This window comes from Quercus lobata, chromosome 4 (assembly GCF_001633185.2).
Source record: "Quercus lobata isolate SW786 chromosome 4, ValleyOak3.0 Primary Assembly, whole genome shotgun sequence".
Lineage (NCBI taxonomy): Eukaryota > Viridiplantae > Streptophyta > Magnoliopsida > Fagales > Fagaceae > Quercus > Quercus lobata.
Window position 1 is genome coordinate 62,671,084 of NC_044907.1, and position 72,089 is coordinate 62,743,172.

The 72,089-nt window shown below is 34.9% G+C and overlaps 4 protein-coding genes and 2 long non-coding RNA genes across 6 annotated transcripts; 3 read left to right on the forward strand and 3 right to left on the reverse strand.

Annotated features, from left to right (window-relative positions):
• Positions 1 to 927: 927 nt before the first annotated feature.
• On the reverse strand, positions 928 to 1,727 carry LOC115987466. Its single transcript, XR_004091094.1, has 3 exons — positions 1,586 to 1,727; positions 1,400 to 1,484; positions 928 to 1,269 (listed from the first exon to the last, which is right to left on the reverse strand). It is a non-coding gene; the product is annotated as an uncharacterized LOC115987466 (long non-coding RNA).
• A 200-nt stretch (positions 1,728 to 1,927) lies between these two features.
• On the reverse strand, positions 1,928 to 3,344 carry LOC115985555 (zinc finger BED domain-containing protein RICESLEEPER 2-like). The gene is made up of 2 exons (XM_031108495.1): positions 2,009 to 3,344; positions 1,928 to 1,962 (listed from the first exon to the last, which is right to left on the reverse strand). Exons 1-2 carry the CDS (start codon positions 3,342 to 3,344, stop codon positions 1,928 to 1,930), a joined length of 1,371 nt encoding a protein of 456 aa, XP_030964355.1.
• A 338-nt stretch (positions 3,345 to 3,682) lies between these two features.
• LOC115983845 lies at positions 3,683 to 4,705 on the reverse strand. The gene is made up of 3 exons (XR_004090272.1): positions 4,648 to 4,705; positions 3,793 to 3,860; positions 3,683 to 3,704 (listed from the first exon to the last, which is right to left on the reverse strand). It is a non-coding gene; the product is annotated as an uncharacterized LOC115983845 (long non-coding RNA).
• A 22,166-nt stretch (positions 4,706 to 26,871) lies between these two features.
• On the forward strand, positions 26,872 to 34,683 carry LOC115983887 (choline-phosphate cytidylyltransferase 2-like). Its single transcript, XM_031106742.1, has 8 exons — positions 26,872 to 27,174; positions 27,709 to 27,822; positions 28,064 to 28,159; positions 28,401 to 28,443; positions 28,532 to 28,687; positions 28,849 to 28,929; positions 33,685 to 33,783; positions 34,159 to 34,683. The coding sequence occupies exons 1-8, from the start codon at positions 27,011 to 27,013 to the stop codon at positions 34,345 to 34,347; spliced, it is 942 nt and encodes a 313-aa protein (XP_030962602.1). The 5' UTR covers positions 26,872 to 27,010; the 3' UTR covers positions 34,348 to 34,683.
• A 4,397-nt stretch (positions 34,684 to 39,080) lies between these two features.
• LOC115985556 (choline-phosphate cytidylyltransferase 1-like) lies at positions 39,081 to 45,386 on the forward strand (the record flags this gene model as incomplete). The annotated part of the gene is made up of 7 exons (XM_031108496.1): positions 39,081 to 39,209; positions 39,444 to 39,535; positions 39,777 to 39,819; positions 39,907 to 40,062; positions 40,226 to 40,306; positions 44,436 to 44,534; positions 44,905 to 45,386. Coding segments are annotated over 7 exons (789 nt in total), but the record flags the coding sequence as incomplete, so codon positions are not given.
• A 19,395-nt stretch (positions 45,387 to 64,781) lies between these two features.
• Positions 64,782 to 65,639, forward strand: LOC115985557 (mucin-2-like). The gene has a single exon (XM_031108497.1). It carries the CDS (start codon positions 64,782 to 64,784, stop codon positions 65,637 to 65,639), a length of 858 nt encoding a protein of 285 aa, XP_030964357.1.
• The last annotated feature ends 6,450 nt before the right edge of the window (positions 65,640 to 72,089 follow it).

A 72,089-nucleotide genomic window follows, 5' to 3' on the forward strand; every position in this document is an offset into this window, starting at 1 on the left:
GGGTCGGCTCGGGTTTGGGCCTGACTCGAACTCGACCTGACTGGATCGGGTTATAAAAAATTTGACCCGAAACCGACCCAATAATGGGTCAGACCCGACGGTTCGGGTCAACAGTTGAACGGGTCGGTTTGGTCAGTTAGGCGGGTTTGGGCCGAAATTGGGCTAAAATTGTGAATTTGCATAATTTTTTTTTAATTCAACTTTTGACAGGCCTTTTGGGCCCAAATTAATGGGCTTACTACTTTTAACAAAGATTTATATCATTAAATCATATATATATATCAAATGGGCCTTTTTTCACCTCCTTTATTTCAAATTGGCCCATTACACAACTTTGAAACCTTTGGGTCTCTAGCCCTTCAGTCCAAATTTAATTTTCTAGCTCACATCTAATGACAAAAAAATACAGTAAATATATAACAACACAACCTGGGTAATTGCAATTTGCAAGCACATAAAAAACACATGATATTACTTTCTAACCACCTGTTAAAACTTCACAATACAAAGAAAATTTTTCAAAATGCCTATAACATTATAGGACTGGGCAGCAAAAGCACAAGAGGAGGCCCAAAATTTTATAGGCATTAACATGTAAACCCCTGTTAAAACTTCTCACAATACAAAGAAAATTTTTCAAAATGCCTATAACATTATAGGACCTGGGCAGCAAAAGCACAAGAGGAGGCCCAAAATTTTATAGGCATTAACATGTAAACCCCCTGTTAAAACTTCACAATACATAACTTACATGTAAACCTGGGCAGCCTATTAAACCTACCAAGTTGTGCCAACCACTCATACATGTAAGTTATGTAACACAACTAACACAAGCCAGCAAACAAATTCTGACAAATAATTCAATCACAGCCACACCAAAAGTATGGCAACAAACCAGCAAACCAGCAAACAAATTTTAACAAATAATTCAATCACAACCACATCACAAGTGTGGTAACAAAAGATAATAAGAGCATCTCTTGCAATATTTCCATAGAGTTAAAGAAGGCAGAAAGTGTGTAAAGCAGTAGCTAGCTATACTTAGTTACAAACTTCCAAAAAATAGCTTTTCTAAAACATTTAAAGAGCAACTACTATATAGAGTTTAGTCCATGACTTATAGAAAAGAAAGCCTATTAAACTTAATAAGTTTTCTTTCCTATAAGCAAGAGTTAATTTATCAATTATCAGTTAGAAAAGCAGTGTCCAAAAAAACTTTCAAATTGCATCCAAAAATCTGCCTCCTATACAAAATGTGTGTCCTTCCTCCTACAAGAAAATGGGCAAAAAGATATTTATCAATAAAAAATATAAGGACAAGACCAACAAATACAGAATAGTTATAACAAAAAACAATAGAGAAAGCAGAACCAAACTCAATATAAGGGCAGAAACTTACCCAGTTTTTGATTAGTCATCAATGTTAATTGAGATACCTTTGCTTGAGCTTGAACTTCCACCACCTCTTGCTGCTTGACGTATAACTAGAAAAGAGAAAGAAATGAAGACTATTAGATTAAATTTCATTTGCATAAGACACATTTAATAGCACTTAATAGACAAAGTTTGGAAGTTAACATATTACCTAAATCATGAAATTCATCTTCCAAGACCTCTACCTCATCTTTTGATTTGCGAAAAGAAATTGGAACCAAGGCTTGAAGCCAGTCTTGTGCACAAACCAGATTTTGAACCATAAGTGGGGAGAGTGAACTCCGAAATGGATCAAGTATGTGTCCTCCGGTACTAAACGCTGACTCAGATGCAACAGTAGAAACAGGTAAAGCCAGCACATCCCTAGCCAATTTGGACAGCACTTGATATCTATCTGAATTGGCCTTCCACCACCCTAATATCTCAAATTTCACATCCCCTCTTCTACTTTCACAATTTTCAGCCAAATATTTGTCAATCTCATTGCTACACCCTATGGACTGCTCAGCCTCCAAAAACCGATCAAACCTAGAATTAACCATCACATATGGATCACTACAACCTATTGACTCACCTTCTATGTGTGTCCTCTCCCTCTCACTTGCTACTTGTACATTTGATGAATCAAAACGAGAATAAAAATCATACAACTTGACCAAGGCACCCCTCACCAATTCAACCATCACATCAGCCACTTCATTTCCATAAATTTCAGAAAAACAGAATTTCAAAAACCTCAACTTCTTTCTTGGATCAAGAATCACAGCCACATACAAGAGATGATTCATTTTATCCCCTTTCCCCCAATACTTATCAAACTTAGATTCCATTTTAGTTGCCATGTTTTTCAAGAGGTGGTTTTGTGATTTACTTAAATTGGAAATATTCTCTTGAATGACAAACATCTCATCAAAAAAGGTGTTGGCAGTAACATACAAAGAACCTGAAAACTTTTTTGTGGCATTGTAAAAAAGCTTCAAAAACCCCACAAATATCCTACAATTTTGAAAATCAATACTACTAGGAGATCCCATACCACCACTATTCTCCTTGTTCATAAAGTATGAACAATAACTATCATCCTCAAAGTCCATACGTATGAACACTTTTTCAAATTTTTGTGCGGTTTCTAACATGAGGTAGGTAGAGTTCCACCTAGTTGGTACATCTAGACAAAGAAGAGACTTAGACTCAATACCTAATCTCTCCACAAAACCCACAAAAGTTTGATTCCTATTTGGTGAGGACTTCACATACCTCACAGCTTCACGCACCTTTGCAATGGATGCATCAATTTCTCTCATACCATTCCCCACAATCAAATTTAGAATATGTGCACAACACCTCATGTGTAAGAACTCATGTTCTAAAACAGTCCCCTCCCAATCTTTAATTACATTCTCCAAAAACTTAATAGTGGCACCATTTGAGCTAGCATTGTCCACTGTTAAAGTGAATATGCCATTAATACCCCACTCACGCAAACACAACTCAATCTTTCTACCTATGGTCTCTCCCTTATGGTCTTCAACTTGACAAAAATTCAAAATTCTCTTATGTAACTTCCAATCATCATCAATAAAATGACTTGTAAGGGACATATAACACAGATTTTGAATACTCGTCCATGTGTCTGTAGTAAGACACACCTTACGACCCTTCAAAGCCCCCCTTAGTTTCTCTCTCTTAACACCATAAATGCTAATCACATCCCTAGCTATAGTTTGACGAGATGGGATATCCCTAATTCGCAACTTAGGTTGTAAGGTTGTTGCATATCTTTGAAACCCATACCCTTCAACAAACCTAAAAGGCAACTCATCTATTATAACCATTTCAGCAAGTGCCTTTCTAGAAGCCTCAACAGTAAAGGCTGTCGGTACAAGCTGAAACCCTTCCTCCCCATCCATTTTAGGTTCAAACATTAAGGTTTGTTGCCCACTAAGTATCTTTCTATTAGGGTTTTTAACACAGATAGGTGTATGATTCAACAAATTAGTAGTACCATGCCCCTTACTATCAGCTAGATAAGTTTTTTGACAGTAATTACAAACAGCCTTAAAATGACCATCACCAATATCTACTTTTTCAAAATGGTTCCAGGCAATAGACTTTTTCCTATTAGTACAGACATTGCCTTTACCTTTAGGTGGAAGTGGGGGAACCTCAGCATGGGTAGTAGGTACAGCTTGGGCAGCTTGGGCAACAGGTTCAGTTGTGACAGTAGGTGTTGCTTAGGAAGGGGATGCAACACTTGAGGGTTCCATAACCTATAAACATCAAATTTATAGATTAGCAAACAACCATAAAAGTAACACACAAACAATAACAAGAAGTTAAAAGAGAAAGAAAGGATACCTCAAAGAACTCTCAGCTATCAGGGATTTAACCTTGAAAAGGAAGCAAAAAGCCTAGGATTTCAACTCCTGTATAAAATTAACATTTCAAAATTTTAAGTTAAGAAAGCAAAATGAATCAAACGAGTAATAAAATACAATCACATACTAAAATAAGAATGTGGATTTCATCTTTTTAAAATAGAGGCTCATCTTCTTCTTTTTTATACAGTGAAGATGCAAGTACATTGATCATAGAAAACGAAACAAAACAAAGAATAAAACAGGCAGATAAGAAAATAAAAATGTGTTTGGATTTCATCTTGTTAAAATAGGGGTTCATATTCTTTTTTTACAGTGAAGATACATGTATATTGATCATTAAAAAAAAAAACAAACAAAACAAGGAATAAAATAGGGCAGATACAAATCACACTCAGAGCACTACCATAATGAGTCAAAGCAAGAAAATGATAAACCCAGGGAGCACTAACAAATCACACACAGAGCACTAACAAAATGATAAACCCAGATTGGGCAAAAAAAGAGGAAATAACACATATTTGCTGAATGAAAATAACACTCAGTAGCAGATCACAACATTAAAGAACACATATTTGTACAAGGTGAAATGAAAATTAGATTCCTTATAATGCATTTAACAATCTAATTGCAAACAAGAGTTTCAATGCAATTAAGTAGCAGATCACAACATTAACAAATAAAATAAAATAAAGCTTAGCAATTTCTAGCATCAATGAAGAACGGATTATACCATACAAAGGACTGAAAATCATCAAGCTTTCCTCTTTATTTGCCGAATCACAAACACAAAATACAGAAAAAGAGGGATGAAATAGGAAGGAAGAAACTTTACCTGATCTGAGACTAGGAAGCCGAGTCTGAGAGGCTGAGTGTTAAGGAGTAAAGGGATTTATTTGTTTCAAAATAAAAATAAGAGATTTAGAAATCACTAGAGACTAGAGAGACTAGAGAGCAGAGAGAACGTAGAACACTCGGGAAAAGTCCAATTTATAAGAGAGAGATATGAGGGAAAATCTGATTTTGATTTTGATTTTGAGAAGTGTAGCCAAGTTGAGTCTTGAAACCCTAAACTATGATTCATGAACAGAGGCATGGGAAAGATCAAATCTGAGTTTGATTTGAAGGGTAGCCGACTAGCCATTTGGGGCTGGACCAGAGATAGAGAGAGAGAGAGAGTGAAGCCTGAAGAGAACTAGAGGAAAGTGAAGACGGAAGAGAGTTAGTGAGGAGGCCGAAGACTAGAGAAGAGTGAAGAGACTTGGAGAGTGAGAGAGAGAAGGCCGGACTCTAAAGTGTTAGTGAAGACTGAAGAATGAAGGGAAAGTTTAGGATTTTGGAAAGTTTAGGCTTTTAGATTTTTAGTTCCAATTTTAGGCTTTTAGTTTTAGGCTTTTGAGACTTTACAGAGAGAGAGAGAGAGAGAAGGCCGGACTGAAGAATGAAGGGAAAGTTTAGGTTTTTAGAGTTTTAGTTCCAATTTTAGGCTTTTGAGTTGAGACTTAGAGTTTAGTTTTAATTTTTTAGCCATTCTGAAGACTTAGTTACTTTGGGCAGCTGGTGATTTGATGTTTACTTTTTGAGTGGAAAGAAATTTGTGGTGCACAGGTGCCGTGTGGTTCTCAATGAGGCAGAAACAACAGTGCTCAGTCTTGTCCATTATCAGTCCACTGACTCCTCAGTTCACGTGATTTGCCCCTGGATCAGAATTTTTTTTTTTTCTTTTAAAACTTCTGTCGGGTCGGTTTGTACGGGTTTTTAAACCCTTAACCCGCAACCCGAACCGAATATTCGGGTTTCCTGAGAGAAGGAACCGAACCCGACCTGCCAAGAGCTTCAGGCCGACCCGTTGGGCTTCGGGTCGGTCGGATTCGGGCGGTTTGAACGGGTCCTGAACCCATTGGACAGCCCTACTATAGACTATAGTGTGTAAATGATGTGACAATTTTTAGATGATGTGGCAACAACATTTGTATTAAAAAATTCACATCAATATTGCCACATCAAAACTGAAAAACCCATGACCAACAAATACCCAAACCCGTATGAAACGGGTCTTCCCAATTCAAAATCCCCTTGGAGCGTTCTCTTGCAATGGACGTGTTTGAAAAAGGAGATACTTTAGAGTCTATACAGTGTACATTGTGCCTGAGAAATTGCCCAAAATCCTTGGCATTCATATTACTAGATAGTGATAGTCTATAGACTATAGTGTGTAGTACCCGTAAAACTGAAACTAAGAGCACATTTGGTACAATGAACAGAGACTACATTAAGAATAGTAATCTTTATTACCAGGAATAGAAGATATTGTAAACTATTACTATCTATAAGTTTTGTTGTTACTGTTAGGTACTAAATATTTAGATATTAATGTTTAGGTTCTAAATGTTTCATGTGTTGGCAAATGAGTATATAAACTTGTTTGGAAATAGATTTTAGTGTCTATGACATATTTTAGACATGGCTAAAAGTGCTACAAGTCAAAATTCAATAACGTACAAACTGCAAAAAGCATTAGTGAAAAGTTGACTAGCTCAACTGATCAAGAGAATGCTTCGATTAATCAAATTGCAAACTACAAAATTTTAATTAAGCCTGTTATCCCATTAAACGTTTAGGGTTTCAATCTAGAATTACTTGGTATAAAAGGAAAACCCTAAAGCACTTTTTTTTTTTTTTTTTATTAAATGTCTTGGAGAGCTACTCTTTTGAGATCTAAGAGGTTTTGTACCTTCTACTCTTTGAAGCATCTACCAAAGATCACACTTGTAGACATCAAAATTTTATGGTGTATTCACAACCATCCAATTGTTCATGATCAGATATTTGTGATCAAGTTAATCTTCAAATGATTATGCGGATGATTAGCAAATGAAATCAAGCCACGTGGCAGCATTAAATGAAGAAAGCCACATGGCAACGTCAAAAGACTCATGGAATGTTCTTATTAAATGCAAGACCAAAATTATGGTCAAATTTGAATTTAAATTCAAAATTTGTAATTAACTCTTAATAAATGCTGAGAGAAAATTCCAAATTAAATATTATTGAGTTGCCTATAAATAGAGACTTCTCACATAAGTCTGTCTCATACATCATATAGATTTTAAAGATTCGCATTCCTATATCTTGTGCTTCTCTCTAATGCAATCTACCCTTATGTTCTGTTGTTCCTTTATGTTCTTTTTCTCTCTCTTAGAACTTAGACATGGCTCTTAAGAAAAGTTTAGCTAAAAAGTCTACCAAGGGTGCCTTTTCCTCTAGGGAATCCTTTAATTCCACTAGATTTCATACTATCTGACTTCTAAAAGTTTGATAGCTTGATTAAGTATAGATCTATGTGAAGTGAGAGAGTGGTTGTCTTGGATAAGCTTAGTCCATTTTTAGGCAATACTTTAAGTCTAGGTGCTGGTTGTCTATTTGTTCTGGTCTATCACCTCCTCCTGTAGTTATTATTAGGAAATTATACTCTAATCTCTCTGTGCATGCTGCTGCTACTGGTGGTCACTTCTTGACTACCTGGATTAGGGGTTTTGAGTATCAAATAATCCGTAAGGTTGTTTCTGATGCCCTTTCTGTGCCAGTTGTTCGTAATCCTGATTATTCTTTCATTGACCCTCCTTCTCTAGATGATGTTGTGTCCCTTCTGTGTGGAAGGAACACCTATGACTTAGGATGATGAACCCAAGCTTGATTCTAATGAGCTTACTAAGGAGAACTGTATTTTCTATAGGATAGCTTGTCGTAGTATCCTTCCCTTGACTCACATTCATACAATTACTACTGATAGGCTACTGTTCCTTTTTGCCCTTGTCACTAGTGCTTCTATTTGTCTCTCTTATCTTTTTATTCAAACCATTGTTGATATCCACAGAAATACCTCTAGAAAACAAAACCTCTTCTTCCAGTGTCTATCTTAAAAATTTTAGGGTTTCCAAGTTTTAAGTGTTCCCTCTCTTCTGAGCTTATTCATTAGATTGAACCTATTGAAGCAACCTTTCTGAAGCAGAGTAGAGTACAGAAGACGACTCCAGCAAAGCCAAAGGCTAGGGATAAGAGATTAAGAGTTGATCCTTCTCAAGAGGATGTGCAGATTGATCCTTCTATGGATCCTAATGTGGTAGTCAACAGATCAATTGGTAATTAACATCCATTTTGCACAAAATTTGGCATGCATGTTAATAATATATAGAACATGTAACATAGTAATAATGAATATAGAAATTTAGAATATCCAAATCGGTACACCCTCACGACCATTTGAAACTAAAATATTATAGGAACACTAAGCAAATACTAAAAAAGAAAGAAAGCCACCCCATCTCAGTAGGACATTTATTAACATGCTAACTTGCTAAGTACTAGGAACATGATGATCTCCATTTCAAATCCTCTGCTAAAGAGAATGAGCTGACTTTATTTTATTGAAGTAGTTGGTTTATTGGTTTTCTTTAATTCTGCTTAGGGTGACAATTACTATTTGTTTGTGGTAACATGTTGGTTAACCAGGGCTAATATTTAATATTCAAATCCAAACGTTTGTTAATTTTATAGATTTTGTTTGCTTAAAACAATCCCTTGTCCAAGCTTTTCCCCTTGGGAGAGACAGACAGCAAGAGTATATTATTATCAATATTACATTTATAAAAGTAGCTTGGGCTAGCTTTCCAGCTTACTAGTATACTCAAAAGTAGAAAACCTTAAACATAAAGTTATCTTTAAATTGTACACTGCAGAATTGTGTATTGATTTCCCTGGCAAACCCAGTAGATCCAGGATCGACAGGCATAACTGGAGTTATTACAGCTCAAGGCAGAGGTTCCCAGGAAGAGAATACTGGCTTTGCATTCACCAACTGCACTGTGGGTGGCAATGGAAGAGTATGGCTAGGTCGAGCATGGAAGCCATTTGCACGTGTTGTTTTTGCCGACACATCAATGTCGGATATCATTGCTCCAGAGGGTTGGAATGATTTCAATGACCCTGCAAGTGACAAGTAAGAACCTATGAATTGCAACATATATATATATATATATAATTTATTTTAAGAATGGTTTCTGAGTCCAATTCAATTGAAGTACTAATACAATTGTTGTCTGATTTAATTGTCAAAATGTAGGACTGTATTCTTCGGAGAATACAATTGCTCAGGTCCTGGTGCAAATATGACCATGAGGCCTCCTTATGTTATAAGACTCAATGACACACAAGCTTCTCCTTTCCTTAATGCGTCTTTTATTGATGGGGATCTATGGCTTCAACCCTACACTTAGGCCTATTTACTATGATAATATAATTGTCTAAATTTATTTTCTCATTTTTATGTGGAAGATCTCAATGGAAATGTAACAATAATAATAAAATGGCCAGTTAATATAACATCAATTGAGTTAAACTAATTTCAGCTTCCTAAAAGATATGGTGAATGCCATGCTCATTAGCTCTAGTCTTCCTTCCAACATATGGGGGGAGGCTATCCATTATGCATGTCATGCATTAAACAGAGTCCCACATAAAAAGATTAGAAAAACTTCATATGAATTATGGGAAGGACGTGCACCAAACTTAGGGTACTTTAAGGTGTGGAGTTGTTTGGCAAAGGTTGGAATTCCTGAACCACATAAAGAAAATATAGGTCCTAAAGCCAAGGACAGAGCCTTCATAGGATATGCACAAAACAGTCCTGCCTATAGGTGCTTAGTATTGGAGACTAACACCATAGAGGAGACTAGGGATGCTGAATTTTTTGAGCATATTTTTCCTATGAAGAGAACAAGACTCACTAATGAATCCTCATCAATCATACTCCAAGTGAGATCAAGTTCAAACTTAGATGAACAAGAGTTAAGATGTAGTAAAAGACCTAAAAATGGAACCAATTTTGGGCCTTATTTTGTCACTGCTTTTCTTATTGAAGATGACCCAAAAACTTATCAAGAGGCCATGAAATTAGTAGATGCAACCTTTTGGAAGGATGCAATCCATAGTGAGTTAGAACCAATCATGGCTAACCATACATGGGAGTTAGTACTCACTAGAGGGTGCAAGACCATCGGTTGCAAATGGGTGTTTAAAAAGAAATTAAAAGTAGATTGGACCATAGACAAATTCAAAGCTAGACTAGTGGCAAAAGGATATACGCAAAAAGAAGGGATAGATTACTTTGACACTTATTCACCTGTGACAAGATTAACTACAATTAGGAATCTAATTGCTATGGACTCAATGCATAAATTGGTTGTGTCACTAAATGGATGTCAAAACAACATTTTTAAATGGTGATTTAGATAAAGAAATTTACATGAACCAACCAGAAGGTTTTGTGGTTCAAGGACAAGAAATAAAGTGTGTAAACTTAGAAAATCATTATACGGTTTGAAACAAACTCTCAAACAATGGCATGAAAAATTTGATAACACTTTAATTTCTAATGAATTTTTTGTGAACAAATCTGATAGATGTGTGGATAATAAATACTCTAGTGATAGTGGTGTTATCATATGCCTATATGTGGATGACATGTTAATTTTGGGAACTGACATGGATGTTAAAAAGTACTAAAGACCTCTTATCTTCAAACTTTGATATGAAATACCTTGGAGAGGCTGATGTAATTTTCGGAATAAAAATCATTAGAAATAGTGAAGAGATTACACTTTCCCAATCACACCATGTTGATAAGGTACTTAAAAAATTCAATCATTTTAATTGTGACCCTATGAGAACGCCATATGACCCAAGCATACATTTAAAGAAAAATAGAAGGTCCCCTGTTACGCAATTTGAGTGTGCTAAAATTATTGGTAGTGTGATGTTTCTAATGAATTGTACACACCTTGACATTGCATATGCTGTTAGTAGACTTAGTAGATATACACATAATCCTACCTATGAACATTGGAATGTACTAACTTGTCTCTTGAGATATTTGAAAGGCACCTTGAATTTGGGCCTTACATATACAGGTTGTCCAACAATATTAGAAGATTATTGTGATGAAAATTGGATATCAGATAATGATGAGACCAACTCCATTAGTGGATATGTTATCACCTTAGGTGGATGAGCTATATCTTGGCAAGTCTTCTAAACAAACTTGTAATGCTAGATCAACAATGGAGTCTAAGTTTGTTGCTTTAGAAAAGGCAAGTAATGAAGCTGAGTAGCTTAGAAATTTACTTACTGGTATACCAAAATGGGATAAGCCATTACCATCAATATCATTGCATTGTGATTCCCAAGCTGCAATTTCGTGTGCAAGAAATAAAATTTATAATGGGAAGAAGAGGCATATACACCAAAGACATAATATAGTGCGGCAACTCATAAGCAATGGTGTAATTGCCATGGAATTTGTACGGTCAGAAAAGAGTCTTGTGGATCCCCTAGCCAAAGGGCTAACTAGACAATTGGTCTATGATATACATCGAGAGGGATGAGACTTAAGCCCACTGAGTGAATCACCCATGATGACAACCCAACCTATGTCAACAAAAGGTTCAATGGGCATCATGGAGAGATTCAAGATAGCACTATTATTGAGATTGAGATTTCACTGTCCCTCCCTATGGTGTAGATAGTGCTTACTATCAAACTAGTGAGGTTGAGTTTAAGACTTTCAATGAATTCATAGCCTTTATGGGTGGTGTGTGGTAGGACACACTTGATGAATTCAACTACGTGAGTGTGGAGGTAGGGCCACCTCCTATGAGAGTGGTGGCAAACTCTCTAGAGAACTCAGGAAAATCCAAGTAGGGTGCATCGTCAAAATGTACCAAATCGAGAACTCGTCCAAGAATTCACAAGCAAAGGTGTTCGTATTCTTGTGGTTCATGAAACTGGTTCAAGATTTTGTGAACTCTAGAATACAAATACCAAGTTTTGATTCAAGTCCACAAGACATCAACACTATTTCATCTTGTGATTGCCCAATTTTTGAAAATTCAAATTTTAAAACATGTGGGGGATTGTTGGGAATGTTTTAAAATTATTGGATGAATTTAAAACTTAAGCCCATGAACTTTGGTTGGAAAGCTCAAGCCAAAGCTCTAGAATATTCCTACAGGCGTGTGAGTTGTTGGCATCAAACAAAACCCAAAATTTTCTCTTCTTTCCTTAGCAACAGGTCAGCCAGCACCTTCCCCACTTTTGTAGAAAATACACAATGGTTGTGGCATCAATGGGAAACAAAAACTCCCCCAATTTTGTCTTTCTCTTTTCACCCTTTTTTCCCTTGACTGCTTCCTTTTAAGAGCCTAAGAGTGTCAAATTTTATATAGAAGATTAGTTGCTAAAGATTAGAACTTTACTTTGATACTTTTATCCTCTGTCTTTTACTAAAAAATTTCTCTTGGGCATTTGTGACAAGTTTGAACTCTGTTTGTGAGTTCAAACTCATGGAGAGTGGCTGTCTGAGTCATTTGCACCGACAACTTTATTCCAATGAAGGTGAAATCACTTTTTAAGGACAGTGGATTTAGTTTCATGCCTTAGCGATAAGTTTTAGTTAATCCTTAATTTATACGTCTTTGCTCTTGTCTATTTTGTTTATAAGTTAATCTGAGCATATCTTGTTTTATCGATATATTATTGATATTGCCTTGTAATTTTGTTAATTAATTTGAGCAATCTTCAACACTATATTTCCAACACAGACTGCAACGAATGGTTTCTGAGTCCAATTCATTTGAAGAACTAATACAATTGTTGTTTGATTTAATTGTCAAAATGTAGGCAGTATTCTTTGGAGAATACCATTGCTCAGTTCCTAGGGCAAATATGACCAAGACTCAATGATACTCAAGCTTCTCCTTTCCTTAACGTGTCCTTTATCAGTGAGAATCAATGGCTTCAACCCTACATTTAGGCCTATGTACTATGATAATATAATTATCTAAATTTTATTTTCTCATTTTTACATGGAGAAGACCACGACGCAAATGTAATAATAATTATAAAATGGCTTGGTTGATATAATGTTAGGGACATAATTATGTAATCGGCTAATCCTTTAAGAAAACGCAGTTTACTTGTAATTGGGTAGATCTAGGATGGGTTTAGTATTTCAAGAAACAAGTGTTCAAGTTTAGTATTGAAGTCATGCAAATCTGACAAAGAAACAAGTGAAGGAAATATTGTTCATTAAAGCTCGACAAAAGTCTCGACAAAATCCTTTCTATCGAGAATTATTACTAAAGCTTGACACAAGTTGTATCTATCGAGAATTATGAAATCAGGTTTTCCAGATCTGATTACACGCATATCCTTGAGTATTTATGTAGGGTTTCTTTTCTCATAACCCTAGACATATATAAGGATTAGTTTAAGAGCCGTCACAAGGTGATGCAAGGTGTTGCAAAAGAATAATCCATGCATATTGTGACCGGAAGCAGAAATTACTGTAGTTCATCATATTCTTTGTAGAAGGTATTACGACTTTACGCCATGGGTTTTGTGACCAAGGAGCTTGCTGATCTTCATTGTTGATGAACTTAAGAACTTTGCTACCAACAATCTTCCTAAAGTTGGTGTGTTAGTCACGTACTAGGATCTGTGCATCATTGGTTAGTCACGTACTAGGATTCGTGCATTGAACAGAAAGATTGCCGCTACAATACAAGTCCAACTGGGTATTGGGGTAAGGGTTCAACTAGGTTGGTATTGGGTACTGAGATTCCTTTTACTTATAATCGCTTGTGATTGATAATAGTGGACTCTCGTGAGTGGTGACCTTAAATTCACCCAGTGGATTTTTGCCTCAATGGTTTTCCCCATTCGTAAACAAATCATCTGTGTCAAATTTAATTTCCGGCATTTAGTTATTTGGTGATTTGTTTGTGCCACCATGCTATTGCATGTAATTTGACTAATTAATTAACTTGGATAATTAATTAATTTGCTAAGGGGCCAATTCATTTTAACCTAACATATAACACCAATGGAGTTGCATGGAGAAGACCATAATGCAATTGTAATCTATGACATCCAATACTCTATAATGATTACTCTTATTACTAGAAGAGTTAAACTAACATCAATTTCTTAAAATAACTTGTTCATTAGAATTATACACATTTCTTGTGATTTTGATGAATTCCTTTCTTTATAAGAAATTAGAAAAGTTCATTATCAAAGCTTGTGATTTGTCATGTGTGTTTGTGTCAAGTTCTAAAAATGACTTATGGCATTTTGAGGTTAGATGACACTCAACAAAGAAAAATAATATGTTTTGTTTTACAATACTATAGTTTAGTGGTGGAGGGGAGATTCTAACCATATACGCTACTAGGAAGTGCCAATTGAGGTACAACCCTTGTGTGAAATTTTGTACTTTAAGCATGCCAAATCAAATTTTATCACTAAATTTTTCTAACGACACACTTTTTTTTTTTTTTTGGTACCAACTCAATGCTATCTAATTATGATTTAATGACGATTAAACCATAATCAAACTTTATGATGCACTCTCAAAAATGGTTAAGAATTTTGGCTAGTTTCTCATTGTTTTTGAGATATATTGCTCTTTTCAAGTCCAATTTTGGCTTCTAAGTAATCATTTTATGGAAATTTCATGACCTTTCGCATGGGCTTAAATTTGTGACGATCAGATGATCAAAATTTTGGTTAAATTGCCATCAAACCTTGGTCAAATAGTTTAGGAGGATGGATTTGGTCATAATTAGATGAAATTTGATTGTCAAGTGAATTTTAGAGGGTTTTTTTTTTTTTTTTTTTTTTGAGAATCGAATTTTAGAGTTCATTTGACTGTTAATCAAAATAGGTCATAATTTTGGAATTTTGGCTCTTAGTGTCCGTTTGGGAACAGTTTATTTAGCTGAAACTGAAAACTTTTTATTGAAAGTACTGTAGATAAATATAAAAGTTAGCTGAAATTGTACAGTGGGACCCATGAATAGTACCAAAATTTGCAATGGGACCCATGAATAATAGCAAAAATAAGCTGGCAAAAATAATTAATGTCAAACGTACACTTAAATCATCATATTTGGACTCAACACAAACAAGTGGGCTCTGAAAATTTCAGGCGGTAAAATGGTCTTTTATGAATTTGATGTGCTGTCAATTTGAAATAAAGTGCCATGAAGATTTATTAGAGCATCTCCAATAGCTTATCTAAAATTTTGTGCTGTTTGAAAGGTGAACAATGATGTTTGCCTTTTACATGCCTACTTTTTGAAATACATTTTCCAACGGATTCTCTATCCTTTCTCCATCTCATTTAAATATTATTTCTTCATTCTTTATTTATTTTTTCTTTAATATTTTTTTATCTTTATTTATTCATTCCCAACATCTATATTTTTCAAATTCCTAATAGCTATATTTTTAAATTTCCCAACAGTAACATTTTCAAATTTTCCAACAATTATATTTTCTCAATAGCCTTTTTTTAAAGGGTCATATTTTTAAAAATGATAATATTTCTCAATAGTCATATTTTTCAAAAAAGGCTTGAGAAATTTCAAGAATAACATAGATTTGATAAATGAAGAGTAACATAAATGAAGAGAAATTTCAAATTACAATAAAGACTAAAGACATAAAAATTAATGCGAGCATAAAACTTAAAATTAGATGATTCTACAATTCACTATATCGTTGCCGCAAGTGCTCAACATGATCCAATTGGAGTTTAGAATGAGTTTCTCTATTTCTAATTTTTTCATGGGCTGCAATGAATGTTGTAAATTGACTAAATTCTTCTGTAGGCTTGTGGGACACTATTGTAAGGATGCTTTTAGGCACTTGTTCATAATCAAAGTCTTCTACTCCATTGGCATCACATTCATCTTCAGTTATCATGTTATGCAATATTATGCATGCCTTCATAATGTAATCAAGAGCTTCTGTTCTCCAAAGATGTGCAAGCCCATGAACAATTGCAAATCGAGCTTGACACTCCAAATGCACGCTCTACATCCTTTCTTGTTGACTCTTGAGTTGTAGCAAAAATACTTCTCTTTCTACCTTGGGGAGCTGGGATTGTCTTTACAAACGTGGACCATGGAGGATATATACCATCAATAAGATAGTATCCCATTGTATAATCATGACCATTGATTAAGTAATTCACTGAAGGTGCACGGCCTTGAGCGAGCTTGGTAAATATAAATGAATGGTTTAACACGTTGATGTCATTATGAGACCCAGGTAACCCAAAAAATGCATGCCATATCCAAAGATCATATGATGCTACTGCTTCCAAAATAATTGTTGGCTCACAACTATGACTAGTATATTGACCTTTCCACCCCGATGGACAATTCTTCCATTTCTAGTGCATGCAATCAATGCTCCCTAACATCCCTGGAAATCCACGCCTTTCACCAAGTCTTAGCAACCTAGCAATGTCATTGCTATTTGGTGACCTCAAGTACTCTGTAGAATAAATATCGACTATGGCTTCAAATTTTTTGAGACTCTCTATTGCAGTGCTTTCCCCAATTCTCACATATTCATCTGTAAAATCTGCCGCTACTCCATACGCAAGCATCCTTAGTGTGGCAGTCATCTTCTGAAGGGAAGACAAATCAAGCACTCTGGCAACATTTCTTTTTTGAACAAAATATTCAACTTTCTCTTCTAGATTAAATTTAATACGTAGAAAAAGAGAACGACTCATTTGAAACCTCCTCTAAAATACGTTAGGAGGATATACTGGTGATTTTGCAAAATAGTCTTGGAAAAGTCTTTGGTGGCCTTGCTCGTGATCACGTTTGATGAACCTACGGCCCGGAACAGAACCACAATGTGATGTTAATGCCCTCTCTCTTTCTAATCGTTCTTCTTCCAATGCAAGAAGCGCAATTATCTCAAAATCATCATCAAAATCAAAGTCATTTAGAAGCATATTACGTTCATAATTTGTATTACGACCCATGGAACAAATTTCCCAAGTTGCTGCCACCAAAAAAACACACAATTATTGCAACATGCATGAATAATTCACATATCGATACTTAAAAAAACCATGCAATATTCACACATTAGATGTTATGTTTAGGATAGATTATACTTAGAGAAGGCATATGCCATTCTTTGGTCAACTAGCACCTGTTATATGGAAAGATTAAATTAGCACCTCTAATATGGAAAAATTAAATGACAGCAACTCCTTTCAATGTTTAGACCTAACGGCTACTGCAGAAACCAAGTCAACCAACATCTCTAATATGGAAAGATTAAATAGAGCAAATCACTCTAAGAAGCATACCCCACATGTAAGCACATATCTTAAGAAACCAGAATTCAAAGTTACAACCACTTTGTATTAAAACCATCAACAAATGCCAAAGTTAAACATAGGATGTTGAGATTATCAATCCAATCGATCAAGAAGAATGTAGCTTATGTAGTAATCTATCAATGCATCCAATAGTCCAATACTAAAATATAAATGTTTCAAAGACAATTCTATATCTCAAATTTTATGACCAGTATTCAATAACAAATAAAAAGGTGCTCTAATAAGCAATGCAAATGTACAAATATAAGCCTCTATATAAGCAATGCAAATATACAAATACAATTGAAATGAAACACAATGAAATTTAATAAAAACAAAGCATTAGAAAAATACTTTGTTGCCCGTGCTCCACTTATTAAGTATATCAGGAAAAAAAATCATGTTTTATAAAAAAAAGCCTTCCATATTAGTTCTTAAACACACCTATGTCTTCTCTATCAAACAGTTGATGTGCAATAGAGATAAGACCAAAATTTTTATTAGAAAATAAGAAACTTTAAGGGAATCAGATTAGTTTATTGACTCTAATAAGATTAATTAAATAGAAAAATAGAGATAAGATCAAGAAATAGAGTGAAAGAGAGATAGGGAGAAAAAACCCAAAACCTAAACCTAGATAGTGGTGAAGAACAATAGCAAATCATTCAAAACCACCAAATCATCAACTCGTACAATAAACTAATAAATTCAAACATGACAAAAACCCTATAAAATCAAAATTTTGGGTACCAATATTCAAGGTTGAGCTAATGTTTTTAGACCTCCATTCTTCGTCACAGGTGGTTGAGTGAACTTCGATTGAAAGCCACAATGCAAGTCATTTTGTGAGAGAGAGCAGCGATGATGGGTTGATTTTGTGAGAGAAGATTTTCTGAATAGAGAGAGCTGCATTGATGTATTCTGGAGAGAAACCAAGAGCACAATGGAGAGAAGGAAAAGAGTTTTGATGAGAGAGAAAGAATAGTTATTTAATATGGTTGGGTAATTTTTTTAGGATAAAATAAACTTATGGAGTTGCTACAGTCTTTTCTATATCAAGAGAACCACTGAAGCAACTTCAAAAAATATTTGGAAAAGTTTTGCATTTAGAGAATCTGTTGGAGTTAATTTTTAGGGTTTGCTCTCCAAAAAATAGATTTAGCTAATCTACTAGAGATGCTCTTAAGGTATTGCATTAGATCCCGAATTTTTACCTCCACCTTCTCTCTCCTCTATTGAAAAAAAATCTTTTCCTTAGCGTCAAAGAAGTGGAATGTGAACATCTAGTTTTGAAAAGCTTCAAAACATTTTATTTTAGTATTTTATCATCAAAATTGTTTTTTTTTTTTTTTTTTTTCACTTGGTTTGGTGGATTTGATAAACTTTTGTCCCTATATATTGTTTTGGGATGGATTTTTGACATAGTTAACATATATTGTTTTGGGACGTAGAAATAGATTGGAATAAAATAAAATGGGGGAGAAGTATAAAGTTTTTAAGATGAATTTTCGCTGTCCAACTAGCATTGATGACGTCTTTTGGTGAAAAGTGCGCATGATCCTCCATATATCATCGCTGCCGGTCTCCATAGGGAAGTGCTGCATATGATTTGAAAAGGCTACAATAAGAAGAGTAGCTCCATCTCCATCTCCATGTGTTTGGTTGGTGTTTTGGAGGAAATATGCAATTTAACATGATTCTTGAAACATTTTCAATAGTAAGTGCTTTTTTGAAACTATATTGTAAACTAGCATCTCGAGTTTTAGAAATTCCAGTTCGGTGACAAAAATCGAGCTTCTAAAACTCAAATTCTACGGCTGGCGTAGAACAATTTATCTACATGGAACTTGAGTTGAAGAGACTCAAGTTCCATAGAAGTAGATCTGAAGAAGGAGAAGGAGAAGGAGAAGGAGATGAAGAGAAGAAGATCTAGATCTAAAGAAGATCCGAAGAAGCCAAAGAAGAAAACCAGATCTGAAGAAGAAGAAGAACCTGAAGAAAACCAGATCTGAAAAAGAGGAATCTGAACTTGAAGAAGAACGTGAACTTGAAGAATTCAAGAAAGACTCAAGTTCCATGTGTATTTTTTATTCCACATCAGCTTACCATCACTTGCAACTCAAGTCTAAGAGACCTAAGTTCTACATTAAACTCGAGTTTTAGAGTCTCGAGATGCTAGATTGCTAAATAGTCTTACAAACTTAACAACTAACTAAAATGTTCCAAAAGTATTGCTAAATGTAAAAAGTAAATCCAATATTTTGAAGATTTCACTTTAATTGTCACACTCACCGTCATATTCTTGAGTAAATTGTCGACAACTACAAAGTAAAACTATAAGATATATAAACTGATGGGAGAGACGAGTGGTGTTAATTTCGGTAGAGATAGACACAACGATGTGGACAATAATTTATTATTTGTCATGGCATCTAGTAAAAATAAAAAATTAGGACAGTTGGCAAATCTACAATATTTTCACAATAAATCTTACTCCATAACTTGTTTATGTTTTAGTAACAACTTATTACTTAGGATTTATTGTGAAAATGATGTAAAAATGTTACGGATATCGCATTTCTAAAAAATTAGTCATTTAAAAAAGAGAAGTGTTACATCCATAATATTTTCATAACAAATTATAGGTGGTAAGTTGTTTTTGGCTCTAATTTGAATCTGTGACTTAAACTACTTTTTTGCCTACATGTAATAACTAACACGTAGCAGTTAATAACAACTTATCACTAAAAATTTGTTATGAAAGTTTTGTAAAAATGTTGTGGACATAGTATTTTCCATTAAAAAATGTGTAACTTTTATGGAGTTAATTTATTAATTATTTTAGAAGATTTTGTAGAATTCACTAGAATCCATCCCTTAACACAATATTATTTTCTTTTATTGCTTTTATGTTTTGTATAAATATGAAATTCTACAATTATGATAATTATTAATGAGATGGGTTCAAGTTACACCTGGTGTAATTCTATAAAAGTTACACATTTTTTAAACCATTGATTTCCATTAGATCTAATGGTTAAAAACATACTAGTGCCATGTCAAATTATATATTATTAAGTCATTAAATTATCTTCTAAAAATAAACAAAAGGTCATTAAACTCTCACCCTCCACCGTTGTCTTCTTCTTCTCTCTCTCATATGCTAGGACGTTCATGAACTCCTCCAATGGAACCAAATAACTCAACAAGTGATAAGGCATTAGCATTTTTCATCTTTTCAATTAGATGTGAATGATATACATCTATGTTGTGAGGGATTTCACAATTTGCTCCAATACCAATGGGCTTGGTATGCGATCGAATGCTATAAAAGATATGTGGCCTCTCATCCTTCACCAATTGGTGGTTGGATGGATTGGTAAGGCACACGGTCCGACAAGTGGTATCAGAGCCAAGGTCATAGGTTCGAGTCGTTGGAGCCGCATTGTGAGGGAGGGATTGTGAGGGATTTCACAATTTGCTCCAATACCAATGGGCTTGGTCTGCGATCGAATGCTATAAAAGATATGTGGCCTCTCATCCTTCACCAATTGGTGGTTGGATGGATTGGTAAGGCACACGGTCCTACATATGTAAATAGATTTGTTGGGAATAGGCAACAATTGAATTAATTTGTTATTTGACAATTCTCTTGAAGAAAACAGATATGAGTAATAAACAATCTTCACTACTTTAGCAAACTAACTGATTTATTAACTTTATTTTTTTGTGATGGGCTTGTACTGTTTGTTGACTCTTTAGTATTCCTAATAGAGAAGTTATGCCCTCCACCCAAAATCCCATATGAATATACTGTAGAGAAGATGTTGCAGTCTACTGGCTGTTACATGTTAGACGATGTTAAATCTGAGATTTGGATAGCTAGTACTTCTAATAAGTCTTTTAAAAGGATCTTCTAGATGTTGCATGTTTTTAGATCTGCTGCTTGTACCACAATAAAAGTACAATGTATCGATTACCTTGTTAATTTATTTGGTTCATTGGAGGAGTTCATGTCCAGGCAGATGAGAGAGGTAGAAGAAGAAGACAACGTGGAAGGTGAAAGATTTTAATGACTGTAGAGCATCACCAGCAGACTCGGCATCTCCAATTTTTTTTTTTTTTTTTTAAGATTTGCTACAGTAGCTCTCCAAGTATGGAGATCACTGTAGCAATCACTGTAGCATATCTAAAGAATATTTCTCCTTAAAATAATACCAGTTGAATTAAAAAAAAAAAAAAAGACTTTTTTCTCTTTCCTCCCTTTCTCTTTCTTCTTCACTCTCTCGTGCTTCTCGATCTCAATGGTTACAATCTAAAACATACCACAATCAAAACAAAAACCCAATCGAAAGATTTGAAACACAAAAACAATCTTTCTCATAAGCCTAATGAAATCTGAACAATAAAATAAAACTAATCAAAAAAAAAAAAAAAAACCATGTAGAACGCCGATCTGACCAATATGGTGATTAAGCTGCATGTTCTTAGAAGTGGGGAGGACTCTAATCTTTGTTCTCTACCAGTGATCTATGCGTGTATGAAAGAGAATTTGTTTATGTGAGATTGAGGGAGAGAAATTTGTGTGTGTGTGTGTAAGAGAAAGAGAATGAAAGAGAGAGGGAGAAGGGTAGAAATGTTCTGGAGATAACTAGAAAAACAAAAAGTCAAACAAAGAGTGAAGATAGATATGGGGGGTAGGTGTACGTGTGTGAAGGAGAAAAAACAAGAAAAAAGAAAAGAAAAGAAAAGACGTATGGATGAAAAAAAAACTAAAGAAAGAAAGGAAAATAATATAAGGAATAAGAAATCAAAATTGAGTAACATTACTACGATATTTTCACAATAAATTTTAAGTGACAGATTGTTATTAGTTGATATTGGTGAGTAAAAAAATAATTTAAATAGTGGGTTCAAATTAGAACTAGTAACAACTTTCCACATAAATTTTGTTGTGAAAGTATTGCGTAAAATGTTGTGAACATAACACTTCTCACTGAAAAATATAGTTATTAAAAAAAGAATAAATGATGATTAAAAAAAGAATAAACAATGAATGAAGAAATAATATTTAAATGAGATAGAGAATCTGTTGGAAAGTGTATTTAAAAAGGTGAGTAGGTAAAAGCTAAATGTCATTATTCACTCTCCAAACAGACAAAAATTTGGAGATGTTGCTGGTGATGCTCTTATGTTTATTTTTAGAAGAAAACTTAATGAGTTAATGATATCAAGTCTGACATGGCATTAGTGTTTTTTTAACCATTAGATCTAATAAAAATCAATGATCTAAAAAATGTGTGACTCTTATAGAACATATAATTCAACGGTTAGATTTTCAAAATATTAATTTAATAACAAGTTATTGGGTGATGTAACATTACTTAGAGTTACACCACTCAATATTTTTTAATTGGATTCGAATATTGACAAATCTACCGTTAGATTACATTATCTTCATATATTCTCTATGCTTGAAAAATTTTAAGGTGATCAAAGATTAATAGCTATATCATCAATCAATTGTTAAAATTCAAGTTTTTGTAGTTTAAAATAATGCATAAAAGATGAGTTTATGGATCAAATAGTAAATAACATCCGATTAATATGAAAATTGGCACACATGTTAAGAACATATGGAACATATAATTCAATGGTTGGATTTTCAAAATATTAATTCAATAACAAATTATTGGATGGTGTAACATTGCTTAAAATTATATTAGGTGTAACTTGAACCCAACCCTTATTATATTTGTGTTTCTATATGGTATATTCAAGCATTAAGTATTTATTATGATTTTTTTGAGAAGATATTTTATTATGAATTTGTTTATACATGAAACCATATATTCTACCATTAGGTTTTGGGCCAACAAGACTTTAGGATTGAATCCCCTAATCCGTGCTAGGAAGCACATCAGCGTCCATCTCCCTTCGTATTACTCTGGGCGCATAAGTTCTGCCATCCCTCTTACACATTTTTATTTTATATATATACATATTCTACCATTTAAAAAAATATAATGAGCTAAGATTCTAATAGAGGTTTTAAATATCAAATATAATTAAATTTTAATTAAAAACCTATATATATATATATATTAATAGGTAAAGTTTAGAGAAAGTTCAATTAGAATTTGAAATTAGAATCCAATTTTGTGTCATATGTCTAAATTTATGTGGGGATCACACTATAATTATTCACTTAAGTTTGTATATGTGTCCACTTAAGTTTTTTAATTTTTGTGCCAAATGAGTTAATAAATGCAAAATACTAAGAATCTAAATTAATGAACTATAAATTTTTTTTGGAAATTACACTTTGCCTACCTATAGTTTGCCTGAAAAACACTTTGTCTAACTGTATTTTAAAAATTAGCACTTTACCTACCTGAGATTAGCTCTGTTTATCTTTCATTATCCACATTTGTTAAAAATAAGGGTAAATTTGTATTTTCATTATCTTTTTATATCTCTCTCATCTCAAAACATAAAAAACTAAAAAATTAAGAGAAAAGAAAATCTAAAAGATAGATTTTGTAAAAATTAAATAGGTGGTGGCAAACATAATATTATAATTTATAAAGATTAACGTTAATTACTCTTTTGTCCAATTTATCTTCATTTTTCTAACCAGCATGCAACCATGGATCCTGTAATCCATCTTCAGCAACTGTAAAGGCTCTCATTGGGATACCCGGTGTGCTCCAAATTAATTGACAACCTTAGGGTCCAATATCCTCTTCTTCCATCACAAGTGAAACAATTTAGCAACCGCTTCAGCGAATTTATAGCATCGTTATACCTGCAGAAAAAGAAAAATGTTCCTTCAAACCTCTAATAGTACAGCTACATGCTAATTTGTTTATAGATATTTTGTAAAATCAATTAATTATTGAAGGGACGGTGCTACTGGGACAATGCCCCCAAAGATTTAATAGATAGAAAAACCACACGTGGACAAAGTGTAATTATTTTTTTAACCAATTACTTATATTCAATAAATATTACCATACGTTTTATCTTATTAAAAATTAGGAAAAAAATGATCATAAATTGTATTAAATTTAGGTAAGAATTTTAATATGTGACTAATTATGTTTACTTAAAAATTTTTTTTTGACTAATTATTTATATTTTTATATAAAAAAAATTGTGTTTAATTTTAAATGTATCTATATGTATGGATGTGTTACATCTATTTTTTTTTAATAATTTGACTAATTATTTATATTTTATAATAAAAATTGTGTTTAATTTTAAATGCATCTATGTGTTTGCATGGGTTACATGCTAGTCAGGATAATTTTTTTTGAGAGATAATTACAACATGCTGTTAACCTCGTAACTCGAACCCTTTCCCCTCTAGACCCCTAAGCACTTTGTGCATGGGGAGGTGCTAATTCAGTTACAAGGCGTTTGGCTGCTAGTTAGGATAATGATTCATAAAGTTGTAAAGTCTCAAAAGCTTATTTGTCACATTATTATGAAGTCAACCAAAAGTCAAATATCTTCAATATATATATATATATATATATATATGGAGTTCTCAGCATTTCATAAGTCATTATTAGTCATCTAAGCACTTTGTGCATGGGGAGGTGCTAATTCAGTTACAAGGCGTTTGGCTGCTAGTTAGGATAATGATTCATAAAGTTGTAAAGTCTCAAAAGCTTATTTGTCACATTATTATGAAGTCAACCAAAAGTCAAATATCTTCAATATATATATATATATATATATATATGGAGTTCTCAGCATTTCATAAGTCATGTAACAAAATAAATTAATAGATGGAAGGGACTAAATTACAATATTTTATAATTTTAAAGGACTAAAATCAAATATTTAAAATTTAAGGGTCCAAAATTAAACAAACCACATATTTGAGTGACAAAAAAAATGCAATTTACTCAATTTTAATTATTAAATGTCTAATTTCAACCTATGATTCTCATGTGAAAACTTTGAAAAATTGTGAGAGAATAAGCAAAATTAAATAAATAAGGACAATCTCTTGAAACTTTGACAAATATGACAAAATTTAATTAGTAATTTGGGTTTTTTTTTTTTTTTTTTTTTTTTTTTAAGATTTTAAATAAAAATTGTTTAAATACTAGATAAATAAAAATTTCCTTAGTCAAATATATTATGTCGGCCACATATTAGGAGTTGATGTTGTGTCAAGACCTTTCCCTCAACAGTTGGTAAGATCTTTTGTTTCTTGATTTTGTTATTTTTTATATATATATATATATATATATATATATATTTTTTTTTTTTCTATACTACTATTTAAGGGGCTTCTCTTGTTTGGACAGGATTTTTTTTTTGTTCCAAAATACCCTTATACCCCTAGGTTTAAGTAGAAACAAAACTAAATAATAGTATGGTAAAAATACATGTCTAACTTGCACTAAAATATTGCCTACAAAATATAAACACTCTTCTACTAACCCACTTCTTTAAAGTAACAACACGTTTATTGTTTTTCTTTTTTTAAATAGAAAAATAAGTTAAACAACCCACATTGCTACTTTTTTTCCTTTAAAAAAACACCACATGTTTATCCAAAAACAAAACTAATTATCAAAATAAAAAAAATTAGTTATAAAAAAAAAACTAAATAGATATATATATATATATATATATATACTTTTTTTTTTGATAAGTAGATACATCTTTAACTCTCTTCTACCTTTTTTTTTTTTTTTTTTTTTTTTGTGTGTAAAGGTTAATAATTTGCATCTATTATAATTTGAAATTATTATATTTTTCAATTACAGAAATACTTAGGGGTGTGATGAGTATTCTGCGTTTTGGATGAAATAATTTACTCATCACACTCTAGGTTTTTTTGTGATTAAAAAATGTAGTAATCTTAAATTATAATAGATTTAAATTATTAACTTTTACAAAAAAAAAAAAAAAAAATAGAAGAGCTTCTAAGCAAGTGCGTGAGCTCGTGCTTAGAGGCTAGTACATAGATAATTGAGGTAGGGTGATTTGAATGTTGGATGTTTTTATATGAAACACTAAGGCCTCGTTTGGGAGGAGGGAATAGAATGTAATGGAAAGGAATGAAAATAATAATTTTAGAATATTCTTTCATTCCCTTATTTGAAAGTTTTAATGGAGGGAATGAAAAATTCATTTCCTTATTTGAGAGTTTAAGTGGGTGTGAATGGAATGGGTAGGAGAAAATGCTCATTCCTCTCTATTCCCTTACAATTTCAAATTTTCATTCCCCTTAAAATTGGGAGGAATAGGAGAGAATGAAATTAGATTTAATAATTTTTTTATTATTAAAACTCCCAAAATACCCCTATATATTCAACTCTTTATTTTAAAATAGAGATTTAATAGTTATATTGTCATAAAATAATTCAATTCCATTCCCTCTATGTTACTTCCAAACAAGATTACTTACATTTCATTCATTTTTATTTATTTCCATTCCTTAATTTTAAAACATCTAATTAAGGTTATTTAATTTCATTCCATTCCATTCTTTTTCATTCATTTTCTTTATTTAAATATATTCCATTCCATTATTTTCCATTCCTTTCTATTCTTTTATGATCATTCCATTTCATTTTATTCTATTCTCTTATAAACTTTTAAACAAAGCCTAACAAGACTAATAATTTATTTATTTTTCTTGAAGTAATTATTAATGAATTTTTACATTCTTACTCATCACCTTTTCTTTTTTTTCTAATAATCTTCATAATCCTAATAAAAAAAAAAAAAAAAAATAGGCCGCGGAAAAAGCGCGTGTTTTGAGGACCACTAATAGAGGGAGGGAGGGAGGCTGGGAGAGTCAGGCGAGAGGAGAGTCACAAACAATTCTCATTCACAAAAACCAAAAAACACTGAAAAGAGGAATATAGTAATGAGAAATTGTTAGTGTAATTTGAAAAAGCCATTATTATTCGTATCAATAATGGAAGATCCTAAGTCTAAGGATCATCATCTTAACAATTCCCATTCCAATGGCCACTCCGATGGCACATCCTCGTCCGACCGCCTTGTTCGTGTCTATGCTGATGGGATCTACGATCTCTTCCACTTTGGCCACGCTGGTTCACTTGAGCAAGCCAAGAAATCGTCTCTTTCTTTCACTCCCTACTTTTCATTTCCATTCTCTTTTCTCTTTCGATCCGCCTTTTTTCTTTTTTTCTTTTTCTGGGCTGCTCTTATTTTGTCAAATTATTTATTCAATTCCGTTGTTTTGAGGTTTTTGTAAGCTTTTCTCATCTGGGTTTATCTTTGTTTTTGTGTTTTATATTTTCATTGCTTACTTGAATATTATAATAGTTAACGGATTTGTTATTCATTTGTTGTCATTGTTACTTTTTATTTTTTGCTATGCTTGTTGAAATTAGTTTTGTGATGTAGACTTCTATTGAATTATGCATTCTTAAAAGTGTTCATAATAGTTTGTGCTAGACAAGAATTGCTTTTTGTTTACCCTTTCATTTTTGGGGTATTATCAGCATATGCTTTTTGTGATCTTGGTGATGTGTGAACTTCAATTATGCTGGGTTTACCTTGTATGTTCAAAATTCTTTTCAATTAGTCTGAGTTCTTGGTGCCAAACTCATTTTTAATTTTATTATATGATTGAATTTGTGAATTCAGGTTCCCAAACACCTATCTGCTTGTTGGATGTTGCAGCGATGAAATCACCCACAAGTTTAAAGGCAAAACCGTTATGACGGAGGACGAACGCTATGAGTCACTACGCCATTGCAAGTATAGTGTTTTTTCCCAAGTACTTGAATTATTAATGAGTTCTACCATACCTTGCAGTGTTTGCAACACAGATTCTTGTTTACTTGTAATTTGCTTTTGAAAAATTAATGGCATGGTGATGCTTTGTTTTGGTTTGATCTTGGGCATTTGCAGCATATCAAACTTGGATTTTCTTTTTAGATAAGAGAAGTGCTCCAAGATCTTCAAATATTGAGTTTTTATTTTTGTTTGTTCTGTGTAGGTGGGTAGATGAAGTCATTCCTGATGCACCTTGGGTGATCTCTCAAGAATTTCTTGACAAGCACAATATTGACTTTGTGGCACATGACTCTCTTCCGTAAGGATGATCAACCAAAATTCTCACCTCTGAGCTTAAGAGTTATTATATAATTTTGTGGACTAAGGAGTTTCAAAACATATCGAACTTTTTTCAGTCTCTTGTTCTATAATTTATTTAGAAATTATGGTAAATCATATTGATTGTAAATTAATTATTCTATTTTGTGATGCTTATTTAAGTGATTCAAGCATTCAACTATATCGTGTAATCTTTTGTACTTTGCTTAAATCTTTTGCAGTTATGCTGATGCTAGTGGAGCTGGGAACGACGTCTATGAGTTTGTAAGTCTGAGAGACAGTTTCTCTTCTATCGCAATTGGTAATTTTTTTTCTGTTGCATAGAATTATCCTAGGTGCACCTCTATCGCAGGTCAAATCTGCTGGAAGGTTCAAGGAAACAAAACGGACTGATGGGATTTCTACATCGGACATTATAATGAGGATTGTAAAAGATTATAACCAGTATGTGATGCGCAACTTGGATCGTGGATATTCAAGAAAAGATCTTGGTGTTAGCTATGTGAAGGCATGTATTGTATTTAATATTTATTACTTTGGTTTCTGTTTAGATAATTCTGTTTTGAAGTAACTTTGCTGCTGCTCTCTCTCTCCCTTTCTCTTTTGGGTGTAAGTTTGCTGATTTACCTCTTCCTGGTGTACTTAAACTGGTTTTGTTCATGCGTGCAGGAAAAGCGATTGAGGGTGAACATGAGATTGAAGAAACTACAGGAGAAAGTGAAGGAACAACAGGAAAAAGTGGGAGAGAAGGTACTTGTATGCCAATTTCAGTGTAGTGCTATTCTGTATAAGATTTTCTTTTTCCTTTTTTTATTCTCCTAGGATTGATTTTTTCTTCAAGGTACATATGGTTTTACTAATCAAAATACCACATATTATACTAATAGAGTGCTAACATCTCTTCTTCCTTCGTAACTGTCCTTTAGCCTAGAATAGATATACATTCCTTGACAGACTTAGGAACAACTATAGAAGACACAAAAGAGATAAATGCATGAAGAGATGGAGTTTTTCTCATGATAAAATTTCATTGAAACAAAAAAGCATAGGGTTTCACCGAGTACACGGGATGTATTCTAGAATAATAGTCATAAAATTTTGTGTTGTCTATGGATCCACAAGAGACTAATTAGTGTCAGCCAAATATATATATTTTTTCTGCCATTCTATTCTATGCGAAGTCATACTCTCTGCTACCTCTTTAAATGACACGTCTTTTTATACTACCAATGCTAATGTTATTTTAGCTATTATTCTTTTTTCTTTTTCTCGACTTTAGTCAACCCACTTTTCCTCACTGGTGTCTTCATCTCTCTCCTATGCACATTACCAAACCATCTCAAGTAACTTTCCCTCAAATTTAAATTCATATGGTCATCCTATCTTTAGGTGAAGTTTACTTATTTCAGATCCTGTATTAACTTGTATTTCCACTTTCCCATCTTAACATTCTTATTTCACCTACACTGTTGACTTTGGAAAATGTATTCCATTAATAAATATGTTCTGCCTGCATTAAAAAAGATGTAGAAAATTGATTGCAAAATATCTTCTGCTGATACAACCAAATCGTTAGATTCTTGATTGAGAGTTCAAATGTGATGGAATTGGTTTTGTACTAAAATTTTCTATTCTAAGGTTTTCATGGGTCTGTGGTATCTTCAGTAGGAGGGTTGGGTTTGCATGATACAGCATTGTAATGTTTGGTTTCTGGTGGGGTGAAGGCTTCCTCTTGGGTGTAGTGATGGTGGCCGTGGAGTGGCTTCTCTGCTCATTGAGGAGGGTTGCTTCACTATGTTGCTTTGGGTTTTGGTTTGCTGGTGTGGTTTATAGTGTGTGTTCGATGCAATTGCTAGGAGGTTGTGGTGGGGATTAGATGGAGCAAAGTGGTGGGTAGTGGAGAGAGAGTTTTAGAGATACGGCATATACTTATGTACAAAATATTAATAACAATAACATTTACTAATAAATATATTCAAAATATTGCTATTAAGCAAAAAAATATACAGATTATTATTATTTATAGGTAAAAATAATTTTTTTAAAAAAAATTCATGCAAAAAAAGCATGAAGAAACCTAAAGAATTACAAAACCGTTAGAGATTATTCACAGTAAGAAAGAAAATCTAAAAACATTGGAATGGAATCACTAAATATGAATGCCCAAGCTCGAGAACAATCAAACAAAGTGCCTACAACAGAGGCTAAAAGCTGATCCCCCCAGCCCTCCAAGTCCTCGAACGTACGATTATTACACACCCTCCAAATGCTCCACATCAAACACAATGGAACCAAATTCCAATTATCCAAAGAGTGCATCCCCATCCAATTTCTCCACCCAGCCAAAAGATCAATAACCCTCGCTGGTAAAGCCCAAGAAACCCCAAATTTCTAAAAAGAGAGCTCCATAAATGATGAGCCACCACAATGAATCAAAAGATGATCCATTGTCTCCCCAGTACACTGGCACATGCAAACACTAATCTACTATATTATAGCCTCCTCCTTTAGGTTATCATTAGTGAGTATCTTCCCTCAAGCCACCATCCAAATAAAAAAGGAAACTCTTTGAGGGACCTGCACACTCCTATTACATTTCCCTCAAGCCATGATGTATAAAAATAAGAGATACCCAGTAGAAAATAGTTTGTCCTTTTTGGCAACTTGTTCTTCAACAGAACTTTTTGAATGGTGTCAACTAAAAGCTCATATTATTGAAAAAACACTTTTTCTCAAATGTTATCAAATCCCCTCAAAATTTTCTCTTAGCAATTTTTCATTAAGCAATTATTAAAGTTGCAGCTTGTTAAGACTCTTTAAGCTATCAATGGTTAACACCAAGGAAGGAATTTTCTGGTTGATTTCAAGGACAACCGGGCCTCCTCAAGAAAGGTGGGAGATAAGTAATGATTAAGAACTAAAGAATGTTCATATTATTCATCAATACCTTGCTTCTCATTACAATGCTCTTTTATACACTCATGCCTTGCCTTCTAACTAACTGCCAAGTAACTAACTAATCAATACCAAGAAACTAACTAACTGCCTAACTGCCAAGGACTATAGCACATGCTTAATACAATGCTTAGCACATGTCTAATTACAATTCAGCACATGCTCAAATCCAATACAAATGCTATACAATACAATGCAGCATGCTCTCTAACACAGCTTTGTCAAACAGCATGTTTAACATAGCTGTATTAAACAGTCCCTTAGAAGATAGTAAGATAAAGTCTAGGCAATTACAGTTTGTGTAGCCTAAGCAATCACAGTGCCTGGCCATGCTTCAACGTTGTTGAAATTTCAGCATGTTGAAAAAACTACCTAGTGCGAATAAGTCGGTATTACGAGTTATCTTCTTGTGAGTTGGTCCTTTAACAATTTAGTTCACAAATTTTCAATTACTAAATTTGGCACACTAAAGTTTGGACTAAAAATGAAATAATTAGTGTTCCATCCAAAGTACTCCTAATGATTTCATTTCCAAACCTTAGGAGGTCAAAATATAACAATTGAAAAATCTTGTGGGACTAAACTGTGATTGGGCCATACCACAAGGGGGTAAATTGGCGGTCCATAAATTGCAACATATTTTAATTTGTAAGGTATCCTAACGGTTGCATTTTAATCAAAACTTTAGGGGGTCAAATGTAATAATCAAAAGATTGTCGACAAATTTGTCGTAGTATCAAGCCATTATAGTAAATTGTAATTAACCTTTTATTTTTAATATCTCACCTTACGGCCATACACAGTAATTTGTACTGATTATTATAGAAATAACTTGTATTCTAAACTTCAGAAGAAGATAGATAAATCAAACCAGAGGGGTGTACTAACTTTAGGAATAATTTGAATAAACACAAAATTGATTAGGCAAGGTTCCAAGCAGATTGATTGAGTTTAGAACATATTTGTATGTTTCTTTGGCCTATAAATCTACTACTAGGAGTCTCTTCCTTTAAGCATGAAGAGTATTTTATTGGGTTCAGTCAACCTGGTTATATGAATTGACCAATAACTTGAATATTTGATCTGAAATTTCAAATTTCCAATCATCTATGAATGGTCAACATGATCAAGAAAAGGTAAAAGTTTAATTTTTTCAGTATTTGAAATTGAATTTTAGGGCTAAGTATCGGGTTTGCTGGGAAGTCAATAATAACATCAATTGCAGCACTCTAAGCTACTCAATGGTTTGCATCCAGTATATAAAGCATGCCTCTCAGAGCACGTGGGCTTCGAATTGGATGCCATGTATTATATCGCTCAAAAAGCAATAAAATCATTAGTATCACCTACTAGTTTTTTTATTTAATTTATTTTCACCATATTTTAGTGTTATTCCTTATTATTAGGATGCCATCTCTACATGACCCTTGCATGTTTTTATACTTAACTTGTGTAACAAGCAAAACTATATGGTTTAAGGCCAATTTCTCTTATGATTTTTCTATGTACAAAAAATATGTAATTGTTAGAAGTTTGGGTGTGATGGCAAGTGCGTTCCATCAAATGCAACAGGTTGTGAGTTAGATTCGGGGAATCAACCTCTCCAAAAATAAATTGGGGAATAAAGCTATCTACCAATCACCTCTCCCAGGTCAATAGTGGGAGATTTGCGCATCGGGTACAATTTTTTATAAAATATGTAATTGTTAGCTTACCCCATAGTTAAAGCTCAAATCTCACTCACTCATCAGGTTTGAACCCACGACTTCCCTTTGCCAGAGGTAGAGGTATCACCATCAAGCCACAAGGCTGACTTGTGTGACAACATATTCATGTATTTTTTAATACCAATGCCCATATTTAGATTCTGCTATTACATGAAAGGGGATAGGTTAAGGTCCAATCAAGCAATCAATAGGTACTCTATGGTTTGGCCAAGTGCTTTTGCTCAATGAATGAGTCAATTGCAGTCTGATATTTAGAAGTTTAATAACTAGTTGACTGAAATTGACAAAAGGCAAAGTAGCAAAGTAATTCTATATTTCTAGGTAGTGGATTTTTACCCACTTGGGTTTGAGAGGTTTTTTTTTTGGGTGGAAAATTAAAGAAGAGAATAAGAAACTGGAAATGATTTTGAGGCTTTCTTAGCATCCTTAAGGCTGCAACTGATGGTGTCTCAAACCAAGCATTCGTGTGCAACAATGTTCCTTTTGGTTATGTTTCTCTTTATACCGAAGTTTTCTCACCCTGTTTCTCTTTGAATTGATGCTCTTTGTTCTTATTGCTTTTACCTGTGGTCAAAGTGAAGGAATGGTCTCAGTTGTGCTGACAAATTCTTTATCTGTAACATTGGTTCATTGATTGTGGGAAAAAAAATTTGTGGGCTCTCTCTCTCTCCAGAGTATGCTTTAAGCTATCATAATCTTTAATTCTTCATGTTTATTCATTTTTCACATTTTTGCTTTTGTATCCACCAAGAATTGTGTTTAACCTGTTTTTAAGAATTGTTTAGAACTTTGATGGATGTAAGTTACTGCCTTGATATTTTAGATTCAAACTGTTGCAATGCATCGTAATGAGTGGGTGGAAAATGCTGACCGCTGGGTTGCTGGATTTCTAGAGATGTTTGAAGAAGGTTGCCATAAAATGGTAAGCCAATCCATACATATATCTAGATATACTTTATTTGTATTAAATTCAACTTTCAATATTAAATTAGGCTATGTATGTGAGTTGATGCTTCTCTATCGTTTTACCACAAAAAAAGAAAAAGAAAAAGAGCAGATGATTCTTATCTATTTTTCCACTTCTATTCTGGCATTCTTACCGCCACAATTTGGTTGCTTATCTAGATATATTTTGTCTAATAAATTCAACTTTCAATACTAAAATTAGGCTATGTATGTGAGCCGATGTTCTCTATTGTTTTACTGAAAAAAAAAAAAAAAAGAGAGTAAATTCTTCTTATCTATTTGTCCATTTTTATTCTGGCATTCTTACCACAACAATTTTGGTGCTTATCAGGGCACTGCCATCAGGGATCGAATTCAAGAGCAGCTAAGGGGTCAAGCCTCATATCTCCTACAAAATGGCAAGGAAGTTGATGATGACGATGAAGAATATTACGATGATGATGATGATGATGAACAATATTATGATGACGGCGATTATTATTATTATGAGGCAGACAAGAGAGATGAGAAAGAAAAGTAGATATGGTTTTCCATTTCTTGAATGTAGTTGGTCTGTTGCATATTGTCCATGGCCACTGTCTCTATAAAGTGCCACACAATGGCAGCAGATGATGAAATATGGATTGCTCTGGTTTTGAAAGGAAGGGTTGAAGCTTCTACTTGTATTAGTTTTTTTTTTAGTATTATTATAATTATTATTCACTTTTTGTGGTTGAAGTTTCTCAGAACATACAAGTAACACGGGCATACATGAAAGTCCTGTTTTCTGCTTGGCAAAATTGGCTTTCTTGAAACGTGTTTCTGGTTGGTGATCATGTAAGCACCTTATAGATGAAAATTATTTCCTCTTTGCTTATTTCTTATTTCTTATTTTTTTTCCCCTGCATCACAACAATATGGTTCAAATGAAATCAACGCTTCAATTTCTCTCTGAATTTTGAAAAACCAAAAAGAAGAGTAAAATATGCATACTAGTTTTCATTCATCTAATCAATCTTTGCTAAAAACTAAAAAGAATCTGGAATAATATGAACAACGAAGTAAGTGCAAACAAAAAAAGTGAAAATCACGTTACTCAACAGTCCATATTTGTTATGATTTATGTGGGATTCTGAAGTTGTCAAAAGTCTTGTAATTTAATTGACATTTCATAAAACTTCAAATTCAAAAAGTTGTTGAGAGTTTAAATCCTAACTATTGAATTTATCAACAAAAATAAAAAACAAAAAATCACCCGATTTCAGGTTTTCAGTCACTAGATGCTATGGGTTGCAATGAGGCTTGCAGGTTGGAAGTTTTGGCTAAAATTCTTGCCAAGCCATGTCACACTTTTCCAATCCGTGACAAAAGCCTATACATTCTATTATATCATGCCATTGCCGTGTGTTTCCCTATCACAAGTCCTATAACGATGACTTAGTGATGTTTTGGATGGTCCTAGCTAGTAGACGCAAAATGCTCAAGTATTGAGGTTCACGTACCCAAGTACCAACTTAAATATAGGTTGGATTGTTTTCTCTTATGAAGAAAGGAAGATTATGATATAGAAACAAGTCAACATCATTTTAAATGGCTCACTTGCAGTAAGAGCATCTTTAGCAATTTTTCTAAATTTTTATATTGTTTAGAGAGAGTGAACAGTAAATTTTACTTTTTTACTTACCTATTTTTTCAAATATATCACAAGTCCTATAACGATGACTTAGTGATGTTTTGGATGGTCCTAGCTAGTAGACGCAAAATGCTCAAGTATTGAGGTTCACGTACCCAAGTACCAACTTAAATATAGGTTGGATTGTTTTCTCTTATGAAGAAAGGAAGATTATGATATAGAAACAAGTCAACATCATTTTAAATGGCTCACTTGCAGTAAGAGCATCTTTAGCAATTTTTCTAAATTTTTATATTGTTTAGAGAGAGTGAACAGTTAGTTTTACTTTTTTACTTACCTATTTTTTCAAATATATTTTTTATTAGATTTTCTATCATTTTTCTATATTATTTCTTCATTGTCTTTTTTTATTTGTTCTTTAAACTTTTTTTATTCATTCTTAACAACTCAAACACGTATTTTCAGTTTTTAAACAACATTATACGTATTTCCACACATTTTTTCACTCACACGTATTTCTACACATGTTTTCAAATAACAAAACACATTTTTAAGTGCATGTATCAAATACCCCTTATATTTTTCAAAATATGTAATTTGAAATTTATCAAATCTATTTAAGTCTTCAAAATTAATCAAATCTATATAATTTGGAATGAATTTATTTGTTAATTTTTTCCTGAATTTTTTTTTAAATTTTACCTTTTTGGATTATTATTATTATTATTCATTTTTAATGAATTTTGATTATTATTTAGATTAATTTATTACCAATATTAATTTGAATTATTACTATTACCCCTTTATTTATTAACCCATTTTGTCCTCTAGCGCTGAAAAAGTCTAGGAATTATAACCCAAAATTTATGGCAACCTAGGATAGTGTTGTCAAATCTCTTGAGCTTTATCACATTCCCACAAGCAATGCAGCAGCGTCTCCTCAGCCAATGTGCACCTTTGAACCCCCTTTGTCTATATTCAGCTGTTGGTGCTGCACTAAGTTTTGCCATATTGGCAGAATGTTCAATAGTTTGCAAAATTAAAACTGTCCAAATGGGTTTCCCGTCGAGCATATTCACCTTCATTCTTTCCGCTGGCTGGGAATTATGGGGGTCAAGTAATACAACAGTATGAGAAGTATTTGGGTTTGCCTTCATTTGTAGGGAGGGGAAAAAATGCAAGTTTTAATTATATAAAGGAAAGAGTGGAAGAAATTGCTCTCTCAAGCCGGACAAGAGGTTTTGATCAAGTTTGTTATTCAAGCTATCCCAACCATTTCCATAGATTGTTTTAAACTTTTTGTGGGTTTGTGTTAAGATATTGTAGTCTTGATTAAAAAATTTTGGTGGGGGCAACACGGCGATCGGTGCAAGATTCATTGGCTCAAATATGATGATTGACTAAATCCAAACTAGTGGGCGACATGGATTTTAGGGATTTGGCCATGTTCAACAATTCCCTTCTAGGAAAGCAAGCATGGAAACTTCTCCACAATGCTCAATTATGGAAGCCAAAGACTCTAGGTCTAGTTCTTATGTATGAAGAAGAGTATCTTACAAGGTCGTGATGTCATTCAAAGAGGCTTAAGGTGGTAGATTGGGGATGGGAAATCTATGAAAATTTGGCAGCACTATTGGTTGCCAATTAAGCATCCCCCATAATTCAATCACCCATGATAGACTCAATGGAAGAAGCTACAATGGAATTTTTTAATTGAAGTGGAAACTAGGCAATGGAACATTAATCTGCTTGATGGTCTCTTTACTCCCCAAGAAGCTGAAAAAAAAAATAAATGAATAAATCACTTTAGCCCCTGTTGAGTTCGAGGATGTTCTTTATTGACATTTCTTTCAGGATGGCAGGTATATATGCAAGTTGGGGTACAAGATCTTGAAGGAGGAGAACGATTTACCTCCCTAAGAAGATTCTTTGAATTGGGATAGAGAATTGTTGATACCTTGTGGTGGTTGACGCCCATCGCAGCAACGCTCATGCCCTTGGGGAGCAGTTTTTGAGCTCGGGTGCTGTGAAATGAAGGTGAAAAGGGTACCTCTAGTGTGTGACTTGAATTGAGTCAATTCTAACCTATAATTACCAAATATAAGTAAAGTCACCACCAATCATTGAGTTTTTTCTAAGGTGTGATTGATCACCTGACTCTATTTGATTTTATTATCGATCCTAGGCTAAAAAAAAATGTCGTTTTTCTTAATCTAAAACGGATGGGTAAAAAATCTTGATTCTTGAATTCAGAAGTTTGGTTACACGCGGGGAAGGTGTTAGGCACCCTGCAACGCCTGTTCGGAGATAGCCACTTCTTTTGGTAAAATCTAAATTTTCGGACATTGGCAATTTAAAACAAGCTATTGGCGTTAGCTTTTGGGGCTTTAAAAGAATTGGGCTTTGAGATTTGATTTTGGAGGGGGTGTGGTCTTACTCAATGCTTTGCTAGCACATTTAGAATTGCTTCCAAATTTTCACGATGAAAATCTGACAGCATCTCACCTAATTTTTGTGGCGGAAATTCAGCAGCATTTCACCTTTGGTGTATCATAGCACACAAAACACTATTCTCACCAAGCTTTCTTTGTGAGAATACAACAACAAAAGTGCCCCATTTTCATGGTGAAAATTTGGCAGAGTTTCGCGTTTGGTGTGTTATGGCGCATCGGCAAGGTTTTATGCTTGTGTATACGACGTATGTTAGTGTGTTTGTACTAGGGCGAGCCAAAGCTCTCCAAAGCATCGAACCCGTTGATGCGCGTCGCATACATGGGGAAATTGATGTCACTAAGCTGATATGGATCGAAACAATCACACCGCGATGATCATGTACACAATGTAGCATGAATATGCATCGACAGCAATCGTCTTGAGTGCATACCCACACCACAAGGTCAAGAGTACCCATGATTACGAGAGGGTTGCTCTCCTAACTATGGGAGTCCATCATACAAAGTGCACAACCACCCATAACAAGAAGATAATATATATACATATATTATCTTTGTCAGTAGTGAAAGACAAAGCCGTAGCAGCAGCCAGTGCTTCAATTTCAGAGCTGTTATAGGCTTGTTGGACTATCTTAGAGCAAGAAGCAAGTACCAAGCCCGAGCAGTCCCTTATCACCACGTTGATACCAGACTTGTTCTCATCGGAGAAGACAGCCCCGTCTAGGTTAATCTTCACCATGTCCGCCGGAGGAACTTCCCAAAAATTTCTTCTTCTACTTCGTGCGTGTCTCTCAATCCATGAAGCTGTCGAAGTTGACTGGCAGGCTACGAACTCGGCATGCTTGTCCTTGGACAGTTGGGCAATATGGTGGACAGCACTGGCTGCTTGGTTGAGCCGAACTTGATTTCTTTGAGTCCAAATCGATCATGCAGTCATAGCAGAGAGCACAATCATCCAAGATAATAGTTCTTTGAAGTTAAGGAAATGAACATGCCTCCTACAAGACCACAACTTGGGATCAGCCTAGACCACGTCGACCTCCTTGCATAGCCAGAGAGCATGCAATGGAGTTTCATGTTCTTCATGGCAGCGGTCACAGAGAGGGTCATCCATAATTCAAAATTCTTTTCAATTAGTCTTAGTTCTTGGTGCCAAACTCATTTTTAATTTTATTATATGATTGAATTTGTGAATTCAGGTTCCCGAACACCATTCTGCTTGTTGGATGTTGCAGCGATGAAATCACCCACAAGTATAAAGGCAAAACCGTTATGACGGAGGACGAACGCTATGAGTCACTACGCCATTGCAAGTATAGTTTTTTCCCAAGTACTTGAATTATTAATGAGTTCTACCATACCTTGCAGTGTTTGCAACACAGATTCTTGTTTACTTGTAATTTGCTTTCGAAAAATTAATGGCATGGAGATGTTTTGGTTTGATCTTGATCATTTGCCGCATATCAGTACTTGGATTTTCTTTTTAGATAAGAGAAGTTCTCCAAGATCTTCAAATATTGAGTTTTTATTTTTGTTTGTTCTGTGTAGGTGGTAGATGAAGTCATTCCCGACGCACCTTGGGTGATCTCTCAAGAATTTCTTGACAAGCACAATATTGACTTTGTGGCACATGACTCTCTTCCGTAAGGATGATCAACCAAAATTCTCACCTCTGAGCTTAAGAGTTATTATATAATTTTGTGGACTAAGGAGTTTCAAAACATATCGAACTTTTTTCAGTCTCTTGTTCTATAATTTATTTAGAAATTATGGTAAATCATATTGATTGTAAATTAATTATTCTATTTTGTGATGCTTATTTAAGTGATTCAAGCATTCAACTATATCGTGTAATCTTTTGTACTTTGCTTAAATCCTTTGCAGTTACGCTTATGCTAGTGGAGCTGGGAACGACGTCTATGAGTTTGTAAGTCTGAGAGATAGTTTCTCTTCTATCTCAATTGGTAATTTTTTTCTGTTGCATAGAATTATCCTAGGTGCACCTCTATCGCAGGTCAAATCTGCAGGAAGGTTCAAGGAAACAAAACGGGCTGATGGGATTTCTACATCGGACATTATAATGAGGATTGTAAAAGATTATAACCAGTATGTGATGCGCAACTTGGATCGTGGATATTCAAGAAAAGATCTTGGTGTTAGCTATGTGAAGGCATGTATTGTCTTTAATATTTATTACTTTGGTTTCTGTTTAGATAATTCTGTTTTGAAGTAACTTTGCTGCTGCTCTCTCTCTCTCCCTCTCTGTTTTGGGTGTAAGTTTGCTAATTTACCTCTTCCTGGTGTACTTAAACTGGTTTTGTTCATGCATGCAGGAAAAGCGATTGAGGGTGAACATGAGATTGAAGAAACTACAGGAGAAAGTGAAGGAACAACAGGAAAAAGTGGGAGAGAAGGTACTTGTATGCCAATTTCAGTGTAGTGCTATTCTGTATAAGATTTTCTTTTTCCTTTTTTTATTCTCCTAGGATTGATTTTTTCTTCAAGGTACATATGGTGTTGCTAATCAAAATACCACATATTATTCTAACATCTCTTCTTCCTTCGTAACTGTCCTTTAGCCTAGAATAGATATACATTCCTTGACAGACTTAGGAACAACTATAGAAGACACAAAAGAGATAAATGCATGAAGAGATGGAGTTTTTCTCATGATAAAATTTCATTGAAACAAAAAAGCATAGGGTTTCACCTAGTACACGGGATGTATGCTAGAATAATAGTCATAAAATTTGGTGTTGTCTATGGATCCTCAAGAGACTAGTCAGTGTCAGCCAAATATATATATTTTCTGCCATTCTATTCTATGCGAAGTTATACTTTCTGCTACTTTAATTGACACATCTTTTTATACACCAATGCTAATGTTATTTTGGCTATTTTTCTTTTTTCTTTTTCTCGACTTGAGTCAACCCACTTTTCCTCACTGGTGTATTCATCTCTCTCCTATGCGCATTATCAAACCATCTCAAGTAACTTTCCCTCAAATTTAAATTCATAAGGTCACCCTATCTTTAGGCAAAGTTTACTTATTTCAGATCCTGTATTAACTTGTATTTCCACTTTCCCATCTTAACATTCTTATTTCACCTACACTGTTGACTTTGGAAAACGTATTCCATTAATAAATATGTTCTGCCTGCATTAAAAAAGATGTAGAAAATTGATTGCAAAATATCTTCTGCTGATACAACCAAATCGTTAGATTCTTGATTGAGAGTTCAAATGTGATGGAATTAGTTTTTTACTAAAATTTTCTATTCTAAGGTTTTCTTGGGTCTGTGGTATCTTCAGAGGAGGGTTGGGTTTGCATGATACGGCATCGTCATGTTTGGTTTCTGGTGGGGTGAAGGCTACCTCTTGGGTATAGTGATGGTGGCCATGGAGAGTGGCGTCTCTGCCATTGAGGAGGCATTCAATAACCCTCGCTGGTAAAGCCCAAGAAACCCCAAATTTCTAAAAACAGAACTCCATAAATGATGAGCCCCCACAATGAATCAAAAGATGATCCATTGTCTCCTCAGTACACTGGCATATGCAAACACTAATCTACTATAGTATAGCCTCCTCCTTTAGGTTATAACCAGTGAGTATCTTCCCTCAAGCCACCATCCAAATAAAAAAGGAAACTCTTTGAGGGACCTCCACACTCCAATTACTTTCCCAAGGGAAAGTGACAGAAGAAGACCCCCTTAGCGCATTATTTATTATTATTATTATTATTAGTATTAGTATTGTCGTCATCATCATCATCAAGGGCAAAAAATGTATAAAAATAAGAGATACCCAGTAGAAAATGTTTGTCCTTTTTGGCAACTTGTTCTACAACAGAACTTTTTGACTGGTGTCAACTAAAAGCTCATATTATTGAAAAAACACTTTTTCTCAAATGTTATCAAACTCCCTCAAATTATCTCTTAGCAATTTTTCATTAAGCAATTATTAAAGTTGCAGCTTTGTTAAACAGCATGTTTAACATAGCTGTATCAAACAGTCCCGTAGAAGATAGTAAGGTAAAGTCTAGGCAATTACAGTTTGTGTAGCCTAAGCAATCACACTGCCTAGCCATGCTTCAAGATTGTTGAAATTTCAGCGTGTTGAAAAAACTACCTAGTGCGAATAAGTCTCATGAATTACCACTCTTTCTGTTTCTGTTTCTGTTTCTGTTTTTTCTTTTTCATTTGGAAAAGGGGGAGGCGGTATTACAAGTTACCTTCTTGTGAGTTGGTCCTGTAACAATTTAGTTCATAAATTTTCAATTGCTACATTTGGCACATTAAAGTTTGGACTAAAATGAAATAGTTTGTGTTCTATCCAAAGTACTCCTAACGATTTCATTTCCAAACCTTAGGAGGTCAAAATGTAACAATTGAAAAAGCTTGTGGGACTAAAATGTGATTGGGCCATACCACAAGGGGGTAAATTGTTGGTCCATAAATTGCAACATCTTTTAATTTGTAAGGTATCCTAATGGTTGCATTTAATCCAAACTTTAGAGGGTCAAATGTCATAATTGAAAGGTTGTTGGCTAATTTGTCGTAGTATCAAGCCATTATAGTAAATTGCAATTTACCTTTTATTTTTATTATTATTTTTTGATAGGAACCTTTTATTTTTTATATCTCACCTTACAACCCATACACAGTAATTAGTACTGATTATAGAAATAAAATGTATTCTAAACTTCAGAAGAAGATAGATAAATTAAACCAGAGGGGTGTACTAACTTTAGGAATAATTTTGAATAAACACAAAATTGATTAGGCAAGGTTCCAAGTGGACTGATTGAGTTTAGAACATATTTGTATGTTCTTTGGCCTATAAATCTACAACTATGAGTCTCTTCCTTTAAGCATAAAGAGTGTTTTAGTGGGTTCAGTAAAATATGAATTGACCAGTATCTTGAGTATTGGATCTGAAATTTCAAATTTCCCATCATCTATGAATAGTCAACATGATCAAGAAAAGGTAAAAGGTTAATTGTTTTCAGTATTTGAAATTGATTTTTAGGGCTAAGTATTGGGTTTGCTAGGGAAGTCAATAATAACATCAATTGCAACACTCTAAGCTACTCAATGGTTTGCATCCAGTATATAAAGCATGCCAAGCATGTGGGATTCGAATTGGATTGTCGTTGTTAAGAGTCATTTACCAGTGTGTACTACCAACAATTAAGACTCATGCAGTCTCAGCAAATTTACAAAAATTTATCATAATAAAGTGTGTAAGCCTAACATTAAAAGGCGTTGGATGCCATGTATTATAGTGCTCAAAAAGAAATAAAATCATAAGTATCACCTACTAGTATTTTTATTTAATTTATTTTTACCATACTTTAGTGTTATTCCTTATAATTAGGATGCCATCTCTACATGACCCTTGCATGTTTTTATATTTAACTTGTGTAACAAGCAAAACTAAAGCTAATTTCTCTTATTGTTTTTCTATGTACAAAAAGTATGTAATTGTTAGAAGTCGGGCCTTGGTGTGATGGCAAGTGCGTTCCATAAAATGCAATAGGTTGTGGGTTAGATTCCAGGAATCAACCTCTCCAAAAATAAATTGGGGGATAAAACTATCTACCAATCACCTCTCTCAGGTCGTGCAATAGTGGGAGATTTGTGCACTGGGTACAACCTTTATAAAATATGTAATTGTTAGCTTACCCCCATAGTTAAAGCTCAAATCTCACTCACTCATCAGGTTTGAACAACTTCCCTTTGCCAAAGGGAGAGGCATCACCATCAGGCCACAAGGCTGACTTGTGTGACAACATTTTCATGTATTTTTTAATACCAATGCCCATATTTAGATTCTGCTATTACATTCATTACATGAAAGGGGATAGGTTTAGGTCCAATCAAGCAATCAATAGGTACTCTATGGTTTGGTCAATTGCTTATGCTCAATGAATGAGCCAATTGCAGTCTGATATTTAGAAGTTTAAAAACTAGTTGACTGAAATTGACAAAAGGCAAAGTAGCAAAGTAATTCTATATTTCTAGGTAGTGGATTTTTACCACTTGGGTTTGAGAGGTTTTTTTTTGGGTGGAAAATTAAAGAAGAGAAGAAGAAACTGGAAATGATTTTGAGGCTTTCTTATTATCCTTAAGGCTGCAAATGATGGTGTCTCAAACTGAGCATTCGTGTGCAGCAATGTTCCTTTTGGTTACGTTTCTCTCTATACAAAAGTTTCCTCACCCTGTTTCGCTTTGAATTGATGCTCTTTGTTCTTATTGCTTTTACCTGTGGTCAAAGTGAAGGAATAGTCTCAGTTGTGCTGACAAATACTTTTATCTGTAACTTTGGTTTATTGATTGTGGGAAAAAAATTTGTTGACTCTCTCTCTCTCTCCAGGATATGCTTTTAGCTATCATAATCTTTAATTCTTCATGTTTATTCATTTTTCACATTTTTGCTTTTGTATCCACCAAGAATTGTGTTTAACCTGTTTTTGTTTGTTTGTTTGTTTTTGAGAATTGTTTAGAACTTCGATGGATGTAAGTTACTGCCTTGATATTTTAGATTCAAACTGTTGCAATGCATCGTAATGAGTGGGTGGAAAATGCTGACCGCTGGGTTGCTGGATTTCTAGAGATGTTTGAAGAAGGTTGCCATAAAATGGTAAGCCAATCTATACATATATCTAGATATACTTTATTTGTATTAAATTCAACTTTCAATATTAAATTAGGCTGTGTATGTGAGCTGATGCTTCTCTATCGTTTTACTTCAAAAAAGAAAAAAAAGAAAAGAAAAAAAGAGTAGTTGATTCTTATCTATTTTTCCACTTTTATTCTGTTATTCTTACCGCCACAATTTGGGTGCTTATCTAGATATCTAATAAATTCAACTTTCAATACTAAAATTAGGCTATGTATGTGAGCCGATGTTCTCTATTGTTTTACTGAAAAAAAATTAGAGTGGATTCTTCTTATCTATTAGTCCATTTTTATTCTGGCATTCTTACCGCCACAATTTGGTTGCTTATCAGGGCACTGCCATCAGGGATCGAATTCAAGAGCGGCTAAGGGGTCAAGCCTCATATCTCCTACAAAATGGCCAGGAAGTTGATGATGACGATGAAGAATATTATGATGATGATGATGATGATGAACAACATTATGATGACGGCGATTATTATTATTATGAGGCAGACAAGAGAGATGAGAAAGAAAAGTAGATATGGTTTTCCATTCTTGAAGGTAGTTGGTCTATTTCCCATGGCCACTTTGTCTCTATAGAGTGCCACACAATGGTAGCAGATGATGGAATATGGATTACTCTGGTTTTGAAAGGAAGGGTTGAAGCTTCTACCTGTATTAGTTTTTCTTAGTATTATTATAATTATTATTCACTTTTTTGTGGTTGAAGTTTCTCAGAACATACAAGTAACACAGGTATACATGAAAGTCCTGTTTTCTGCTTGGCAAAATTGGCTTTCTTGAAACGTGTTTCTGGTTGGTCATGTAAGCACCTTATAGATGAAGTTATTTCCTCTTTTCTTATTTCTTATTTTTTTTCCCCTTCATCACAACAATATGGTTCAAATGAAATCAACACTTCAATTTCTCTCTGAATTGTGAAAAACCAAAAAGAAGAGTAAAATATGCTTGAGTCTTCATTCATCCAATCAATCTTCGGTAAAAACTAAAAAGAATCTGGAATATTATGAACAATGAAGTAAGTGCAAAAAAAAAAAAAAAAAAAAAAAATGAAAAAAGCATGAAATTGCCAAGAGTCTTGTAACTTAATTGATATTTCATGGAATTTCAAATTCAAAAAGCCGAGAGTTTAAATCCTAACTAGTGAATTTATCAACAAAAGAAAAAAAGTCACCTGATTTCAGGTTTTCAGTCACTTGATGCTATGGGTTGCAATGAGGCTTGCAGGATGGAAGTTTGGGCTAAATTAATTCTTGCCAAGCCATGTCACACTTCTCCAATCCGTGACAAAAGCCTTTACATTCTATTATATCATGCCATTGCCGTTTGTTTCCCTATCACTAGTCCTATAACGATGACTAAGTGATGTTTTGGATGGTGCTAGCTAGTAGATGCAAATGCCTCTAGTTGTTGGGTGGGAAAAATTAAACAACGTCAAAGAAAGAGGCAGGGTTGGGTCTTCTTCATGCAACAAGGCCTAGCTAGGAACTGAGCCTTGATGGCATCGATTCTGTGGAGAATCAACAAGAACAGGTCATCCTTTTGGGCTTCAGTTCTGTGCAATAAATGTCTAACCTAGTCTGACAATTTCGGAAACTTGCTCAAAGTCTAAGGTTTTGATGTTGTGGAAGCTTAAAGAAAGCACACACGATGCTCTCTTTGATGGACGGAAACTAAACTGTTAGTTTCTGGGAAGTAAATCTCAAATTCATGAGGGGTTTTCCTGAATCCACAAAGAAAAAAAACTGGAATCCACCAGAGAAATAATTTAACGAAAGTCTGTGTTTATTGATAATAGTTTGTTTTGCCTCTGACAGCTACAAAACATATAAATACTGAGAAAAAAAAAATGTCTAAAACACTAATTCGCACTAATTACGTGATTAGGTAACAAAATACCTAAATTTACACAAAATGGCAAAATTGAGTTAAATGCAGAATAAGGTCTCAAAATAGACAAGACTTTATTCTGACTTTTAAGCTAAAAATTATTAACGAAAAATAAATATTACTATAAATAGCAAAAACACTGTTTTCGGGGCCTTAGTGTGTGTTTGGATCCACTGAGAAGTTGCTGCGTTTACGTTTACGTTTCAGTTTTTTTTTTTTTTTTTTTTTTTTTTTTTTTTTTACGCTAAAACGCTACTGTTCATCACTGTTATGAACAGTAGTCGCAACTTTTGACCGTGAAAAGTATACATGTACACTGTTCATGGACCCACAAATTACACTTTTCAGCAATTTTTTTATTAAAAATGGGTCCCACGGTACTATTCACATATTTAAAAATTATTTTGCTACAGTGTTTTCAGTTTTCAATTTTCAGTTTCAGCAAAATAAGTTCTATCCAAACAGACCCTTAATGACAGAATTCGCCTAAATTTTGGTGATGCTCATGACAACATGAATCTAAATCAGAATACCATTTCCTTTCAACCTGCCAAATTTCATGGAATTCCAATACTGTCACTCCAATGGTCTCTATGAGTTTATTGGCACCCCCTTTGATCTTGCGTTGTGACTAGGCCTGTACACGGTGCGGTGCGGCCGGTTAATGGAGGGTTTTTTGCACCACACCTATAGGGTGCAGTTTTCTCTCTTGCTTGACTGCACCTCATCTATGAAGGGTTGGCACTGGTCTACACAAGGTGCAGTGCACCATACTAGTTCGGAGCGGTTAGTTCAGTTAATTCCTCTATTGTCTTAGGAATCAAACACAACGCAGTTAACAGCCCAAACCCCATCATAATCATTAAAATATTAAAATATTCCATAAAAAGAAAAGGAAACAAAGGAAAACACACAAATACAAACAAATTCACAATCTTTCTCTCAAAAATATTCAATTTCAAATCACAAAAAAACCCATTTAAAAAAAAAAAAAAAACACTAAACCGAATCCATAAAAGATAAATAAAAACTATTGAAAATAAAATACATAAACAAACCTCAATGAAAGCATTGTAAGGAGGAGCATAAAATTCAAAATCTTCCATAAAACTTCATGAGAATAGCAAAAAGGAGAGAGGAAAAAGTGGAACTCCAAGAATTGTAGCTTTAAGGGGCATAATACAGTGGCAGCAAGCAGCAGCAGTCGAGGCAAAGAGTGAGGAGAGAGAAAGAGAAAGGCGAGGAGGAGAAGTTTATGGGAGAGGGAGAGACTGGGCGACTGATGAGAAAGTGAGAGCTGGGTATGTAATAATTTTAGGGTTTAAATTGAAACGCTGTAGTTTTGAATTTATTTATTTATTATTATTATTTTTAAGCTGATACCAAAACGACGTAGTTTTGAAACTGATGTTAAAATTAATGTTAGGCTCAAAACGTGTCGTTTTGGTATCAAATTAAAATTATATAGAAAAAGCACAAACATTTTTAACCCAACATCTCCAGCTCTTACTTTCTCTAGCGCCGTACTCCCTTCTTCCTTGCCTCTCTCAAACCAACTCTCTGGCATTCTTTTTTTTTTTTTTGAACAGCTCTCTTGCATTCTTTCTACTGAAACACAATAGATCACACATGTTAAATTATAGCATATATATATATATATATATATATATACTCGGTGAGGTGCGGTTTCTCGTCGGAGTGTAAAATAGCTGCCGATCGTCACACCGGCCGTTGTCGATATGCCTGAATCTCCTCCGACCACCGTGTCAGACACCTACGGTGGAGCTTTGTAGCGGTCGGGTCGATTTGGTACCAGTTGGTTGCATCGGTGCCGGTTAGATCCTGAACAGGCCTAGTTGTGACTTCTTGCGCCCTTGCTACTCCAAGAAGACATATGTTGTCTATTCTACATCAAGTTCATGTACCCAAGTACCAACTTAAATATAGGTTGGACTATTTTCTGACTTTTCTCCTATGAAGAAAGGAAGATTAAGATATAGAAACAAGTCAAACATCATTTTAAATGGTTCACTTGCAGTAAGAGCATCTTTAACAATTTTTCTAAATTTTTATATTGTTTGGAGAGTGAATTGTTAGTTTTACCTTTTTACTTATCTATTTTTTCAAATAGACTTTTTACCAGATTCTCTATCATTTTTCTATACTATTTCTTCATTATTTTTTTATTCATTCTTTAAACTGTTTTTTATTCATTCATAACAACTATATTTTTCAAAATATGTAATTTGAAATTATCAAATCTATTTAAGTCTTCAAAATAATCAAATCTATGTAATTTGGAATGAACTTATTAGTTAATTTTTTCTTGAAAAAAATTTTAAATTTGACCTTTTTGGATTATTATTGTCATTCCATTTTAATGAATTTTGGTTAATTTATTACCAATATTAATTTGAATTATTATTATTACTCCTTTATTTATTAACCCATTTTGTCCTCGCCTTTTGCCATAACAAGCTTCCATGCTAGCGCTGAAAAAGTCTAGGAAATTATAACCCAAAATTTATGGCAACCTAGGATAGTGTTGCCAAATCTCTTGAGCTGTATCACATTCCCACAAGCAATGCAGCAACGTCTCCCAAGCCAAAGTGCACCTTTGAACACCATTTGTCTATATTCAGCTGTTGGTGCTGCACTAAGTTTTGCCATATTGGCAGTGTTCAATAGTTTGCAACATTAAAACGGTCCAAATGGGTTTCCCGTTGAGCATATTCACCTTTGTTCTTTTTGCTGGCTGGGAATTATGGGGGTCAAGAAATTCAACAGTATGGGAAGTTGTGGTGGGCATTTTGTGATTTTGGGTTGGACTGTCTCCTGCTGCACTGAGCCCAAGTGTTCTGGATAAGAGAGTTGGGATTGGTCCAATTGCAACTCACCTTGGTCTAGCTTGCGCACAAACTATGCCCCATTTGTTGAAACTTTGGTCACATGCCCTTGGTAGGTGAAGCTGCTACAAAAGAGTTATGGCAGATAAATGCAATAAAACAATGATAAAAGAAATACATTACTATTAGGTGAAGCAAGTAACAGATCCTTAATTAAAATAGGGAACAAGAATGATATGGCAACAAGAAACACATTATAGGTGAAATTGTAAAGACAAGAGAAGAAACAATAGCAATAAGTGATAAAATGAAAGAAGGAAAAGATCAATTTGCCATGTTCAGTTGTGTTATGAGACAAAGGCCAAGGAGGGAACCACTTCCTCAACATGGGTAACCTCACAGGAGGATCCTGCTGTAGAAATTATCCACTTTGAGGGAATGGGCCTAAATGGCTTGTGCCTAAACAAATTCTTTATCCTCAACAAAGGGTAGACTTTTAGAGGGAGAGAAGACATTAGTCTATTGGTGTATGCCTACCATTCTACACTCTCTATTTCTCTTCTTTCTCTTCTTTCTCCGTTTTGTTACTTTGATTCTTTCCCCACTCCTTTTCTTCCTTTCTTAGTGCTTACTCGTGTAATGTTATAGTGATGGTGGTGCTGTAATTCTCTCCTTGTGGTTGCTACTGTTGCGATGATGTTACTGTGCACGGCAAGGACCCTTTATATACTGCCTATCGTGATTGGTTTTTACCATTTTAGCCTTTAACTACTTTTGTCTGGTTTAGGGTGTTCTTCTCGACCACCCATTACTTTGTCAGCTGCCTAGCCCCCACCACTTACCTGTGCTGGCTGTACCACTCCCCATTACCAAACAAAGAAGATTGTTTTGTTTGCTTGCTCACTGTGGCATTCTCTCTTTCTATCCCTCATGGCATGTACCTAGTGGTTCCAACTCACCTTACCTTCTTTTGGGTGGTATGTCATCCCAACAAGACATCACCCCCAAAAGAATCTAAGTAGGAACCACATAATAGACTTTCCCTTCTCCCCACCGCCAAACCATACCCTCTCTTACCTCTGACCCATGACCCTAGGTACAAGTTGGTAATGTCTGGGCCTTGCGCGTGCTTCACTTCCTGTATACGTCAAAAAGCTTGTCCACTGCTCATGCGTTTGCCATGGTCTGAAGGCTCATCTATGCATTCTACCACTCATCCTTAACCTTTTATGGCGTGAACTGTTTTCTGATTTTACATTCTTTACTAGCTTGCTCCTTTCAAGGGTTAGGCCTTGCTTGATTGTGAGTTTTCCCATCTTTAGCCTATTCTTTGCTCCTTCTATAATCTTGTTTCCATTCTTGCCATACCATTTTGCTATTCCTGCCGTGGTATTATTTGACCCGTGCTTGCTGGGCTTCTCTTAGGCCTGCTGCCTGTTCTTTTTCTCAGTGACTTAGTATAGTCATTGGATTTATACTCATGCTACTTTTGGCTTTCTTGACCCATTACATTGCTTGTGGGCTCCTTTGTCCCATTCTTTTCTTCTTGGGCATCCTTGGCCGATTTTCTTTCCTTGGGCATCTTTAGCCAATTTTCTAATTCTGCATTCCTATAGGCTTTTACTAACTTTTTTGGGTTTCCTAGGCCCAATTACCTTATCCTTCATCCTTGAGGCTCATGGACTTTCCATCAACCTTTACTTACTTACTTCATTACTTCGAGCTTGCTGTGATCCATTCTTACTTTTCTACATCACATAATGCCCATGGGTTTAATACTTCTCTCTCTGGGCTCCTTTAGGCCCATTTATTTACTTTATGGGCCTATGATCCATTGTTTCTGCCATTCGAGCTTAATGGTTTTTCTATCAATCCACTAACTCTTCTTTGCCCATATTATTGGGCTTCTTCCTGCTACTGGGCTTCCAAAATGAGCATTAAAAGAAGTATTTAGGCCTTCCTTCATTTGTAGGGAGGGGAAAAAAGACAAGTTTTAATTATATAAAGGAAAGACCCAATTACCTTATCCTTCATCCTTGGGCATCGTTGCAAGATTCATTGGCTTAAATAGGATGATTGACTAAATCTAAACTAGTGGATGACATGGGTTTCAGGGATTTGGCCATGTTCAACGATTCCGTTCTGGGAAAGCAAGCGTGGAGACTTCTCCATAATGCTCAATTATGGAAGCCAAAGACTCTAGGTCTAGTTCTTATGTATGAAGGAGTGTCTTACAAGGTCATGACGTCATTTAATGAGGCTTAGGGTGGTAGATTGGGGATGAGAAATCTATGAAAATTTGGCAGCACCATTGGTTGCCAATTAAGCATCCCCCCATGATTCAATCATCCATGATAGACTCAATGGAGGATGCTACGATGTATTTTTTAATTGATGTGGAAAATCTAGGAAATGGAACACTAATCTGCTTGATGGTCTCTTTACTCCCTAGGAAGCTAAAAAAAGAAAAAAAAAAATCCCTTTAGCCTGTGTTGACTCTGAGGATGTTCTTTACTGGCATTTCTTTCAGGATGGCAGGTATACATGCAAGTTGGGGTACAAGATCTTGAAGGAGGAGGATGGTTTACCTCCCTAGGAGGATTCTTTGAATTGGGATAAACAACTACGGAAAGGGGTGTGGTCTTTTTTACAAGTGCCTAACAAAGTTAAGAATTTGATGTGGAGAGCTTTTCGTAATTCCATGCCCACAAAGGAGAATTTAGTCCGCCAAACAATCATTAAGAATCCAATTTGTGACCGATGACATGTAGCCTTGGAGTCACCATTGCACGCCCTTTAGTTTGTTGGATAAATATATATGCAATGGAAAATTAACGGATCTACTTCATTCGCAGTTGATAACATGCACTATGTAAGTTTTAGAATTTAAGAATAAGAGAGTGTACCTTGATGCGGTGAAATTCAAAACCAAAGATCAGAAATTCTTGGGAACACTTTTAATATTCACTCCAATTCTACTTGATGCCCAAGAACTGTGGTCTCTTAATCAGTTATATGTGTATGTTCTAGAGAAAATTAATGAATGAGTGTCTCACACTCACATACTTACCATTTCATATTCATACAAAAATTCTGTATGTTTCTCTTCACATAACTGATTATCTAATTGGGTTAGTCTTTTGGACTTTTCCAATTTGGCTTTAGTGTGTGGCTTGGAGTGGGACCAAAAGGGAACAAATAAGACACTAGCTCCAATGGGTCTTGGGCTTTTCTGTCAGCTCTTGGCAAGTCCAAAGTTACCATTAATTATATTTAATACCACTATATAAATATAATTGTATTCTAGGCCTTATTAATAAATTATATCTCAAAACTTTATTATACATGCAACCTCTTCATAAAATATTCGTAGTAATACAAAGTCATGAATGAAAACTGCCACTTTATAGATTACTACATCTTAATCCTTGAGTACCTGATTTAATCTTTTTAAGTCATTCATCATATATTTATGAAATTGGATTTCATAAATATATACTTTAGTAATTCCTTACTAAAGTGGTTAGGCCTAACTCTCTGAATAACTGAACCCATTAAACTTATTTTAAGAGAATATTTTATATCTCCATTAAGAGATTATGAATTTCATCTTGAGAATATATGTTCCATCAACACTAAATGTAGCTGCCCAACATATTGAGGTTTTGACCGTTACATTAAATCTCACTCCTGATATATCAAAGCAACCTACACTTTATGATCAGATCCATTATTCTCTCAGGATTAAGAGTTCATGTAAATCATCTTAGTTGATATGTTATAGTCTTCGTAAATGAAATGCCTAATTTCATCACCGACTACGAACTAAAATTCTGAGTTTACAAAGAACTTGTGACTTATATCTTCTATGACTAAATCACATAAATCACGTACTATGCATCTCATGGACTATATGATAATGTCCAAATATTCATGTTACCATTATTTCAGATAATAATAAAACAACTTTATTAATCACAACATTAAGTTATACATAATGTCATACATAGCATCATACAATAGGATTTAAGGGCACTAATCTAAACATAGTCATGCACTAAACTTGATGTAGTTTGGTCTGATCTTGAGTTATGGGATTTTCGAAGAAACCACCAATTCGTGGACTTTAAGGAGTTGCTTTCTTGGATCATTCAACAATAGAAAAAATTCGGAGTTGTTTACCATTATAGCTTGGTCAATTTGGACTTAAGGAAACCAAGTCCAACTAGCACAGCCCAATTGTAGTCTTCACCAAATCGCCTAGGTCTTAAAGGACAGGGACTATGAATTTTTAGCAATGTAAACCCCTCAAGTGTCTTCCTAGCCACAGTCCCGCACCTCTTAGCAACCCCCTCCAAATAATTTGTTTAAAATTAACTTTGATGGAGCTGTCTCCAAAGTAGCAAACAAGTTTGGTATCTGTGTTGTCATTAGAGATAATCAAGACTTGGCCATTACTTCTTTCTTCCAGCAACTTCCCTAGGCTTACCGAGTAGAGGAAATTGAAGCCTTAGTAGTAGTCAAAGCTTTGGAGTTTGCCTTTGAAATTGGGATTGATAGTGCGGTCTTGGAAGGCGATTCTGAGCTGATCATAAAAGCTTTAATTGAGGAGGATCCTCTTTTCGTCATTTTGGTTCTTTGATTACAAATGTAAAATTTTGTTCTAGCTCTTTTAATCAATTACGTTACTTTCATATTAAGAGAGAAGGTGATAAGGTTGCTCATAATCTAGTTAGATATGCAATAAATGTTTTGAATTATGTTGTATGGATGGAGGCTATACTGCCACATTTGTCTTTATACTTCAACCTGATATAGCTGGTTTTTCTTAATATATAAGTTTTTCAATCTTTTCTCGAAAAAAGTAGATACAGACTCATTTATTACAAAGAAATAAGTTCAATGTTAAAGTAATCATTGTATCAATCCAGCCTTGATTAGAGTTCTTTCATGTCTCGGACAAAGACGTACAACCAATTAATAGTTTGGCAAGAGAATTAAAAGAAATGTTAACACATAATAGCATTAGTTTTGGTTAACTTAGGCAAATTGCTATCTCAAGCAGGAAGGGAAGTGTTATTGAAGTCAATTATACAAGCTATCCCTACCTACTCTATGGGATGTTTTAAATTACCTATTAGTTTGTGCAAGGAAATTGAATCTCTAATCAAAAAATTTTCGTGGGGACAACGAGGTGATCATAGAAAGATTCATTGGATTAAGTGGGAAGAAATGACAAAATCCAAAATGGTGGGTGGAATGGGCTTTAGAGATTTAGCAATGTTCAATGACTCTTTACTAGCAAAACAAGCCTAACGACTTTTGCACAACAAAACATCTCTATTTTATAAGGTGTTTAAGGCTTGTTTTTTTCCCAAAAACTACAATTATGGAAGCTGCCGACTCAAGATTGGGGTCCTATGCTTGGAAAAGTATTCTTAGAGGAAAGGATATTATTCAAAGAGGAGCAAGATGGAGGGTTGGAAGTGGAGAGAATATTAACATATGTCAACACAGGTGGTTACCAAGAAAACATCCACCACAATTTCCTATCTGCCCCATAGACAACTTTGCAAACTCTACGGTGGACTGTTTAATTGACCAAACCATGAGGCAATGGAGGGCAAACTTGGTGGATAGTTTATTTGTGGTTGAAGATGTAGAAATAATAAAGGCAATACTCTTAAGTCGAGTAGTAACGAAGGATGTGCAATTCTGGCCTTACACAAGCAATGGAGTGTATAGCTGCAATGGAGTGTAAGCATGTTTGGAAAGCCATTTGGTTGATGCAAGTGCCACAGAAGGTAAAGACTTTTATATGGAGGGCTTGTCGCAATGCCATGGCAATGAAACAAACTTTGGTGAGAAGAACCATTATTGCCAACTCAATCTGTGACCGCTGTAGAGTTGTAGCCGAAGACCCACTCCACACTTTGTGGTCATGCACTGAGCTTGACATTGTCTGGGCAGACCAATCATTATGGAATTTCTGAAATTCAGTTGGTTTCACAAACTTTAAAAACCTGGTCTCGTGGATAATATTGGTGGGTAAGCAGCTGGATCTTTTTGCAGTCACGACATGGTCAGTTTGGAATCAACGGAACCAGGTCCGTTTACAATTTTCTGCTACTGCTCTTCACCAAGTTGTTGCTGCATCGAAAACCAGCCTGAACGACTTCCACATGAAGAGACAAGAAACAGAGACATAGGTTCGACGGAGTTGTCCAATATCTCACAATTGCTGGTTGACTCCTCCAGTGAATATGGTAAAGATTAACTTCGATGGCGCTGTTTTTACAAAAGAAAAGAAAGTTGGTATAGGCGTGGTGGTCCGGGATGCGAAGGACTTGGTTTTAGCTTCATGCGCAAAGGTAATGCACCAACCTAGCTTACAAGGTAGTGGAGATCGAGTCATTGGCAGCAACTACAGCTTTGTCCTTTGCAACAGATCTTGGCTTTCAATGTGTTGTTTTGGAGGGAGATTCGATGGAAGTGATACAAGTCTTGAGGAAGAATGCACAATCCTTAACACCAATAGGTTTGCTACTTGAGGACGTGAGAATGTTATCCTAAAATTTTGAACAATTGCTTTACTCTCATGCAAAAAGAGAATTCAATTTTGTAGCTCATAGTCTGGCTAAATATACTTTTCGTATCTCAAATTTTTAAGTATGGATGAAGGATGTTCCATCATAAATACAATCTGTTTTACAAGCTGATTTAGCTTGCTTACATTAATAAAGTTTATATTTTCCTCCTAAAATAAATAAATAAATAAACTTAGCCAACTTAATTCCCAACAATATCTCCTTAAAAAAAAAAAAAAAATTGCCAACAATAAATGTAAGTACTGAGTAGACATTGATTTCCTATCTCCATTGTCTTAAGGTCGACTCATGAATCTTATACAATAAAATACCCTCATATTTGCATCTTTAGCCTCATTTTTATATTAATTTGTGACTGATTAATAATCTTTGTTTTATAGGTGATAAAAGTTTTACATGAAGAAGGAATAGAAAAATCATTGAAGAAGCAATTCACGTGGAAGTTAAATGTTACAAGATGGGCCCAAAACCAAGCCAAACCTTGAGGAGATCCAGTGAAGCAAAGAAAAAAGAAAAAGAAAGAGAAGAATAAAAGAAAGTCTAATCCAGGCGTGAGGGGTAGAAAGAATAAAAGAAAAGAAAGACGACTTTAATGAGAAGTGAGGCCCAAGTCTAATGTCTTGGACATGTGGCCTACAACTAATAAACTCCTTGTCCAACTTGTAATAAGAATATGTCTGGCGACTTCTCTCTTTTGAGTGCTACAGGTCGGTGTGTCTTTGTGAGAATATAAATATGGGTAAACATAAAACTTTGTAAGGAGATAAAGAAAATAAAGGCTAATGCTGTAATGTGTAAAGCAGAACATTTGGAGAGGAGAAGGAAGCCGCATGTGGAGCTTCCTCTGTTGCTATTTCTTTCTTTATTTTATTTGTCTAGTTTAATACTTAGTATTTTATTTTTGTGCTTTATTTTAATGAACATGAGTAGCTAAGTTTTCAATTAAGATTTATGATGAAAACCTTGTTAAAGATTAGCCGTAGTATTAATGTGATTAATTTTTTCCACAGTAGTTGTTCTTTAATGATTTAAATTGTTCTTGCTTCACATTAATTTACTAGGATAATATTCTTAATATGAGTTCAATCATGTTTTTCTCATGATTTTAGATTTATCTTAATTAATTGAATGCTTGGTTTATTATTGTTTGATTTTAAAATTGGATATCTCTTGGATTTGTTTGTCAACAAATACAATTTATGATTTGATTTTATACCAAGAAAGCAAAAAAGAGCATGCTTTAGATTTTTAAAATAGGAATTTTAATGAGAATATCTTCCATGATAGCAAGATTGAATTCTAGATTATCATGCAGTAGATTGGGAAAAATTAATGATCATGAATATATCTTGATATAAATGAACAAGGTGGATTCCAAAACTTTAATTCCTTAGCTTATAATATCTTTGCTTGGATTAATTATTTTCTTAGCTTATTTAATTTCAATACAACCAATTTTTATTAAACTAGATTATGATTAATTTGGTTAAAGTTTGATTAATTTTCCTACGTTCATACAAGTCTTTGTGAGTTTGACTTCGTTCTTGTCAAATTATACTTCGGTACAATTCGTGTACTTGTGAGTACTTTAAAATTTCACAACATCGACATTTTTTCATATTTTATGTTCAGCCACATAACTCAATGACACTAAATGGGAAACCAAAAATATGTTTGATTAAAAAAATTGAAGTGTTCCATGGATTCGCCAAATGAATTTCTACGGTTTTGAATTTTCAAAGCCATTGGACAAAGAAGTTTAATTTTCAAAAGACAGCGAGCATTTGAGAGAGAGAGAGAGAGAGAGAGAGAGAGAGAGAGAATCTACTCACTTGTTGCTGGTTTTGTTCAATTAGAGAACTCAGTCTATGTTTGGAGGACATTAAAATTTCGAAATTATAGTGAAGGAAAATGAAGGGAGAGAGAGAAGTGAGAGTTAAGTTAGGATTTAGTTTAGTTTTTACTTTTAATTTTCTTTTATTTTTCTAATGTATTAAAAATTAAAATTTAAATAGGTGAAATTGTTGCCACCCGTTTCCTATATGTTTGACTAATAGTATAGGTTCTTTTCAAAAAAAAAAAAAAAGACTAATAGTATAGGTCATTTCGTCAATAACCTTATAACACAATTGATAATTTGTGATGTTTTAAACAGATATATATATATATATATATATGATTTAAATTTCTCACCACAAATTATATATCCATAGAGAAGAAGCAGTAGGCTTTTTCTGCCATTGACCGCAGTCGCGCCATCCTAGGGGTTGGGTGCTTCCTGGTACGTTTGGTCCCGTTGCAAAATGATTAGCCATCCGGTTTCTAGGGACCTACATAGTCCCATTAATGTCGTGCCTTGACTCACGTTTACTTTTCGACGGCTAGCCATGACAGGTCAAATATAATAATGCAATAACGCGTTCGTATAATGACTAGACGTCATTGGAATCTTATACGGGCCCAGTTGAAAATATGATCAATAATTCTATGACTGTATCTTTTGCCAAACCTTTTACCCGAGTAATGTTGTACAATGTAATTATCTACTGTTACTTTCACGTGGTCTTACATTTTTTTTTTTTCAAATTGAATATGGCTTGCAGTAGGGCACGACTTTCCGTCAGCAGAAGTTTACAAGAAAGTTCATTCAGATTACATGCTTTCTACGCAACTGAACTCAAAAGGTTGTGAGAGATTAAATTAGAGCATTCGCATTTGGTATTGTAAATGTTACATGTAAGAAAATTTTAGCATTAATGCACCAAACAAGCCCAGCATTAGGACTTACAAACACCAACTATTGCAACTTAAAAAAAAACTAATATTTTATTCACTTTATCAATTCTCTCTCTCTCTCTCTCTCTCTCTCTCTCTCCGGGATTTGGGTTTTTGTTTTTATTTGAGTTTTAGGATTTATTATTTTATTATGTAGAAATATTATTTTTATATGTTGTATTATAAAATAAAAGTTGGGATGCTGAGAGTGTTGTAAAATTGTATGGTATAATTGATAGAGTAGCTTTTTGGGATAGTAAAATAGGAAGAGATATAATTTTAGGATGTGAATGTATTTAGTCTATAAAAGGTTATGTATGTAGTTCACTTTGTCCATCTGTTGAGTAGTGAGATACCCACAATTTGTAAGGTTATATATATATAAAGGATTCCCCTCTTTAAACCATAGTTTTCAGAATCGGACCGGACTGGGAGGTCGGACCGTAAAAACCGAGAACCGGGATGAAAACTGATTTTTTAGCAATTTAAAAAAAAAAAAAAAAACTTAACACAATTTTATTCTACTTAATTAAATTATCCATTTCTTACAAGGAATAAAAAAAAATATAATTAAAATCCTTCAAAGATATTCAACTTTACTTCAAAAATTAATCATAAATTTTAATGTTTTCATGGTTATTATTTTATTTTATTAACCTTCTTATTTAATTATTAAATATATGCTTAAAAATCATTAAATTTCCCTCACATATATAGATATATTGTCAATTTGGCTAGTTTTATAAATTTAATATCTATATTTAGGCTTTAATTAATTATTAAATTAATTATGACGTTATCATGGTTCGACCTCGGTTCGATCTCAAAAACCTTGAACCTCTCCCTTTTACGGTTCAATGAACGGTCCGGGTCTGAAAACCTTGCTTTAAACTTGATTTTTTTGTGATTTAAAAATACATTCATTAATGAAAAGTAGCTTCTCTTAGAAAGAATGTTATAAATGTCAAATAAAAAATTTTCATTTTGAATTAAAAAGGTGAACTCCTAAAATTTAGGATTTTTCCTCTTCATGTTCATCTTTTTATTCCTTAAAATTTAGAATTTTTTTTAATCTTTTTTCATGCGAATAAAAGTAAAACACCCCCAATTTAAAAAATAAAAAACTAATAAAACTCTTAAAATTTAGCCTTCTTTCCCCCTCACGTTCACCTTATTTTTCCTACCCAAACTTTTTTCTATATCACTACACCACTTTCAAACACATGTTCAAAAAAGAAATTATAGTTACTACTTAACTCTAAAGTTTATCCTTTTTATTTGTTTGAAAAATAAAAATATATATTTCCAAATTATAATAAATGTAAATTATTCACCTTTATCCAAAAAAAATAGAAGAGTCTCTAAGCACATGCAACACACTTGTTTAGATGCTAGTGTATGTGTGTATGTGTCTATATATATATGAGTTGGGTTTATATCGTAGATCTTTAAGAGATCTAACGGCTAAAAAAATATAGTTGACTATTTATTGATTTCCAACTCATTTCCCTAATTAATTGCAATTTTTCCCTCTCTCCTTAATTATTCCTTCCCTCCCAGCTTCCATTTCTTGTTCTTTTGATAGAACTACTCTACTAAATTAGAAGCAAGTTCACACTTTACATGGTAAAAAACAGAGACACAGCCTAGTCATATTTTGAACAAGCAAATAACATTATGAACCATATTTTGAACACAGCCTAATCAAGGGTTTTTTTTTTTTTTTTTTTTTTTGAGGGGGAATAAATAATCAAGTTCATGAATAAAATATCACCAAATATTGTTGCTAAAGGACTAAAAAAAAAAAATTGGTTCATAATGCAATTATGAGTGAGAACAAATAATCAAGTTCATGAATAAAATATCACCAAATATTGTTGCTAAAGGACTATAAAAAAAAAAAAAAAAAAAATGGTTCATAATGCAATTATGAGTGAGTGAACAATCATTGGTATCTCCTTACTGGGAAAATATCATTGGTACCCTAATAAAAAAAAAAGCTACAATATAGTAAAATGCCATATCAAACCACGGATTACTAAAGATGACATCTCTACAATGGGTATTTTTGGGTTAAGAAATAGTGTCAATAAGAAAACCTTTCAGTCAGGGTTAGTACTTTAAAGTTCAGGATATGGTGGGGTCACCTGGAAGGTTGATATTGGATATTTTGACTATGGCGGGGTGACCTTTAGAGCATCTCCAGCAGCCTCTCCAAATTTTTGCCTAATTTTTACCTGTTTGGAGAATGAACAGTGACATTTAGCTTTTAGCTACCCACTTTTTAAAATACACTTTCCAACAGACTCTCTATTATTTCTTTATCTCATTTAAATATTATTTCTTCATTCATTCTTTATTATTTCTTTAATCTTTCTTTATTATTTTTTTATTCATTCCCAACAACTATATTTTTCAAATTCCTAACGGCTATATTTTTAAATTTCCCAACGGTAACATTTTCAAATTTTCCAACAATTATATTTTCTCAATAGCCTTTTTTTTAAGGGTTATTTTTTTCAAATGGTAATATTTTTCAATAGTCATACTTTTCAAAAAGACTTGATAAATTTCAAAATTAACATAGATATGATAAATTTCAAATTACATCGAATTTTACCTGTAGAAAACTAACATAAATGAAGAGAAATTTCAAATTACATCGAATCACTACATCGTTGCCACAAGTGCTCAATGAGATCCAATTGGAGTTGAAAATGAGTTTCTGTATCTCTAATTTTTTCATGGGCTGCAATGAATGCTGCAATGATCACGTTGGATACACCTACGGCCTGGAACAGAACCACGACGTGATGTTGATGCCCTTTCTTTTTCTAATCTTTCTTCTTCCAATGCAAGAAGCGCAATTATCTCAAAATCATCATCGGAATCAGAGTCATTTAGAAGCATATTACGTGCATATATAATTTGTATTACGACCCATGGACAAAATTTCCCAAGTTGCTGCCACCAAAAAAACACACAATTATTGCAGCCTGTTTGAATAATTCACATATTGATACTTAAAAGCAAAGAATACATCATGAAAAGGCATGTTGTTACTAGTCCTGTAGGAAATTTTTTTTTTTTTGGACAATACAGCCTCTTGATACATGTAGCTTGAACATCTATTAAGTTATACTGAAGGAGGAAATATTGTTTAGGCAAGTAATTAACCATGATATGAGCACAAGTATCTAAAAAAGCATTCAAAAGGTTTACTTAGCAAAGCATTTAAACTTTTAATCTCTAGCAAAACAAGAAACAAACTCCAGAGGAATGAATGATAAATCACAAATCAACACCATACTTCAGGCCTAGGTCTAAATAAATGTTTTTACCACAGGGAGTTCTTTGTAGAAGATTAAGAACTCCCTTATATGGCGTCCAGGATACTCACACTGCAAAAAACAATGGCTTCCCTACAGTTTAGAAACTGAGTTCTGGTTTTAGAAAGATCCTCTCCACTGAAACCTAAATAACTTCTTGCATTCATGTTGGTTGGTTATTTTAGGCCCTGTCCTTGGCCTGCTCTCAACTACCCTAGGCTGGGTACTTCCATTTTGGGGCTATCTTTAGTCTTAACCCAAAAAGCTTGCCCTCAAGCCTCTCGAACCTAATACTGAACGAAAAATTTCATTGCTCCACACAAAGATATGCACTTGTTTTTTTGTTGGGCATGACACATTTGTTACTTGAGAGGAGATTTATTGAAAACAGACGAACATAACAAAATAAAATCAATGAAAATCAAATTGAAACAATCAAAGAAAATACATCACATATTTATAGATTCTAAACATTAGCTCAAAACAACAAAATTGAACTGAGATTAAAGCCAATACTTTGGTTGAAGGCACAAAGATAGACCCAAAAATCCCAGATGACGAAAAAGATTCTTTAATTGGACCTAAAAAGTTCAGAAGTCAAGGAAGAAGATGACGCCGTTTTCTTATTCCCGTCCATTGCTTCTCTCAGAAACCTCTCTGTTGGTGTGTGTCTATATATATATATATATATATATATATATATATATATATATTCAACAACTACTGTCGAAAGGGATTAAGCTCTGTATCAGGGAAGGCCTTAAGTCGAATAGTTGGCATGCAAAAATAGAGATGAAGCCCAAAAATTTATTAAAAAATAAGAAACTAAAAGGAATCAGATTAGCTTATTGACTCTAAATAAGATTGATTAAATAGCTATAGATGAGATCAAGAAACAGAGTGAAAAAGAAAAACACAAATCAGAGATACATAGAAAAAACCCATAAATCCAAAACTAAATCCAGACATTAGCAATAGCAAATCATGCAAAACCACCAATAAATTCAAACATTATTAAAAAAAAACCATGAAATCAAATTTTGGGTACCGATTTCCGTTGTTGACCGATATTCTCAGATTTCCATTGTTGACCGATGTTCTCAGATTTCCGTTCTTCCTCACTGGTGGTTGAGCCACAATTTGGGCTTCAAAATATCTGGGCAGATCGTTTTGTGAGAGAGAGCTTCGTCGATTTTAAGCTTCACCGTCGTTTTCTGATGAGAAGCAAAGAGAGAGTTTTTTTCTAAAGAGAAGCAAGAGAGAGACGGAGTGAAGAAGAAAGAGAAAGGAAGGAAAGAGAAAAAAATATTTTTTTAATTCAACCGGTATTAGTTTAATGAGAAATATTATTTGCAAAATCTACAGTGATTGCTACAGTACTCTCCAGGCCTGGAAAGCTACTGTAGCAAATCTAAAATTTTTTTTGGAGATAGAGAGGCTGCTGGAGAGCTGATTTTGGGTGAACAGTGGCTTTTCTCTCCAAAATTTGGAGATGGCCAGCCCTGTTGGAGATGCTCTTAGACTTCTAAAGTTATCTATCTTTTTTTTTCTTTTTTTTTTCTTTTTTTTTTTTAATTTTATGAAGTAGCTTTCAAAAGTTTCTAGAAAAAATGGTAGAATGACATTAATGAATTGGAAAACAATAGTTTCTTAACAATTAAAAAGAAGAAGATGAACTTTGGAGTCTTTATCTACGTTATAGGAGTTTCTTTGTCACTAGTGAAGGTTGGATGCCCTAACCTCTCCTTGGCTGTAGAACCGCTGTCCCTCTTTGAAGGTGCTGCTTTGTCCCTTAGGGTAACAATGTTACACTAAGGTTTTGTTGTGGGTTTTCTTCCTTAGGGATAGGGAAACACTCATCATCTCTTGCACCATGGAGGATCTCACTATACAGTGGAATGGGCTCTCTCTTTCGCATAGGGAAGGACCTAAGTTCCGGTTACACTCAAATTTGGCTTCTGCTGAATATACTATTGCTGCAAAATTTTTGATGAAGTGAGCTTTAAAAACTGATGCAATTGCAGCAACTTTCAAGCCGTTATGGTGATCCAAAAATGGCTTCAGGGTGAAAAACCTTGGTAACCATGTTATCTTATTCACTTTTGACAATGAGGAAGAGGTGGATACAATTATGGCCAACGAGCTGTGGAGTTTTGACAAGCATCTTATGGTCCTACAACGATATGGTAAGGACTCAATTGTGGAAGAACTATCATTTAATCTTACTCATTTTTGGGTGCAGGTACATGGTATTCCTCTAGGATATATGAATCCGACAGTGGCGGCAGAACTTTGTGAAACTGTAGGCAAAGTTATCTGCCACCCAAAAATGCCCATTGAAGATGGGGGTGCTTTCATGAGAGTGTGGGTTCTTATTGATATATCTCAACCCTTATGTCAGGGAAGGGTTATTTGCCTCGAGGATGATAAAGAACTATGGGTTTCATTCAAATATGAGCGGCTGCCCAATCTATGTTATTGGTGTGGGCGCCTAACACATAATGACCGTGATTGTGAGTTGTGGTTAGACAGTGAAGGTACACTTGAGGAAACAGATAAGTGGTATGGTCCTTGGATACGTGCTCATCCTTTTGTGAGCTCGTGCAAGGCAGTGATTACAGTGCTGGGTTTCTACGTCAAAAATAAAGACATACCAAAAGGAGGAAAATCCGACGGCTTATCACGGCGGCCGCCGGCGATAGATGAACTTTTGAAACGTACACAATGAGCCTCTCAGACTAATCAAGAAACTACTCAAATGGTGGAAGCAATAAATGAAATTTCAAAAAATTCTTTCCTTACACAGAATGGTCATGCTGGCCATGATCAATTAGGTCCAGATTTGGTGCAATCACAGGTTAGCATGGAAATGTTGGAGAAGCAAATTGAGGAAATAGATCGAGAATTATGGAAGTTTGACTTACCTGGGAATAAAGTGCACGAGCAGCCTATGGACACTGAAGATACTTCCCCAAATTATATCCCCCCTCAACCAAAAATATCCTCCCATAGCCCTCCTTTTACGCCCCATTCCTTTCAGAACTCTAATGTATCAGCTGAAACCCAACAAAATCCCAACCCAATCCCATCACCTCTCCATACTCCCAACCTGCCCCCACCACCCATAAATACTCCCAACACTACCAAAGATAACTTGACCCCACCGCCATGCAATACTCCAAAAAATCCCACAAATAACCATGCTTTTCCCATACTAGACTTAACCCATGAAAACACCCACCCCATAATCACACGTACCCCCTTTCCCTCTAAAATTTCTAACCAATTTACCATACCTCAAACACTTCCAAACCCAACATCGCTACCCCATCATACCCCCAAAAATGCCTCTGTTTCTTCCTCCAAAAACAGAGCACCAAATGACACCCCACCATCCCTCCATACACCCAGCATGGCCCCACCAATCATTAATACTCCCAACAACAACATTAACACAAATAACCCGACCCCACCACCCCTCAATACCTCCAAAAACACCTCTGTTCCTCCATCCGAAAACAGAGCACCTAATGACACCCCTCCTGTGGCTACTTGGAAACGTATCCCAAGACCTGGAACACAAGAAGCTCTAATTAAGACTGAACCATTAGGGTAGAAATGTGCAGCTCCTCATCATGCACGTTAGTCTGAGTTACCAAGTAAGAAATATCTGGTTTCTCAAATTGATAATGAAAATATCTTGATATTGGCGGAGGCTGGTTCCCATCCCTGCTAGGAGTAATGAGTCTACTAGTATGGAACTGTCGTGGGTTTGGGAACCTACGTACAGAAGATCAGCTTGCAGATATGGTGCGGGCAAAAGATCCTTTGGTCGTGTTCATAGCCGAAACATGGACCGATAAAGCAAGGCTAGAGAGAGTTCAGAGAAAAATTCAATTCAAAAACATGTTTGAATCACCAAGGAGAGATTAGGCAGGCGGACTGGCCTTATTTTGGAAGGAAGATTTTCCACTAGACATTGAAACTTTTTTCTCCAAATCATATTGATAGCACAATCAACAAAAATCAGGTTAATGAATGGAGATTTACGGGCTTTTATGGAGAACTGGCTACACAAAAAAGACCTGACTCTTGGGCCAAACTATGACAACTAAAAAATAGGAGAGCTTCAACATGGTTGTGTGTCGGAGATTTCAATGAAATTACCCGGCAATCTGAAAAAAGTGGTGGCAGACCAAGGCTACATAATCAGATGCAACTTTTCAGAGATGTGGTGGACGAATGCGCTTTTATGGACCCTGGCTTTGTGGGCTTCCCTTTTACTTGGCATAAACACTTTGCTAACTACACTATTTGGGAACAGTTAGACAGGGCTTTGGCTACAAATGAATGGTTCAGTATGTTTCCTGGAACAAAGGTCCAACACTTAGACACAATAGTTTCAGACCATAAGCCAATTTGGATCAATCCTGAAGGTATGGAAACAAACTTTTAGAAACATTTTCGCTTCGAACAGATGTGGATGACTGACAAGGGGTGCGGGGAAACCATCGAAGTGGTGTGGACTGAAAATAGCTTGGAACCGTGGGACACTAGAGTGCTGAAAAAAATAGACAAATGTGGCCATGAATTATTATGTTGGAGAAAGAGACACTTTGGCAATGTACGATAAGAGTTGGAGAAAAAGAGAAAAGAACTACAGCAGGCAGAGAGATTTTCGGTCTGGACTGGAGATTCTAGACGAATGAGAGTACTGGAATCGGAAATAAACTTGCTTCTTGATAAGGAGGCACAAATGTGGAGACAAAGGTCCAGGATTTTGTGGATGAAAGACGGTGACTGTAACACTAAATTCTTCCACAGTAAAGCTTTTCAGCGGTGCCGACGTAACTACATTGCTAAATTGTATGACTCCACGGGTAGGTGGTGCACAAGACAAAGCCAAGTAAATGACACCATTCTCGGGTTCTATAGGGAACTCTTTACATCGGTAAACCCGGAAAACTTGGCAGATGTGGTGGAAGTCATTCCTCAAGTGGTCACTGAATCTATGAACGACACACTTACAAGGGCATTCACCATTCAAGAAGTTGAAGTAGTAGTGAAAGAAATGGCACCCTTGAAAGCACCCGGCCCTGACGGCATGCCTCCTTTGTTCTAACAAAACTATTGGTCCCTAGTTGGTTCAGATGTATCTCAATCCATTTTACACTATCTGAACACAGGTACATTACCACAATCTCTTGGTCATTCCTCTATAACTTTAATCCCTAAAGTTAAAGATCCGGAATATGTGTCTCAATTTAGGCCTATAAGCTTGAGTAATGGGCTTTATCGTATTTTTGCTAAAGTATTCGCAAATAGACTGAAAAAGATTATGCCTCAGCTTATTTCAGAACATTAGAGTGCCTTTTTGTCTGATCACCTGATTTCTGACAATATTTTAGTGGCTTTTGAAACCTTGCATCATATGAGAAATCACAATAAAGGAAAGACAGGTTTTATGTCCTTGAAACTTGATATGAGTAAGGGCTACGATAGAGTGCAATGGTTTTACATGGAGCATGTTTTGGTGAAGATGGGTTTTCATAATAGATGGGTGCACCTTATGATGCTCTGTATTACAAATGCATCCTGTTCTATTTTGATTAATGGCGAACCCCATGGCAATTTTACTCCTACAAGTGGACTTAGACAAGGGGATCCCCTATCCCCCTACCTGTTTCTCATGTGCATTGAAGGCCTACATGGCCTAATAAAAAAGGCAGCCCATAACGGCGACATAAAAGTAGTATCTATTTGTCAAAATGGACCTAAGCTAACCCACCTACTCTTTGCAGAAGATAGTGTGATTTTTTGCAGGGCCAAGGAAAGTGAATGCCAATGCCTACTTGATATTTTGGCTAAATATGAGAGTGCTTTGGGGCAACAAATTAATCGCACCAAGACTACTCTCTTCTTTAGCAAATCCACATCTGAAGAGATGTAAACTTCAATCAAAACTATGCTTGGAGTTTCGGTCATTCAACAGTATGAAAAATATTTAGGCCTTCCATCACTTGTGGGTCGAAAAAAGAAGGAGAGTTTCACCCATATTAAGCAACAAGTTTGGAAAAATCTAGCTGGTTGGGAAGCAAAACTCTTATCTCAAGCGAGAAGAGAGATCTTAATCAAATCTGTGGCCCAAGCTATACCCACTTACACAATGACATGCTTCAAACTACCACTTTCCTTATGCCATGAGATAGAATCAATGATATGCATATTTTTTTGGGGTCAAAAGGGTGATAATAGGAAAATTCATTGGGTGAAATGGCAAGATTTGTGTAAACCCAAAATCCAAGGGGGTATGGGCTTCAAAGACCTTGCTTTGTTTAATGATGCCCTCTTAGCCAAACAAACTTGGCGTCTACTTTATGACACGGATTCTCTATTCTACTGGGTCTTTAAGGTGAAGTTTTTTTCCAAATTCTTCAATCATGGAAGCAAAAAATCTGGCAAATGCCTCATATGCTTGGAAGAGTATTTTGAAGGGGAGGGATGTTATTAAAAGTGGTGCAGCATGGAGAATAGGGTCGGGCCTATCTGTCAATGTATGGGGGGAGAACTTGCTGCCTACTAAACATACTCCTAGAATCATCACACCTGTGGTGGTTGGGTGGGAAGGTGCTAAGGTTGGAGATTTTATTGATCAGGGGCAAAAAATATGGAAGGTTGATTTAGTCGATAGAGTTTTTTATGATTTTGAAGCATTAATTATAAAAAACATCCCCCTGTGCCACTCCATTCAAGATGATGTTCTTATATGGCCATTCACACTGGATGGAATTTATACGGTCAAGTCGGGATACCGGTTTTTACAGGAAGCCTTTAGAGTGCAACAACCAGGTTAGTCATCAACCCAAGCTTTGAAACCGTTGTGGAACAAAATTTGGGCTCTTGATGTTCCAAACAAAGTGAAGACTTTGTTATGGAGAGCATGCAAAAACTCTCTACCCACAAAAGCAAATTTGTTTCGACGCAAGATAACAACTGATGCACGATGTGAGATATGCAAACAGGAAGATGAATATATAATACACGCACTCTACCACTATCCCGCCTTGCAATCTCTCGGAAATTCCATACTAGAGTGGAATCAAGGCTCTCTCAAACAGAGCACATGCTTCACTGACTTTATTGGTTTTATTTTTGTAGGTACAGCAGATCCGGCGCTCTTTTCCTTGGTGTTATGGAACCTGTGGAATTGGAGAAATAATCTTCGACTCGGGAAACCAACACTCCCACTGGACAAGGTGTTGGAACACTCTCGAGAGTGACAACTTGAGTCCCATTCCAATCCCATGACGTCCACAAAACAGAGGAAAATGCAAACAACAACATGGATTCCACCCCAAGATAACTGGTACAAGATTAATTTTGACGGTGCCACCTTTGTTAACTATAGAAGTGCAGGATTGGGTGTTATCATACGAAACAAAGAAGGCCGAGTTATGGCATCGTTGTCTCAAAAAATCCCCCTGCCAATATCAGTCATTGAGGTCGAGGTCCTTGCAGTACGGAGAGCTCTTGAACTAGCTGTGGAGTTGGGTGTTGACCACATCATACTTGAAGGGGATTCTGAAATTTTACACAAGGCTTTTCTAGTAGAAGGCAGGAACTTCACACCCTACGGACATTTAGTGCAAGACATTGTATACCTTAGTAGTTTCTTTTCAGCTTTTAAAACTTCTCTTGTACGTCGCTTGGGTAATAAGTTAGCTCACTCTCTAGCGAGGAATTCAAAAACCCTCAATCATATGCAAATTTGGATGGAAGATGTACAACTAGATCTATTACTTGTTGTTTAGGCTGACCTTACTAGCCTACCTTAATAATATTCAGTGACCATTTTCTCAAAAAAAAGAAAAAAAGAAAAAAGAAAAAGGAAGATGAAAAGTAATAAATAAGGAGAGAGAAAAATGCTATTAAATACGTAAATGAGTTGATAAGGAATTTATATTTAATGATGTTTTTTAAAACCGTTAGATCTCTAAGAGATTTATGGTATATATATTGTAGGGTACAGGAATTTAAATAAGGTGTTTGCGTCACGTGTCACACCCATGGCAGAGGGGGCCATTATCGTGCTGAGGAGGTCACACGCTCGAACAGTAAGGCCACGTCAGTGGCACATTACTAGAGGAGATCATATTGTAGAGAAAGAGTTTCAGGGAGGGGGTTAGCCTTGATATGACTGAAGGGATGGTGGCTGCCACCACATTTAATGAATCCCACTAAACCTTCTGACTGCATTTATGTGGAGAAGACCCTTGAATAGTACTGCCTTGGCTACCCCAACTCACAAGGGGCTTGGGAAGGTGTCTGATGGGACAAGCACTCGAGTAGTGGCCTAAAAAATCAACAAATGGAGGGCCAAGATCATTTAAAGAGGGCTATATAATGTAAAAGACCCTCTAAGGAGAGGGGATTGGAAAATCTGTAGAGAACACACTGTAGTAACAAGAACTGAAATTATATCCAAGTCCAAAAAACTATATTCAAGAATCATTCTCCTCGAACTTCATCGAGGAAGGATTTCCTTGCTTAGAACTTGTCTTTCTTTGCTTTCTTAATATCTTTAATCCATTGTGCATGTTGCTTGATCCATTGAAGCCTAGATTTTAAGCCCACTCTTTACAAATTTATTGTGTTGAGCTCTTTGGGCATGAATCCTTCTACCCTTTGGGCTTAGGAACCAAAACGCCGCCCTTACAATTGGCGCCTTCTATGGGAAAGCTTGAGCTTTAGTGAGTTCAACATCCAACCATGGTAGAATCAGGGCAGGATCGAGAGGAGTCTATTGGTTCCCAACATCAAGATCAATTCCTCAACCTTGAGTGAAGGAGGGACCGCGAGGTTAGTGTGCACACCATGCATACTAGTAGGAGTCAATCTTGAGGCGGGAGTTAAATCTCTCATGAGGAAAATACCAGAAGCATGTAGTTGGAGATTGACCCTCTTTGCAGGAGGCTACGCCGCGAGTGACGGAGAAGGACTCCTTTATATTCTAACCCCTCTTTTGATGATGATGGAGATGGTAGCTATAGGCCCAGGTCCAGGACTCCTCCCAGTGAGTCTTTTTAGTACGATGAGGACCGTCATTACAAACGGAGGAGTAAGAGTCCATCTTGCAAAGGTTTGGGCAATGATGCTATAAGTAAGGCTCTTAACCAAATTTCTTAATCGCCGTTTACATGTAGAATTGAAGAGGGAAAGATTCCTCGGCAGTTTAATCAGCCAATATTCTCCGTGTATAATGGCAAAATGGGCCCTGTGGAGCACGTCAGCCACTTTAACCAGAGAATGGTCGTTCACTCCCACAACGAAGCCTTGATGTGCAAAGTGTTCCCATCCAGTTTAGGACCCGTGGCGATGAGATGGTTCGACGGTCTGAAAGAAGGTTCTATTAGCTCCTTCAAAGAGCTTACTAGGGCCTTTGGGGCTCGTTTTGTGACTTGCAATAGGGTTCCCAGCCTTTAGATTCCCTACTATCTATGACCATGTGAGAGAGGGAGACCCTGAAAATGTATTCTAACAGGTACTGGGAGATGTTCAACGAGATAGATGGGAACTTTGATGATATGGCTATAAGGACTTTCAAGGTCGACTTGCCTACTGAGCATGATCTGAGAAAGTCTTTGACCAGGAAATTGGTTAGGAGTTTGCGTCAGCTCATGGACCATATTGATGAGTATAAGCGGGTCGAAAAGGACCAACAATAGGGAAAGGGGAAAGCTAAAGCGGTCCCTCAGGATAGAAGGGACTTCAGGTTAAACAGGTACAATAACAACCGACCTCAGAGAGACTTTACGGGGTATTTTGGGTCTACTACTACTCAGGTAGTTAGTACTGTGTTTCGAGAGCTAGTACACCAATTCCTAGAGAAAATTAAGAACGAGCCGTACATTCAGTGGTCGAACAAGATGGGAGGAGACCCCACAAAGTGCAACCAAAGTCTTCATTGCCAGTACCACCAGGAGCGGGGGCACACCATTGAAGATTGCAGGACGTTGTGGAGTCATTTGGAGCAGTTGGTTAAAATTAGGAAATTAAAACAATTCCC

What these genes read in the sequence shown, in the direction of transcription:
- LOC115983887 (XM_031106742.1), top strand. Translation starts at nt 27,011, where the DNA reads ATGGAAGATCCTAAGTCTAAGGATCATCATCTTAACAATTCCCATTCC. An exon ending in CTTGAGCAAGCCAAGAAATC is followed by an intron (nt 27,175 to 27,708) that starts GTCTCTTTCTTT and finishes TTGTGAATTCAG; the next exon opens with GTTCCCAAACACCTATCTGC. An exon ending in TTGGTGTTAGCTATGTGAAG is followed by an intron (nt 28,688 to 28,848) that starts GCATGTATTGTA and finishes TCATGCGTGCAG; the next exon opens with GAAAAGCGATTGAGGGTGAA.
- LOC115985555 (XM_031108495.1), bottom strand. Translation starts at nt 3,344, where the DNA reads ATGGATGGGGAGGAAGGGTTTCAGCTTGTACCGACAGCCTTTACTGTT. An exon ending in GGAGAGGACACACATAGAAG is followed by an intron (nt 1,963 to 2,008) that starts GTGAGTCAATAG and finishes GGTTAATTCTAG; the next exon opens with GTTTGATCGGTTTTTGGAGG.
- LOC115985557 (XM_031108497.1), top strand. Translation starts at nt 64,782, where the DNA reads ATGGTGGAAGCAATAAATGAAATTTCAAAAAATTCTTTCCTTACACAG.